Below are 72,089 nucleotides of genomic sequence, written 5' to 3'. Positions count from 1 at the left end.
GCGGGGGCTGGATAAATGGCCTCAGGGGGCCGCATGCGACCCGCGGACCGTAGTTTGGGGATCCCTGCCCTAGACTGTAAGGACTTTGTTAGCCTACAGCCTGTCTCCCACACTCATGAATTGGAAAGATCAATATTATTTAAATGCCTATACTATCTAAAGTAATCTACAAAGTCAAAGCAATCCCTATCAAACAGTAAAAAAGGTGTTGCAGGTGTCACAAGAGCAGTATATTTATGATAAAAATAAAAACAGAGAATTTTAAAAATTGAAATTGTTGAGAAATGACCAGTAAAAGCAAAAAGCAAATTTCCCATTCCTTCCTCCCAGCTTCTGGCAACTAGCACTCTACTTTCTGTCTCTATGAGTCTGATACTCCAGGCACCTAATATAAGTGAAATCATTCAATATTTGACTTTTTTTTTTTTTCATTTTTCTGAAGCTGGAAACAGGGAGAGACAGTCAGACTCCCGCATGCGCCCGACCGGGATCCACCCGGCATGCCCACCATGGGGCGACGCTCTGCCCACCAGGGGGCGATGCTCTGCCCATCCTGGGCGTCGCCATGTTGCGACCAGAGCCACTCTAGCGCCTGGGGCAGAGGCCACAGAGCCATCCCCAGCGCCCGGGCCATCTTTGCTCCAATGGAGCCTTGGCTGCGGGAGGGGAAGAGAGAGACAGAGAGGAAAGCGCGGTGGAGGGTGGAGAAGCAAATGGGCGCTTCTCCTGTGTGCCCTGGCCGGGAATCGAACCCGGGTCCTCCACACGCTAGGCCGACGCTCTGCCGCTGAGCCAACCGGCCAGGGCAATATTTGTCTTTTTGTGTTTAGCTTATTTCACTTAGGATGTCTTCAAGGCTTATCCATGTTGTAGCATACATCAAATTTTTATTCCTTTTTAAGGCTGAATAATATTGCATTGTATATATATACCATGTTTTATTTTTTCATTCTCCTGTAAATAGACATTTGGGTTGTTTCCACTTTTTGGCTACTGTGAATAATGCTGCTATGAATATTGATGTACAATTTTTTTTTTTACTACCCCTCTGCTTTTGAATATATGCCCAGAAGTGTGACTGCTGGCTTATGTAGTAATTCAACCTTAAATTATTTTGAGGAACTGCTGTATTGTTTTCCACAGTGGTTGTATCCTTTTACATTCCTTTGTTATTTTCTGGTTTGGTTTGTTTGTTTGTTTGTTTGGTAATAGATATCCTAATGGGTATAAAGTGGTTTCTCATTGTGGGTTTGATTTGCATTTCACTAACGATTACTGATGTTGAGCATCTTTTCCTGGGCTAATTGGCCATCTGTATATCTTCTCTGAAGAAATGTTTATTCAAGTCTTTTGCCCATATTTGAATTGGGTTGTTTGGTTTTTGTTGCTTGCTTTATATTTTGGATATTAATCCTTTATCAGATAATTGATTTGCAAATATTTTCTCTCATTTTGTGGATTACTTTTCACTCTGATGGTGGTGTCCTTTGATGCACAAAATTTTAAATTTTGATGAAATCCAATTTACCTATTTTATTTTGTTGCCTGTGCTTTTGATGTCATATCCAAAAGAATCATTGCCAAATTCAGTATCATGAAGTTTTGGGAGTTTTTTTGGATTTCTTCTAACAATTTTATAGGTTTAGCTCTTTTTAAAAAAATTATTTATTTGTTTGTTTGTTTTTCTTCTTTTCCAAGTGAAAAGAGGGGAGATAGAAAGGTCCCAACCAGGATCCACCCGGCAACCCCTATCTGGATCCAATGCTTTTGCCCATCTGGGGCCATGCTTGCACCCAACTAGTGCCTGAGGCAAAGGCTCCACAGAGCCATCCTGGGGCCAGCGACCTATCCTCTCAAAATCAATTAAGCCTTGTCTGCAGGAGAGGAAGAAAGAGAAAGAAAGAAAGAGAACGGGGAAGGGAAGAAGTGGAGAAGCAGATGGTTGCCTCTCCTGTGTGCCCTGACTGAGAATGAGAATTGAACCTGGGACATCCACACACTGGGCCAACACTCTACCACTGAGGCCAGGGCCTTATAAATTTAGCTCTTATGTTTAAGGTCTTAGATCCACTTTGAGTTACTTTTCTTCATGGTACAAGGTATGGATCCAACTTCATTTTTTTGCATATGGGTATTCACTTTTTCCAGCACCATTTATTGGAAAGGCTATATATTTTTCATCAAATAATCTTGGCACCCTTGTTGAAAACTATTGACCAAATATACAATAGTTTATTTCTGGACTTTCTATTTTATTGCATTGATCTATGTGTTTGTGTGGCACTCACTGGTTTTATAACTGTAGCCTTGTAGTAAGGGTGGTAGTCAGAGAGTATGAGTCTTCTGACCTGTTCTTTGAAACCAAATTTTTAATCCACTTTCTCAAATTATAGGGGTTTGCCTGAAAAAATGCATACTTCATGGCAATTATTTCTAATGAGAATTAGTCTTCTTTGTGAATTCTTGACAAGAAGGTGCCTAGAAACAATAGTCCTAGTTTGGAATCATTGTATTGCTTTTATTTTTCCTTAGACAAAACTCTTACAATAGAATTTGCAGTGCTTAGTCTTTATGTAGGCTGGCAATGCCCAGATAGAAGATCAGCCAAGGAAGACTTCTTGGATTAAGTTTAACTTAGGTAACTCTTTTCGTTTGGGATATCAGACTCCATCAGTTTGCCCAGAATACAGAAGAGAACAAACATGTTCAAAACAAGATGTTTTGGATTTTTCTCAGGCAGGATTGCTGCACTTTCAAGGTTAGACCAATAAAAAACAAAAGCCAGTGAGAGAAAAACGATGACAGAGAGTTGAAGGCAAACTCTCACACTGAGGCAGAGCCTTGCTGCTTTGCTTCTAAACAATAAGAGAATCAAGTTTATGTTGGTATGGTCTCTGAGAGTCTCTAATTTAGTTTGTGTGAAAGAAAAATTTTATACTTTGAGGAACTCCTTGGTATTTTGCTCTTCTTCTAACAGATATAGGGTGGAGTAGTAAGAAAGAATGCTGGACTGTGTTTAAGGAGTCCTGGATTCCAGCGGGACATTGCCACTGACTTGCTATGGAAATTAAGTCACTGGAGCTCTGAGATATAATTTCCTCAACCACATGTTCAAAGAATTGTTGGAGCTCTAATAACTAACAGTTCTAATAATACTACAGAATTTTATTACCTTCCCTAGATATTTTTTCTTATTATTCTCTAATTCTTAGGGAATGGTATATAACTGTTATTGACATTCATGCTTTGTCTGCTGTGCTAAATTGTAAGGTCTTAGAAAACATTTCACGTTCAGTCTGCTATTCCTCACAATTTAACACTGTAAGCTTCATAAGTTAAATATTTGAAAAAAGGGAGAATGAGTTCAACTATTTTTTGTTTTGAAGATTATTTTCCAATAATATTGTTTCATTTTTTTGAAGAGATAAATATCTTTTTTTTATATATTTTTTTTTATTTTATTTCTTCATTTTTTAGAGAGGAGAGAGAGAAGGGGAGAGAGAGAGAGAGGAGAGAGAGACAGGGGGGAGGAGCTAGAAGTATCAACTCCCATATGTGCCTTGACCAGGCAAGCCCAGGGTTTCAAACTGGCGACCTGAGCATTTCCAGGTCGACGCTTTATCCACTGTGCCACCACAGGTCAGGCCAGATAAATATCTTATAGCTAGGTGATAATGATTATATTATAGTAATGATATTCCCCTTATTTTATATTATAAAATTATTTGTGAATTATTTTATAATAAAAAATCCCAAAAGTGTTGTTAATATTCTATTATACTGCTTTTTGTAAACTTCAGGGAAGATTTCTTATGAACACTTGGTTTGATAGGAGACTAATGTAGGCCCTGCCGGTTGGCTCAGTAGAGAAAGTTTCAGCCTGATATGCAGATGTCCAGGTTTGATCCCTGGTCAGGTCAAACATGAGAAGCAACAATCGCTTCTCTTCCCCTACCTCTTCCCTTCCCACAGCCAGTAGCTTGATTGGTTTAAGTGACAACCTGGGTGCTGAGGATAGTTCTATGAGTCTAAGCATCTGCCTCAGGTGTTGAGCATAGCTCTGTTAATTCGAGCGTTGACCCCAGACCGGGGTTGCTGGGTAGATTCTGGTCGGGGCGAATGCAGAAGTTTGTCTCTCTATCTCCCCTCCTCTCACTTAAAAAAAGGCAAATGTAATGAATTAGGATTATTTGCCATTACTAGTTAGGACTCCTATAGTTGCAAATGTCAGAAGATCTAGCTCAAATTTTTTCAACCAAAACAAAATTTATTTGACTCATGTATCTAAAAAGTTTAGGCTTGGTTGAATCCCAAGCTGAATAATGTCATTAGGACTTAATCTTACTCTTTCTTTTTTTTTTTGGATTTTGTTTATTTATTTTTAGAGAGAGAAGAGAGAAAGAAGGGGGAGGAGCAGGAAGCATCAACTCCCATATGTGCCTTGACTAGGCAAGCCCAGGGTTTTGAGACCCCAGCGTTCCAGGTTGACACTTTTTTTTTTTTTTTTTCCTGAAGCTGGAAATGGGGAGAGACAGCCAGACAGACTCCCACATGCGCCTGACCGGGATCCACCCGGCACGGGGGTGGGGGTGGAGAAGCAAATGGGCGCTTCTCCAATGTGCCCTGGCCGGGAATCGAACCCGGGTCCCCCGCACGCCAGGCCGATGCTCTACCGCTGAGCCAACCGGCCAGGGCCCCAGGTTGACACTTTTATCCACTGTGCCAAGTCTTACTTTTTTTATTTCTTGATTTTTTCTCTTTTAACTCCAATTTGAGGCCAACTCTTCATTTATGGTGATAAGGCTACTTATTAACAATTCTAAGTTTATATTCTATCCTTTTAGCAATCCTGGTGTTAGGACATGTCTCTTTCAGAACAGTTCTAATGACTCCCAGAGTAGAGTTGCATTGTTTGACTGGGTCATATGTGGGGATATACCTGCTCTTATCATTATTCCTGATATATGGTATACGCTGATTTGCTAGAGCTGGGTTAATGTGGAGTCCACAGGTAGCATTTACCTCCTCTTGAACCTCATGGATTTAGAAAGGTGGTAGGATGGCTCCTTCTTGGAAAATTCAGTTTACATAAGCAGAAAAAGGTACAATGGATGGTGGGCAAGAAAGAACAGTGGCAATCCACAAAAAAACTAACAAAAAGAGGTCCTATTTCTGCAAAACAAAACTATTTTTAAATTTGTTTGTATGCAAAAGATTAACTGATGCCTTACCTGTGGTGGCACAGTGGATAAAGTGTCAACCTAGAACGGTGAGGTCGCTGGTTTGAAACCCTGAGCTTGCCTGGTCAAGGCACATACTATTATGAGTTGATGTTTCCCGTTTCTCCCCCTCTTCCTCTCCCCCCCCTTCTCTTCTCCTTTTCTCTCTCCTTTCTGTAAAAAATCAATAAATAAATCTTTTTAAAAATGAATAAAAATTAAAAAAAGATTAACTGAGAAATCAGCTCTAAATACAAGTTCATTTCTAACATTCTTACCTTTTTTTTTTTTTTTTTTACAGAGACAGGGAGAGAGTCAGAGAGAGGGATAGATACGGACAGACAGGAACGGAGGGAGAGAGATGAGAAACATCAATCATTAGTTTTTCGTTGCGACACCTTAGTTGTTCATTGATTGCTTTCTCATATGTGCCTTGACCGTGGGGCTACAGCAGACCGAGTAACCCCTTGCTCAAGCCAGTGACCTTGGGTCCAAGCTGGGAGCTTTGCTCAAACCAGATGAGCCTGCGCTCAAGCTGGTGACCTCGGGGTCTCGAACCTGGGTCCTCCACATCCCAGTTCAAGGCACTATCCACTGCACCACCTCCTGGTCAGGCCATTTGAGTTTTCTGAAGTAGCTTTGTACATGGTAAAAGTTTTAATGTATAAGTTAACTCATATTAGTTATGATTTACATTTGGCTGCAAATGACAGATCTAACAATGACTGAAGCAGATAAGGTTAATTTTTTTTTTTTTTTCCTGAAGCTGGAAATGGGGAAAGACAGTCAGACAGACTCCCACATGCGCCCGACCGGGATCCACCCGGCACGCCCACCAGGGGGCAACGCTCTGCCCACCAGGGGGCGATGCTCTGTCCCTCTGGGGCATCACTCTGTCGCAACCAGAGCCACTCTAGTGCCTGGGGCAGAGGCCAAGGAGCCATCCCCAGCGCCGGGGCCATCTTGGCTCCAATGGAGCCTCGCTGCGGGAGGGAAAGAGAGAGACAGAGAGGAAGGAGAGGGGGAGGGGTGGAGAAGCAGATGGGCGCTTTTCCTGTGTGCCCTGGCCGGGAATCGAACCCAGGACCCCTGCACGCCAGGCCGACGCTCTACCACTGAGCCAACCGGCCAGGGCCGATAAGGTTAATTTTTAAGAAGTCCAAAAGCAGGTTGTTGCTAACATTGATTTGGTTATGAATGTTGAGTTTCTTGATATTTTCTTGCTGATCCCAAAATGGCTCCTTGAATTTTGGCCTTCATGTTCAAGTTTGCAATAGGAGGAAGCAGAGGAGTACAAAAGGACAAGAACTGCTTGCTGTAGTTATTTTTTCTGCATGCTTTTTAAAAAGTATAACCAAGTGTTCCAATCAACACTTTGGCATACACCTTATTCATCACATGATCACATACCTGTTCTATGGAGGCTGAGAAATACAGTTTTTTAGTTGGGCTCAGTGCCCAAATTAAACCAGGCTGCATTATTAGGAAATGGGGATTAAATGGATATTGGGTGGCTGTCTTGGTCAGTTAGAGCTGCTAATAACAAAATATCATATTGGCTGGTTTACACAATAGATATGTACTTCTCACAGTTTTGGAGACTGGAAAATTCAAGATCAAAGTGCTGGCTGATTTGGTTCATTGATGAGTGCTCTCTTCCTGGTTTGCAACGGCTCCTTTTTTGCTGTGTTCTCACTTGGTGGGGGGGGGGGGGGGGAGAGCTCTGGTCTCTTTCTATAAGGAAACTAATCACATCATGGGCCCCATTCTCACGACCTCATCTAAACCTAATTATATTATAGCTCCAAATACCATCACATTAGGTGTTAGAGCTTCAATATATGAATTTGCAAGGAACACATACAATCAGTCCATAACATTCTATCCCTAGCCTCCCAAATTCATGTCCTTCTTGCATGCACAATATATTCATTCAATCCTAATAGTTCCAAAAGTCTTAACTTCAACTCAAAGGTCTATAGTTCAATCTCACTTAAATGTCTAAATCAGATATGAGTGATACACTGAGGTATGACCCATCCTGAGGCAAAATTCCTCTCTACCTGTGAACCCGTGAAACCAGATAAATTGTATGTTTCCAAAATACAATGGTGGGTTAGGCAAAGGATAGACATTTCGCATTCCAAAAGGGAGAAATTGGAAAGAAGAAAAAGCTGTCAGATCACAAATAATTCCAAAACCTGGCAAGGCAAATAACATTAGCTCTTGAGGCTTGAGAAAAATCCTCTTTGGTTCTATGCTTTGTTTTCCAGCCCCACTGGGGTGGTGATCCTGCCTCTATAGCTCTGCCCAGTGGGGTTGCACTCCAAAAGTTCTATTCCTCGCCCCAAGGCTGTGTGCAAGTGGCTGCTGCCTGGGCTGTTGAATTTGAATAAACAGCCACGACATACATGCACGCATGCATGCACTCCAGTGGTGGGATTCAAATAATTTAACAACTGGTTCTCTGCCCTAATGACCATTTTAAGTATAAAGAAACGATAAACCGAAAGGTAGTTTATTATTTCATGCATTTAATACTTAAATAAGAACAATAAAAGAGGTACACAAAACTAGATTATGTTATAAGAAAGAGTTTTAAGATATTAATGAAAAATATTAAATACCTGGCAAAAAATAATAAAACTGTTATTTAAGATATTTCCATATTGCTTGTTGATTGGTGTCCTCACTTGCAATTTTTTTCACTGATGGACAGAATGAACATTACTATGGGCGCTTAGGATATGCTGTTGTATGGATGAACGTTAAAAAAGAGCAAGGAATGTAAATTTGTGATTTCCACGTTGAGCGGCTGCCCAGGTGTCCACCTTAGAGAGAACTCTGATTACAAGTGCCATTTTAACAAGTGGTTTGCCGAACTCGACAAAAAATTAGGTATTGGTTCTGCCGAACTGGTGCAAACTGGCTGAATCCCGCCACTGACGCCCTCCCCTCTTTGAAACTGAGAAGACAGCCTTGATGGTCTCTGAATCACCTTTGTGATGATTCTTCCATCATCTTGAAGATTAGCACATATTGGCAGCTGTATAGCGCCAGAATCCAGTCCTGCAGGATCTAAGAAGTCTGACAATCTTCCTTCATTTTGTGTTGGGGCAGCTGATAAGGCCTGTGGTCCACACCCATACTAACCTCCTTATCAACCTGTTCTTGGCCACACCCTTAATCTTCTCTTCACAACAATCTTATTTTTTGTAGTATGACTAGAGTGAGAATATTACAAACCTTTAAGTTATGGTTCAGTTTTGTTCAACAATCCCTTCTTAAATTCATTTCTCTCTTCTTGTGTTTTCCTGTAAACATTCAAGAGGAATCCAACGGCTCTTGCAACACTTTGCTTAGAACTTACATCAGCAAACTAACCAATTTCTTATCTTGCAAGCTTTACTTTCTACAAAACACTACAATATAGTTCAGCCAAATTCCATGGCCACTTTATAACAAAGATCACATTTCCTCCATTGTACAATAACAAGGAGAGCTCACCAGAATGGCCTTTACTGTTCATATTTCTACTTAAATTCTATTGATGATATTTTGTATTCTCTAAAAAGATATATATATATGTATATGTATGTGTGTGTGTGTGTGTGTGTGTGTATATATATATATATATATATAGAGAGAGAGAGAGAGAGAGAGAAACAGAAATATGTATTATATGGAATTGGCTCAACTGGTTGTATAAATTGAAAAATCCCATGGTCTGTAAGCACCAAGCTGGAAACACAGGAGAGCCAGTGGTTTAGTTCCTGTCCCAGACCAAAGGCCTGAGAACCAGGAAGTCTGAACATTCCAGTTTGAGTCTGAATCCAAAGGCAGAAGACCAATGTCTCAACTCGAAGACAGTTAAGCAGAGAGCTTATCTTCCCTTACTCAGCCATTTTTGTTCTGTTCATGCCTCCATGGATTGCAGGAGGCCCAGCCATACTGGGGTGGGCAATCTGCTTCACTCAAATCTACCAATACTAATGTTAATCTCATCTAGAAACACCCTCCTATACACACCCAGAATAATAATTAACTAAATATCTGGGTACTCCATGGCCTAGTCAAGGTGACACATAAAATTAACCATCACAGTGACATTGCAGTTTCTGCCACAAAGTTATTAGTGAAAACATTTTAATTTCTTTCTTTTTGTTTCAGCTATTTTATTATTATATACATATACAAATATATATACACATAGATTATATATAAACTTTTAGCTACTTAGCTATTATACAGATAAAATAAATGTTTAATTATAAACAAAATATTTCTATATCAAGACATTTTAATCAACTCGTGCCTTTTATTTTGCAAATAATTTATAAGAACAGAATCATTTATTGTATTTTGTTTTGTGATCTACCTTTTCTACTTGAAATGTATACTTTGAACATTTTTCTGTTATAAAATGTTCTTCTATGACATTTTTAATTACTGCATAACAATCTACTGAATGGATATACAATATTTTTCAGTTAATCTTCTATTATAGGACATTTAGGTGGTTTCCAACTTTTCACATTATATGCAACTCTATTACACCCAGTCATCTCTTAATGTTTAGTTACAAGAGCAATACATGCCCTTTCTAAGTATCTAAAGCAATACAGAATTGCATAAAATAAAAAGCAAAATTCTCTATTTCTATTACCAGCACTTTTATTTCCCAGCATCTCTATTCCCTATGCTATGGGGCATCCACTGTTAACAGTTTACTGTGTATCCTTCTGAACTTCTTTTTTAATTGATTCATTTTTTTTTTGAGAGACAAAGAGAGGAAGGGAAGCATTCATTTGTTGTTTCACTTAGTTGTGCATTCACTGGTTGCTTCCTGTGTGTGCCGTGACTGGGGATCTAACCCACAACCTTGACGTTTCGTGATGACACTCTAAACGACTAAGTAAACTGTCCAGGGCCAGTCTGAATGTTTTTATTTTCTAACTTCTTTTTCTCTTTCCTTCTACTTTATTAACTTATATCCTATTGTTTTCTTCTCTTTTCATGCTCAGCCTCAAGCAGCCTCTTCATTCTTATTTGCTAGTTAGTCTGAGAAATCAAACAAGTGTATCTGTTAAAAGTATGTGTAAATTTAGACAAAGTAATTAATTTTATTTATTTGTTTATTTATTTATTTTTACAGAGACAGAGAGTCAGAGAGAGGGATAGATAGGGACAGACAGACAGGAATGAAGAGAGATGAGAAGCATCAATCATTAGTTTTTTGTTGCGACACCTTAGTTGTTCATTGATTGCTTTCTCATATGTGCCTTGACCGTGGGGCTACAGCAGACCGAGTAACCCCTTGCTTGAGCCAGCGACCTTGGGTCCAAGCTGATGAGCTTTGCTCAAACCAGATGAGCCCGCGCTCAAGCTGGCGAGCTCAGGGTCTCGAACCTGGGTCCTCCGCATCCTAGTCTTACGCTCTATCTATTGCGCCACCGCCTGGTCAGGCTAGACAAAGTAATTTATGAGTGAAGGCCTCACATCTCTGACTGAAAAACATGAACTTCATTGGTTACCTGTTCTGTTTAGCATTTCAACTGCTAATAGGCCTATTAAAACTCACCCCTGGCACTAAGAGGGTCAGACAGTTGGAAAAATAACCTTCAAATAAATGAGGTATTATTATATTTACTTTTCATAAGGTAAGATTGAACTACACTTAAGAAACACTTTCTTTTTTAAAAAATAGAGTTTTCTAATCGACTATCTCTCAATTTCATTTTTTAAATATTTAAAAAGATTTTATTTATACATTTTTAGAGAGAGAGGAAAGAGAAAGAGAAGTAGGGAGGAGCAGGAAGCATCAGGAAGCATCAACTCCTGTATGTGCCTTGACCAGGTAAGCCCAGGGTTTTGAACTGGCAACCTCAGCATTCCAGATCAACGCTTTATCCACTGCGCCACAAGGAACACTTTTATGTGTTCATACAACTGACCATGAAAGGAAAATTCTATCAAATAGAACAGCAAATAGAGATTTTTTTTTAGTGTAATGATTCATTCATTAACTATTTACTGAGTGTCTGTCATGTGCCACTGTATAGATATTTGGAATGTAAAGATAAAAAGCTTTTCTTTTTTAAAGCTTTCAGGAATACTGTTTAGGAAGCACCAAACAGTGTTACTTTGTTGTCTTCTTTGCCTGCCTTCCTTCAAAGCTGCATTTGAGCATTTTGCCTCTCAGAGGCACATAGCAGTAACATTTAGTTCTCTGTTGATAACACACTGGTACTTAATTAAGCCTTCGTGTATTTCACTGTGTATTTTCTTGCTACCCTAAGTTTATGGCTCAGACGCTACAGTAGTAGTTAGTTTTAGAGCAAAAGGGAAGTCCTCTAGCTGCCCAAGTAGGGGGGGTCTCTCGGGTATTTGGATTTCCTTCAGGTCCTTTTCATAAAACTAAGTCTGGAGACTTGATATTGCAATTCACACCATTATCTAAAGCTCATGCTTTCTTTTATTCTTCCTTTCTTCTTCTTTTTTCTTTTTACACTGAAAATTGCTGAAATGCCAGGAGTTTGATTAGGGCTGAATAGAGGAGTTTGGAATGTTTTTTTACTCCTGTGCTCAATGTTGTTGGAAATATTAGAAGAGCAGTTAGAGCCATGAATCCAGTCATGCTCTTGTCTAAAGCAGCCTACCCTGACTTAAGCACTCCTCAAATGAAAAAAGACCCAGGGCTTTAGTTGACAGTAAATGCAACCTGAGCCAATGATATGACCTGGCTGCCAAAACAAGCAAATGTGATCTGAACCAGCATTAAGAGCAGGCTGGTGGCTGGGACAAGTAAGGTAATAGTCCCAGAGTACACTCCACAGTGGTCAGATCACACCTGGAGGATGATGTTTCCTCCTGGGCACTGCATTTTAAGAATGATGTGGACAAGCTGGAGTATGACCAAGTTGGTCGACAGGATGATGAATGACCTAGAAACTACACCCTTTGAGGAACAATTAGAGGAACGAAGTAGTTTACCCTGGAAACTAGAAGGCATGAGGATGTGGGATAACCATTTTCAAATATTCGCAGGGCTATCATATAGAAGAGTTGGACTCTTCTCTGTAATCTCGGCAAGCACAATTTAGACCAGTGGGTGTACATTACAAACTGACTGATCCTGTCTCCCATTAAAGGAAGAATTTTTCTAGGCCTTATGAACATCTAGATAAGAGTAGCTTTATAAGGTAGTGACTTATCTTAATAAGGAGTGTTAGGATGGTGGCTGGCTGGCTGACCATCAGAGGATTCATGAATACGATGAGCTGTTTGGAAAGATGACCTGATCCAAGCTCCTTTCAGATTCAAAGGTTCTAATGACAGAACCTTAAGAAGGAGAAAAAGCATTAGTACTTTCCACCTTAGATCCCATACAAGTATTAACCACAAACATTAAGTTTAAATTGATGCTAAGGGCAAATATCATTTATGAAGGTAGAAGACAAAAAAAATCACAGGAACTTTCTTGTTTTTTCTGGTGGTTGTGCATTTTGTTTTAGTAATGTTCTGTGGGAGACTGCAAGCTGACAAAAGTCCTCGCAGTTTAAGGCTTAAGCCAAAGGACTAAGTTCTTCCCCACAATCTCTGATTGTTTGACTAAATTGGTAACGGCAATTTACATGCCCTTCCCCACACTTCCATGTTAGTAATAATGCTGATGGTTTCTACTCATCCCTCCTCCATGTCCCTGGAAGACACTGGAGGCAGTTTTCTTTTTACTCTTTGTTTTGTGAAGTTAAAATGTTATGCATGGTGGGGGGTTTTCTGCACTTGGGAGAATTCTTAGTTTGCCTCAGAAATGTGACTTTGTATCAGAGCTTTCTTTTATTTTTGGAAATAGTTTTGCTCTCTGCACTATAAATAAAGTGTTTTGGGGTGCAGTTTCGCTCTTAGTCTTGGCAATGAGTCCTCCCGATTCCATCCATTTTCTCTCTTTATTTTCGAATCCTATACCTTTCCCACTCAAGACCTGCAAAATTACGAATCGCACTGGCTTGTGATAGTGTCTGTTAGTTTTTTTTTTTTTTTTAAGATAATGCCTTTATTTATTTCATTTACTGATTTTAGAGAGAGAGAGGAAGGGGAAGAGAGAGAGAGGGAGAGAAACAGATAGAGGGAAACATCAGTTTGTTCCATTTATTTAAGCATTCCTTGGTTGATTCCTATATGTGCCCTGACCAAGAATCAAACTTGCAACTTTGGCTTATCAGGGTGATGCTCTAACTCAGGGGTCCCCAAACTATAGCCTGTGGGCCCCATGCAGCCCCCTAAGGCCATTTATCCGGCCCCGTCCACACTTCCGGAAGGGGCACCTCTTTCACTGGTGGTCAGTGAGAGGAGCACAGGACGCATCCGCATCTTGTGCTTCTGGAGTACTGCATGTGGCGGTGCCGCAAAGCACAGCGTCGCTCACGTCACTACTTCCGGTGACGCTGGACTCACGGGTCAGGGCTCCGGACATGTGTCATATCACTTGTTACGGCTAGCAGTGACAAATATGGAACCGGACATTGACCAACTCATTAGCCAAAAGCAGGCCCATAGTTCCCATTGAAATACTGGCCAGTTTGTTGATTTAAATTTACTTGTTCTTTATTTTAAATATTGTATTTGTTTCCATTTTGTTTTTTTATTTTAAAATAAGATATGTGCAGTGTGCATAGGGGTTTGTTCATAGATTTTTTTATAGTCCGGCCCTCCTACGGTCTGAGGGACAGTGAACTGGCCCCCTGTGTAAAAGGTTTGGGGACCCCTGCAACTAAACGAGCTACCCAGCCAGGACTGTTTGTTAGTTTATTTCCAAAGCAGACTGAATAATTCTTTCACTTTTAAGATACTTTAGAGCCCTGTTATGTTTTTTTCTCGTCAAACTTATGCTCTCAATATGTTGTTTGCATTTTGATAAGATTACTTTAAATCCAAAATTAAAAAGTAGCATTTTGGGGAATATCAATCTGTGTCCGCATGTCAAACAACCAGCCCTGTGGAACAACTGGTGTTTAAAGGTCATTAATTGTTAATAATGAGGTAGCATCCAGTAAAATGTGTGCATTGGAATAGTTTGGCCCTTTCTGATAATCAGTGGAGTAAGTAGGCTGGAATGATCATTCCTATTTTACCAATGCAGAAACTGAGTCTTGGAGTAACTCCTACCATGGTATGGGATTGGGGCGGGAGTTAGCTCTAGAACCCAAAACTTCTGACTTCTATTCCAGTGCTCTTTCTAATACTGTCAATACTAAAGACTACTGTTTTTTCTTGATAGTGGGTGTAGTGACTTACTTAAGTGCAGAATATAAATTTTCTTTCTTAACTACAGTGGTTCTCTGGAGTGGGAAGGCAGATTGTTTTGACCAAAGGGGTTGCCTTTTAACTTTTTTCCCCCTCCTTATCTAAGTGAGAGGTTAGATAGAGAGACAGACTGCCGCATTCACCCCTACCAGAATCTACCTGGCAATTCCTGTCTGGGGCCGATGCTCTGCCCATCTGGGGCCATGCTCGCAATGAGCTATTTTTAGCACCTGAAGTAGAGGCTCCATGGAGCCATCCTCAGTGCCTGGCCCCAATGTGCTTGAACCAATTGAGCCCTGGCTGTGGGAGGGGAAGAGAGAGGAAGAGAGAGAAAGGAGAGGGATGGAGAGAAGCAGATGGTCACTTCTCTTGTGTGCCCTGACTGGGAATCGAACCCAGGACATCCACACACTGGGCCAACACTCTACCACTGAACCAACCGGCCAGGGCTAGAATTGGTCTTTAACTTTAATGCTGTCCTTGGTTCATATTATGTCCTAAATAAAGTCTATAGCAAATGTCACTATTGATGTCTGAGGATACTTGACCTTCTTCTTGAAAATAGGGATGCTAACAGTTACTCCAAATAAAAATCGTAAGGACGTGGTATAACAAAATGCTTAGGAGCTCAGTCGTTTAGAGAGATCTGGGTTTAAATCTCTGTTCTGTCACCTCTGGCTGTGACATTATTGTCATCTCATGAAGCCTCAGTGTCCTTATCTGTAAAATGGGAATAATAATAAGATTTGCTTTATTGAGCTGTTGGGAGGATTAGCTCAATAATAAGATAATGTGTGTAAAGCATGAGCACTGTGCTGTTTTTTTTAATAATACATTTATTGTGGGTTAACATGCATTGTGTTTTACCATTATTATTATTATTATTATTATTGAGAGAGACCAAAAGAGAGGAAGAGAGAGAGATAAGAAGTATCGACTCATAATTGTGTCACTTTAGTTGTTCACTGATTGCTTCTCATATGTGCCTTGAAGGAGTAAGGGGGGCCCAAGCAGATCCAGTGGCCCCTTGCTCAAGCCAGAGACCTTGGGATCATGTTGATAATCCCACACGCTCAAGCTGGTGAGCCTGCGCTCAAGCTGGCAACCTCGGGGTTTTGAACCTGGGACCTCAGTGTCCAAGGTCAACACTCTATCCACTGTGCCACCACTGCTCAGGCCTTTTTTTTAACCCATTTTTCTATTGGGGCATCATTGTGTTTCTTAATTAATTTCACTGTACAGTTTATACTCAACATAGTAGGTGCTGAATAAATACTAGTCAGTGATATCATGTTGGATCAACCAGTAATAATTTAAATGAGCAAGTGCCTGGGTGCCCAGACCAGTACTAGTCTCTGAAAATACAAAGCTGCCTGAATCTAGGCCCTTGCGAAGCGGTTGCTGTGAAGGCCAACCTGCTGTTCCTGAAAGGTCTGGAGATGTGTGTGTTTAGTAAGTCAAAGGCAAGCCAAGAAAGGTGGGAGGGGCCTTAGTGAAGAGGGAAAAGCTGAGTGAATGCACAGAACTTTTAAATCAGAAAACTGAGTGAACTGTAGCTGGCAGAGGAGTTGTAATATTTGTTGGGCTAGTCATGTCCTCTTTCAGAACCTCAGTTTCCTTATCTTTAAAAAGAAATAAACAATGAGGTCTACATACTAGCCAGGATGTGAAGATTCAGTGAGGTAACATTTGAAAGTACATTCTTGGTACTTCAACTGGCACAAGAGTAAGTACTCAATATTTGTCACCATTATCATTATGTTTTAATATAATTTTATACTAGTTTATAGTTAGGAACCATGTCATTCTAAGAATAATTCATTCTTTGGTAGCCGGACGACAAAGTAGGTCAGGATACATAAACCACCGTTTCTGTACTGAAGAGCTTTTAAGACAAGGTAACCAGGCCCAGATTCAAGCGCCAGCATCACGTCTCCGCCTCCACGCGGTGGGAGGGGAGGACCCGCTCAGAGCTGGAATCTCAGGGTCACGTGGGTCCCGCCCCCGCCCCAGCGGAGCCCCGCCCCGCCCCGCCCCGCGGAGCCCGGTCCCCCGCGGCTGCGGCAGCGGTGGGCTGCGCCTGCGCAGAGCCGAGAGCGCTCTGCGGCTCCGTCCGCGGTGGAGGCGGCGCGAACAGCAAGGAGCCGGCGTATGGCTCTGCGGGGCCTGGCAGGCTCGGGGCCCAGCTCCTGCGGGCCGTTGGAGGAGACAGTGGCAGCGGTTGCGGGGCGCGAGGTGTCGGCCGTGGTGGCGGCGGGAGCCGCGCCGGAGGACGATGAAGAGGACGAAGGCCGCGGCCGGGGCCTGCTGCGCTGGGATGGCTTCTCGGCCTGGCTGCACTGCGTGTGTGTGGTGGGCTTCGACCTGGAGCTGGGCCAAGCCGTGGAGGTGAGGCCCAGCTGCAGCGTTTTCCCTCCGCCCTGACCGGGTCCCCGCGCCGGGGGACGCCCGCAGAGTGTTTGGTCCGCTGGCCCTGGCCCGCGCATCTGGGCGTGGCTAGCCGCTTCTCAGCACATCCGACCGGGCTGCGGTCCATTGTCAGTTCCCGTGGGAGGATCATGGGCTGCGGCTAGGGGTGAAAAGTTCTCCTAAGGCCCCTCCTAGATACTTGTTGATTTTTTTTTTCTTTTAACCCGGTGTCACAAGAATAACAAATAGCGGCACCCAGAGGAGGCCGCAGGCAGGATGTTTGGGACTTTTTCTTGAGGCAAACAATGCCTCTGACAGATGGTGGATTTAATAGCTGAACCTCTGACAACAAATATTTTTTTAGACTCAGACTGTTTTAGTTATTCACAATAGTAAGCCTTAGAGCATTGCATTGAGCCTGAGACGAAATGCTTATCTCAGCATACGTTTTCCCCTCTCTTGTTCCTCATTTTTGTTATTTCTTGATGTTGCTTCTGAAACTGTTGGCTTGAAAGCTGATATCAAGATGAACACAGGGAAAATCGTTTGCTTGTGAATCTGACAAATTTTCCATCTTTATGGCTTCTTAATTGAACGGCTTTTGAATCTTACCTATTGTTGCCATTGCTTAGGGTACTTTTTGTCGCATAAGAGATTACGTGGCTTTATGTGTCCAAGAAAAACGTTATCAGAAGGATGTAAAATATATATACATATATTTTGATAGTGATAACATTAATGAACCATCTCATTCTGTCTTCAGTGACATGAGTTGGCTGTGAATATTGCCAGGGAGGTTTTTCTTAATGTGAAAATACTGCTTTTGTATTTATCCTGTTTTATCATTACGCAGTTCCATATACTGTTTGCATGAAGATCTAGTCATTCTGGTTTCTGTGTATACATATATGAAGGATATGCTCTAAACCACGGTTTTCAACCTTTTTAAAATTGGGGATGGATGAAATAGAATTATTTCGGGGACCACTAAGGCAGAAATAACCCTGAGTATAAGGAATTCAACTAAGATCATTGGGTCTATAATCTTCATACATCAGTGTGGTTAACCCTTTCTTGGAATGGCAGGAAATTTCTGACAGACTGGAGATTTGAAAACACTGCTCTAAACTATATTTGTAGATTGAGACAACAAATTCGGAGAAAACCAAGAATTAATCACAGTGGCAGATAGGTCAAAACGCAGTGCCTGGCACAAAGTTCAATAAATGCTGATAGAACGAATGAATGCAGAAATAATTCTTTATCTTATTGAGATAGAAACAATAGTTCCCAAATCGGAGGAAGAGATTTATAAATCACTTATAAATCCTCCCCATGTATAAGACAAACCCTTTTTTGCCTGACCAGGGGGTGGTGCAGTGAATAGAGCGTCAGACTGGGATGCGGAAGGACCCAGGTTCAAGACTCCGAGGTTGCCAGCTTGAGCGCAGGCTCATCTGGTTTGGGCAAAAAGCTCACCAGCTTGGACCCAAGGTCGCTGGCTCCCGCAAGGGGTTACTCGGTCTGCTGAAGCCCCCTGGTCAAGACACATATGAGAAAGCAATCAATGAACAACTAAGAAGTCGCAACACGCAACGAAAAACTAATGATTGATGCTTCTCATCTCTCTCCATTCCTGTCTGTCTGTCCCTGTCTATCTCTGCCTCTGTAAAAAAAAAAAAAAAAAAAGACACACTCTTTTTTGAAAAATTTGGGGTCTAAAAACTGGGTGTGTCTTACACAGTGGTTGTAGATTTTTTAACTTGCATTTCCCGCTCTTTTGCATGGATGAGTTATATGAATTTTATGATTAATAAAACTTCAATAACTTTATGTAATAAATTTTTTCTTCTCAAATTTCGGGTCCCAAAATTAAGGTGCATCTTATACATGGGAGCATCTTATACATGAGGAAATATGGTATATGTGTATCAAAATAAAATTTAACCAGGATGCCCTGGCTGGTTGGCTCGGTGGTAGAGTGTCGGCCTGGCGTGCAGGAGTCCCGGGTTCGATTCCCGGCCAGGGCACACAGGAAATGCGCCCATCTGCTTCTCTACCCCTCTCCCTCTCCTTCCTTTCTGTCTCTCTCTTCCCCTCCCATGGGAGCAAAGTTGGCCTGGGCGCTGAGGATGGCCCTATGGCCTCTACCTCAGGCGCTAGAATGGTTCTGGTTGCAACAGAGCAACGCCCCCTGGTGGGCATGCCGGGTGGATCCCGGTCGGGCGTATGTGTTGAGTCTGTCTGACTGCCTCCGGTTTCCAACTTCAGAAAAAAAAAAAATTTTAACCAGGATGCAGTGGATTGGGTTGTTATAGTTGATTGTGTTTTTACATAGCTAAAGGAGATATTTTTGGACTCATCTTTTATAACATGTATATGTTTTTCTGACCAAATAAATACTTAGCGTAATTAAGATGCTATAAAAATATGGGTCATTAAAGATCTTATTTTGAATTTCATTTTCCACAGTATATGTTACTGTACAGAGTTTTTCTTTTTCTTTTTTTCAAGAGAGACAAGAAGGGAGAGAGATGAGAAGCATCAACTTGTAGTTGCGTCAGTTTAGTTGTTCATTGATTGCTTTCTCATATGTAACTTGGCGGGGGCTGAGCCAGTGACTTCTTGCTCAAGCCAGCAACCTTGGGCTTCAAGCCAGCGACTTTGGGATTATGTCTATGATCCCATGCTCCAGTTTGTGAGCCTGCGCTCAAGCCAGTTACCTCTGAGTTTTTTTATTTTATTTTAATTTTTTTTATTTTTTACAGAGACAGAGAGAGTCAGAGAGAGGGATAGATAGGGACAGACAGACAGGAACAGAGAGAGATGAGAAACATCAATCATTAGTTTTTTGTTGTGACACCTTAGTTACTCATTGATTGCTTTCTCATATGTGCCTTGACCATGGGGCTATAGCAGACCGAGTAACCCCTTGCTCAAGCTTATTTGCTCAAACCAGATGAGCCTGTGCTCGAACTGGCGACCTTGGGGTCTTGATCCTGGGTCCTCCGCATCCCAGTCTGACGCTCTATCCACTGCACCACCACCTGGTTAGGCTACCTCCGAGTTTGAAACCTGGAGTCTCAGTGTCTCAGGTCAACGCTCTATCTACGTTGCTACCAATGGTGAAGCCAGTTTTGTTTAGGTCAGTAGTTCATAAATTTTTTTGCATCCTGAAACTTTAAAAAACATATGATAAACTTTATGAACTCCATTAGGAAATTCTTACTCATACAAAATTATGTCTTTGCTTCCTTGTACTATGTGGAATTTACAGTCCATTGTTACTAGATTAAGAATCATTGATTTTAAAAAGTGTAGGATGAGAGTGGGTAAGATTCCCTAATAAGGTCCCAAAGGTAGGTAAACACTATTAAGTGAGATGAAGCATAGCTTAAATTTGTTCTGAGAAACGTAGACCATTGCATTTTGCCACTTTTAAAATAAAGAAAAATTTAAACCAGTGTGATTCTATTAACCATGTCACTCCAATAAATTAAATAAAAAAATTAAAAAAAAAACATTAGAAATTTTTTTTTTTTGTATTTTTCTGAAGCTGGAAACGGGGAGAGACAGTCAGACAGACTCCCGCATACGCCCGACCGGGATCCACCCAGCACGCCCACCAGGGGGGCGACGCTCTGCCCACCAGGGGGCGATGCTCTGCTCCTCCGGGGCATCGATCTGTCTGGACCAGAGCCACTCTAGCACCTGGGGCAGAGGCCAAGGAGCCATCCCCAGCGCCAGGGCCATCTTTGCTCCAATGGAGCCTCGCTGCGGGAGGGGAAGAGAGAGACAGAGAGGAAGGAGAGGGGGAGGGGTGGAGAAGCAGATGGGCGCTTCTCCTGTGTTCCCTGGCCGGGAATTGAACCCGGGACTTCTGCACGCCAGGCCGACGCTCTACCACTGAGCCAACCGGCCAGGGCCGAAACATTAGAAATTAATAAAATAGTTGAAAAATATATATAAATAGTATTTTACCTTTGTATTATGGCTTCTCCAGGCCAAAAATGGGCAGGAGAATGACTGTAATGGGAAAAGATGAATGTAGAATCGTGTTGGAGAAGTGACAGAGTAGCCCAGCCCTACTTCCTATAAAACACAACCACAGGGACTCAGAAGGGAAATTTAAGTAAAAACTAAGCTTGGGCAATAATATCCTAGAACCAACCTGTGTTACCAAAAGGCAGTCATTGAATCTTAAGCTTGAGAGAGACTTAAGAATCTGTTCTGCCGTGACAGAAAATACCATTTGAAGATTTTAAAGAAATGTATAAACAGTGTTACTTTTTTTTTAAAACTTTTTTAAGACTTCATTCATTTTAGAGAGAAGAGAAAGAGAGAGAGAAAGGGGGGAGGACCAGAAAGCATCAACTCCCATATGTGCCTTGGACCAGGCAAGCCAGGGTTTCGAACCAGCAACCTCAGCATTCCACTCGACGCTTTATCCACTGTGCTACCACAGGTCAGACTAAACAGTGCTACTTTTAATTAATTAGTTAATTTTAATTTTAATTTTTTTAGGTTGGTAATTGTGATACAGTGCCACTTATTTACATTTAAATCCCTACTAAAGTGACAGTATAGAATATTGAACAGGAATTCAGACTCTAGAGCTGGACAGCCTAGGTTTGAATCTGTGTGACTTTGGGTACATTACTTTGCTTATCCACAGGATAACAGTATGTCATGGCATTGTTGTGAGAATTAGACAAGTTAATGTTTGTGAAGCATTTGGAACAGTGCCTAGGACCCAGTAACACCATTGTAAGCCTGTATTTAGGAAGCATTGATATTCCCTTTTCCATTTTCTTTCTTTTTTTTTGTATTTTTCTGAAGCTGGAAACGGGGAGGCAGTCAGACAGACTCCGCATGTGGCTGACCAGGATCCACCCGGCACGCCCACCAGGGGGCGATGCTCTGCCCATCCAGGTCGTAGCTCTGTCATGACCAGAGCCACTCTAGCGCCTGGAGCAGAGGCCAAGGAGCCATCCCCAGCGCCCGGGCCATCTTTTTGCTCCAATGGAGCCTCGGCTGCGGGAGGGGAAGAGAGAGACAGAGAGGAAGGAGAGGGGGAGGGCTGGAGAAGCAGATGGGTGCCTCTCCTATGTGCCCTGGCCGGGAATCGAACCTGGGACTTCCACACGCCAGGCCAACGCTCTACCACTGAGCCAACCGGCCAGGGCCCCTTTTCCATTTTCAATAGAGAGAACCCCTAACTTTTGCTTTGTTGAAGATGAGGCCGTTGGACTTTAGTTTTCTCACTTGTAAAATGAATTTGAGTTACTAGAATCAGTTTTTTGTTCTTTTTATTTTAAGTAGGGGAACATTTTCTCCCTGTGTAAATAAAAATCGAATGTGGTATCTCAATTGCTAATCTGGTTGAAATGGCCCTATGTGTGTATATTTTGTTATAAACAACAGAAACTAAACTGTAGGTCAAAAAGGAGAGGAACTTGCTGTAAGGCCACAAAGGTGTTTCAAGATATTCAGGGTACAAACCTAGTGGGGTTCCAGAAAATGGCTAGAGCCCAGAACCAGGGAAGCCTCTTGTTTTATGGATTTTGTTAATGCTTCATAACTCCCTGCAGACTGACTTCCTCTGCTTCTGTGATCTTATGGTGCTGAAGTTGCCCTTTTCAGCCACTTAAGTAGAGAGTGAATGTCACTCATTCCAAACACCAGAGGAAGATACTCAGGCCTGGTTTGGGGCAGAATCTCACTCTGATATTATCAACTGAAGACCTGGGTGGTTGGGAGATTTGTTTATGTTGCTTAAAATGTCTTCGGAGGGGCTCTGTCCTCAGTATAGGAAATAGTTATGGGGAGGGTATCTTTTGAGCTGATAGAGCCTGCAAAAGCTGTAGACTACAGGAGGTATGCTTAGTTTCTTCCCCCTGTCCCTAAAGTAGACCTGAAGCCATCATCAGAGAATCCAGGTGTCTCCTGGAACAGATTTGAAATTCTCTGGGTTTTATGTACTCTGTGTTACTTCTAGATCTGAAATTACTTGATTATCTAGTAAAGCTTTAGTTGTCTGAATACAGAATTGCCATATTTATTCAAAATCCCCCCCCCCCATGGAGCAATAATATGCTCATTGTTGAAAACTTGGCAAGTGGCCCTGGCCGGTTGGCTCAGTGGTAAAGTGTCGGCCTGGCATGCGGAAGTCCCGAGTTTGATTCCCGGCCAGGGCACACAGGAGAAGCGCCCATCTGCTTCTCCACCCCTCTCCCTCTCCTTCCTCTCTCTCTCTTCCCCTCCTGCAGCCGAGGCTCCATTGGAGCAAAGGATGGCCCGGGCACTGGGGATGGCTCCTTGGCCTCTGCCCCAGGCGCTAGAGTGGCTCTGGTCTCGACAGAGCTACACCCCGGATGGGCAGAGCATCGCCCCCTGGTGGGCGTGCCGGGTGGATCCCGGTCGGGTGCATGCGGGAGTCTGTCTGACTGCCTCCCCGTTTCCAGCTTCAGAAAAATACAAAAAAAAAAAAAAAAAAAAAAAGAGAGAGAGAACTTGGCAAGAAATAAATTTACAAACACTAGAAAACACTCATACCAAGAAACTACTGCTATTAATATTTCACATTTTTGTTAACACTTTTTTTCTTTACATAATTTCGTGTCTGTCAAAGATTAATTTGATTGTTAGGAATAGAAACCTTCTCAAATAAATTTAAGTAGAAACATTGATTGTGAGGAATCTCTTGCAACACAGTTACAGGAAATAGGAATAAACCTCTTGGAATTTGGAAAGCCCCAGGCTTTTGCCTTTCTCTCTGGAGCTGTGTGGTCTTTTGTCTCTCCTCTTTGCATGTCTGTCCCATTCTCCATACTGCATGCTGAGGGTGGTTTCCTTTGCCAGCTTCTCAGCTTCTGGCCCCTCTTCCCTGTTGTACTTGACTTTGGGTTACCCCCAGTGGTACTGATTTTAGCCACTCTACTTTTATATTCTGGAATCAGACTGAAGTGTAATTCAAATACTAGAGTATCTGATTGGCTCAGCATGGGTCAGACACTCTGTTTTGTTCAGTCTGCTGTGGTCAGGAGACAGGGTCTCACCCCTGCAGAAGGAGGAAGGGTACATTGTCCAAGCATGGGCTGGGCAGTAGACTCCCAAACAGGACTACTGTAAGAGTCTGCTTTTATTGATAAACATTGTCATAAACAATTTGTCAGATCATTGAAGAGTCTTCATATGTATAATTTTTTGGACCATAATTTATTTAACCGTTTTTCTTAATTTGGATATTTAGTCATTTCCTTTTTTTTCTTAGCAGTGAACAGATTTAGTTACTTTCTGTATACACATCTTAGAGATGTTCTGCATTTTTGAGGGCCTTTAAATCATGTGAACTCACAGAGGGGGTTGACAGTTCTCTAATTTGAGGTTGCCTCCTGAACTTTGCTGACCCCGGAACTTGTAAGAATTGAGGCATCATTGGTGGCATTTCTCCTCTTGAAGGCTATGACTATGAACTTTTTGTTCAGAATTTCAATTTCGTGAAAAGAGCACAAGATTTGGGTGGTTTTTTTTTTTTTTTTTTTGCATTTTTCTGAAGCTGGAAACAGGGAGAGACAGTCAGACTCCCGCATGCGCCCGACCGGGATCCACCCGGCATGCCCATCATGGGGCGACGCTCTGCCCACCAGGGGGCGATGCTCTGCCCATCCTGGGCGTCGCCATGTTGCGACCAGAGCCACTCTAGCGCCTGGGGCAGAGGCCACAGAGCCATCCCCAGCGCCCGGGGCCATTTTTGCTCCAATGGAGCCTTGGCTGCGGGAGGGGAAGAGAGAGACTGAGAGGAAGGTGCGGCGGAGGGGTGGAGAAGCAAATGGGCACTTCTCCTGTGTGCCCTGGCTGGGAATCGAACCCGGGTCCTCCGCACGCTAGGCCGACACTCTACCGCTGAGCCAACCGGCCAGGGCCAGATTTGGGGTTTTGAAGATTTGTTTGTTGTCTGATTTTTGGCCTGTTTCTTCAGTTTTCTGAGTTTCATTTTCCTCAAATATAAAGTAGGAAAATAATATCTTGAAGGTATTGTTGGATGTACTGAGATAATGCATGAAAGAATTCATGCCTGTCATCTTGCCCAATGTTAGTCCCGTTTATAATTAGTATCCTTGCACATTCAGTAATCATTGTGGGATTATTCTTGTATTCCCTCACTCCTGTCTTTTTTTCTTTTTTTCTTTATCGATTTAGAGAAAAAGAAACATCAATTTGTTGTTTCACTTTATTTATACATTCATTGGTTGGTTCTTGTGTGTGCCCTGACTGGGGATTGAACCTGCAACCTTAGAGTATCTAGACAATGCTTTAACCAACTGAGCTACCTGGCCAGGGCCCTCACTCCTTAAATTGATTTTAAAAAGAGTTTTGGATGTGAATCCAAGTATTTAAAGCACTTCCAGGAAATCAAGTTTATTAGATTTCATCTTGCTGAGGATCTTCTATGACATAGCGTATTTCTATGTACATATAGTTTGTATTGCACCTCTTGCTGAATTTCTTTCTTTTTTTTTTTTTTACAGAGACAGAGAGAGAGTCAGAGAGAGGGATAGGGATAGACAGGGACAGACAGACAGGAACGGAGAGATGAGAAACGTCAATCATTAGTTTTTTGTTGCACATTGCGACATCTTGGTTGTTCATTGATTGCTTTCTCATATGTGCCTTGACTATGGGCCTTCAGCAGACCGAGTAACCCCTTGCTTGAGCCAGCGACCTTGGGTCCAAGCTGGTGAGCTTTTGCTCACACCAGATGAGCTCGTGCTCAAGCTGGCGACCTCGGGGTCTTGAACCTGGGTCCTCAGCATCCCAATCTGACACTCTATCCACTGCGCCACCTTGGTCAGGCTGAATTTCTTTTTTTTATATTATTTTTTTTTTATTTTTATTCATTTTAGAGAGGCAGGCAGTGGGGAGAGAGGGAGAGAAGGACAGGGGGAGGAGCAGGAGCATCAACTCCCATATGTGTCTTCACCAGACAAGCCTGGAGCCTCAAACCAGTGACTTCAGCTTCCCAGGTTGATGCTTTATCCACTGGCCACCACAGGTTAGGCACTTCTTGCTGAATTTCAAGCCAGTTAAATTATCTATGAAAAGCATGACAGGCCCTGACCGGTTGGCTCAGTGGTAGAGCGTTGGCCTGGCGTGCAGGAGTCCCAGGTTTGATTCCCGGCCCAGGTTTGATTCCCGGCCAGGGCACACAGGAGAAGCGCCCATCTGCTTCTCCAATAAACAAACAAAAAAAGCATGACAATTTAACCTGACCTGTGGTGGTGCAATGGATAAAGTGTCGACCTGGAAACACTGAGGTTGCCAGTTCGAAGCCCTGTGTTTGCCTGGTCAGGGCACATATAGGAGTTGATGCTTTCTGCTCTTCCCCCCTTTTCTCTCTCTCTCTCTCTCTTTCTCCCTCCCTCTTTCTCTCCTCTTTAAAATGAATAAATAAAAATATATTAAAAGAAAAAGAATAATGGACTATATAAGGGAACAAAAATTTTTAAAACATGACAATTTATCATTAAAATATATTGTGTGAGTCAGATTTCATACAGATTAGTGACCTCACCCCCTTTTAAAACAAATTGAAGAGATAAAGCTATGCTCTGGGATGAAAACACATTTTTATACTATTGACTTTCTTTTCTACTTCTGCTCTTTTGAGTCATTGCCTGTTTCCCCTTATCCTCTTGCAGCGTGGAGCCTGGAGTAATCACCAGTTTTCTTTAGCAGCTTCCGTTTATTTTTCTGAGAAGGATAAAAGCAGTTGTATATAAAGGGTTGTTTCTTTGTTTTCTTCACGCTTAAACTGGGTGATCCATAGCTTCAGTATTTGATCCTAGCAAGTTTACCCTTTTAATTGAAATGGATGTTATATGTAATTGTATGTTGCTGCTGTACTGTCTCATCAAGCCATACACTCAGCAGAAATTTATTGGGCACCTACCATACCCAGGCACCGGTATGTTCTGGAGTAAAGCCTTGATCATTCCCCCCCTTCATCAAGTTTACAATCTAGCAGGAAAGGTAAATCATATAACAGTGAATGTTTTGATCAGAGCATTTTCAGGGTACAACTAATAGCCTTTAAATTTCCTTGTGAACTAGTAGCACTTCATAGTAGCTTGATGTAGTTCTGTGATTTCAGAATTAAAACCTTGGTGTCCTGAGATTCTTAGGCTCTCAGATTTTACAAAGGCCTCTACAGTGTTACAAATCTCTGATTCTGTTATGAAATTTTATAATCCCATTCTGGAGATAATCAGAGGCATTCTCCTGTTCAGTTAGTCCTTTCACAAATCCTTTATGTTTTTGTATCTGCTATGTTGCATGATGTAAAAAACATGAACAATTATAGCTAAACTTTTTTGAGAGAAGTGCTTCACTGTCCATTCCATATTCAAATTGATCAAGCTTTCCTGTAGCATAATTTAGTTTAGAACTTTAGTGAGTTGGAATCTTAGACTTAGACAGGCCCAGCCTATCCTAATACTGTGATGTCAGGCCATTTTTCCACTTTCTAAAATAAGCAAGTATTTTTTATTGAAGTATAACATACATACAGAAAAGTACACAAATCCTAAGTCTAGTTTGATGAATTTTCAGAAAGCAAACATAATGACACTACCATAGGGATCAAAAAACTGAATACTGCCAGACCTGTGGTGGCACAATGGATAGAGTATCGACCTGGAGTGCGTAAGTTGCCGGTTCGAAACCCTGGGCTTGCCTGGTCAAGGCACATACGAGAGTAACTACTACGAGTTGATGCTACCCTCCCCCCCCATTCTCTCTCCTCTCTCTAAAATCAATAAGTAAAATCTTTTTTAAAAACCTGAATATTACCACTGCCCCAGAAATTTCCCTCTTTCAGTTATGACTCTTCCCTCTTCCCTTCCCACCCTCTAAGCCCCTGGAAACCACTAATTCACTTTCTGTCTCTATGGATTCTATTATTCTGTACATTTCATACAGATGGAATTATATGGCATGTAGCCTTTTGTATCTGGCTTCTTTCCCTTAATACAACGTTTCAAGATTCACTCATGTTTTATGTATTATCAGTAGTGCATTCCTTTCTATGGTTGAATTTTATATTACTTTATGGATGTACTGTATCACATTTTGTTCATCATTTGATGGAAATAAGAATTGTTTTTACTTTTTGTTAGTATGAATAATGCTGTTATGAACATTTGTTTACAAGTTTTTATAAACATGTTTTCACTTCTCTTGGATATGGAATTGATGGGTCATATGGTAACTACATTTACTAAACTATTTTCCAGTATTGCTTCATTTTTACCTTTTCTTCAATAATGTATGAAGGTTCTAATTTCTCCATAACCTGTTAGTGCTTGTTATTGTCTATTCTTTTGTTTATAGCCATTCTAGTGGGTATGAAGTGGTATCTTACAATTTTATTTGCATTTCCCTAATAACTAATGCTCTTAGGTATCTTTTCCTGTGTTTATTGGCCATTTGTCTTTTCTTGAAAAATGTCTTACTAGATCCATTGCCCACTCAAAAATTGGGTTATTTTACTTTTTATTGTTGAAATGTGTTCTTTATGTATACTACACCTTTACCAGATACATGATATGTGCAGATACTAGATTTTCTCTCTTTCTGCAAGATGTCTTCACTTTCTGGGTAGTGTTCTTTGAAGCACAGAAGTTTGAACTTTTTTTTTTTTTTTTACAGTGACAGAGTCAGGGGAGAGTCAGAGAGAAGGATAGATAGAGACAGACAGGAACGGAGAGAGATGAGAAGCATCAATCATTAGTTTTTCGTTGCAACACCTTAGTTGTTCATTGACTGCTCTCTCTTATGTGCCCTAACCGAGGGGCTACAGCAGACCGAGTAACTCCTTGCTCAAGTCAGCGACCTTGGGTCCAAGCTGGTGAGCTTTGCTCAAATCAGATGAGCCAGCCAGTGCTCAAGCTGGCACCTCGGGGTCTCGAACCTGTGTCCTCCGCATCCCAGTCCGATGCTCTATCCACTGCGCAACTGCCTGGTCAGGCAAAGTTTTAACTTTAGATGAAGTCTAGTTTATGTTTTCTTTAGCTGCTTATCCTTTTGATATCTGATCTAAGAATCCATTGCCTAATTCATAGTCATAGAGATTTATTCCTATGTTTTCTTCTAAGAGTTTTATAGTTTTAGCTCTTAGACTTAGGTCTTTGGTTCTCTTTGGGTTACTTTTTGTATATGATATGTAGTAGAAGTGTTACTTATTTAAAACCTTATTCTGAGATAATTTTAGACTTATATATAGAGATACTACAAAAGCAATTCATACAGCCTCCTCTAAAATTAACATTTTACATAAACATAGTACAATAATGAAAACTTATGGTACTATTTATTAAACAACAGAATTTATTCAGATTTCACCAGTTTTTCTAAAGTCCTTTTCCTGTTTGGGGATTCAATCCAAGTTCCTACATTGAATATAGCTGTTAGTGTCTCTAGAATCCTCTCCAGGTTGTGGGAGTCCCTCAGTCTTTTATGATATTTCATAACCATGACACTTTGGAATAGCACTTTAAGATATTTTTGTAGACTGTCTCTAAATTTGTGTTTTTCTGGTATGTTCTCATGATTAGTCTGAGGGTATACATTATTGGGAAGAATTCCACATGGGATAATTCATCCTCTCCTTTTAAGGTTATGATGATATTGTATGTGAGTTAATGTTTATGTAGAAGATCAAGGTAGGTGTTTCCGGGAAAATGTAGTCTTTTCCAAGCCTGGGATGCTAGGTAGGATTGTGCAGTGGAGACACAAACTCAGTCACACAGAAATAGGCACCCATTCACACACAACTGGAGTGCATGCAGGCATGCATTAAAGTGATACTAACAGTAAGTTAATTGTTACACCTAATTTTCCTTTTACTGAGACCATGATTATTCTGCCACTGAGGTAGGTAGCAATGTTAGGATATACAAGTGGCAGATAGATAGACATACCTTTAAAGAGAACAGCTGCATTTAAAACATTTTATTGTATAATACTGTTTTTTAGTATATATATTAATATTTTTCTGAGGCACATTTTTTCCGGTGCCTCAGAAATCATAATGTGAAATATATATAGTGTCATTATTTTTAGACCTTAAGAATGATATAAAATAAAACTTACTTTTTTCTTATTACTTGGCTACCTCTCCCTTATTTGTTATAACATGGGAGATCTTACCATAGGTAACAGAATGAGGGTGACATTAGCTGATGCTCTCTGTCCCCCTTTGATGCCTCCCAGGAATGCCAGTGGCCTGGGGGACAGAGATGCCTGGACTTGAGCTGTGGAGAGAGAAAACTTCAAGCGAGAGGCGTCTCCAGGTACTGGGGCAGTTGATTAAATTCTATATAAGTATCAGGAGCTAACTGACTAAACTAACAGTGATTGCCCAAACTTAGAAACTTTTTTCCCCACAAAATAAAGTATATATATATATAGAAAATAATTGTGACTGTGACAATTTGTGCAGTCCAAGATACTTGGCAATGGTTCCTTTTTTTTTAGATAAGAAGTTTAATTGAGTATGAATTTTTCTGATTTTAAGTACAGAGTGGACATTTGGATACCTATAGGATATAATAACACACTGTTTCTTTTTGAATATTATATCTATTTCAAAATAAACATTGGGTAATCTTAACAGAGTACATTAAAATACAATTCTAGAATTCTGTTTGACAAGTTAGTGCAGGGGGCAAGTGGCAGATAGTTTTTAACAGGCAGACTTGATAGGTTCTTATATCCTTCTAGCTTACTTAAATATATAGTCGGCCCTCACCATATCGCGGTTAACTTTTCGTGGTCTCACTGTATCACAGGGTTTTAAATTGTCTATATCTAATTTTGTATTGCGGATTTTTCGCTACATCAGGGATTTTGCAGTATGTAGGTACTGTACTTTTATATTTATTATTTTAATTGTTTTTGTGATAAAATAAGCATTTTCTAGCCTAAAAAATTGAAAAAATATGAAAATATTAAACCATATTAAAAGAATATTAAATCGAAATAAAAGCCTTAAAATATATATAAATAGTAAAGTAAATATAAGGTTGCTACTTAGTGGATTTTTGCCTAATGCAGGGGGTTCTGGAACCTAATCCCCATGATAGAGAAGGGACCACTGTATATATATAGCATTTATAAACCTCTTAAATTTATATACCTACACATGTATACACACGTTATATATATTTAAGGTACTTGTATAGGTAAAACATACCGACATTTTTTTCTATATTGTCATGCTGGTATTTTTAAATCATAGGAAACCAAAGTCTAAAGGATCCACTGTGGTTTTATAAAAGAAAAAAAAAGACACTGTGTGCTCTGGCCGGTTGGCTCAGCGGTAGAGCGTTGGCCTGGCGTGTGGGGGACCGGGTTCGATTCCCGGCCAGGGCACATAGGGGCCAGGGCACATAGGAGAAGCGCCTATTTGCTTCTCCATCCCCCCCTTCCTTTCTGTCTCTTCCCCTCTGGCAGCCGAGGCTCCATTGGAGCAAAGATGGCCCGGGCGCTGGGGATGGCTCCTTGGCCTCTGCCCCAGGCGCTAGAGTGGCTCTGGTTGCGGCAGAGCGACGCCCGGGAGGGGCAGAGCATTGCCCCCTGGTGGGCAGAGCATTGCCCCTGGTGGGCGTGCCAGGTGGATCCTGGTCGGGCGCATGTGGAAGTCTGTCTGACTGTCTCTCCCCGTTTCCAGCTTCAGAAAAATACAAAAAAAAAAAAAAAAGACTGTGTATTTGCTTTTGAGTGGATATTTTACTCACAGGGAATAAAAATCTAAAGGGCACTTATATCAAACATTTTAGAGCCCAAGATTAAGCTATTATAAGGCACTAACTTACCAATATGTTTTAGACCAGCAAACTGCAGGGTAACTTAGATGTGATGAGATTTTCATAAAACATGGCTAAATAGGTTGTAAGTTTGCCATTTCTGTTTTAAAGGGAACAAGGTAAAGTGGTCTCAAGGGAGATGCAGCTACACATAAAGAAGAATTACATGTTAAATATTGAGTTGTTGAATGGACTTAATATGAGGGTGTATCCACTGAAGGAAGAAATATTTTTTTTAGCGTATACTGTGTACCAGAGACTGTTTGAGGTATCAAGATAGAGTGGTGAATAAAAAGAGACCAAGCTCTTGCCTTTATGGATTGTGGAGACAGAGGTTTAAGTCAGGTTGGTCAGAACATAGGCAACAATGCAGAGTAAGTAGAGAGAATGTGCTTTGGTGTTTTTTGGTCATTTTTAATTTTAGGAATGGTGGGTGGATTTTATGTAACATACTAGCTCTGTAGACCCTCCCCATAGAACTGGATTGGAAGCTACAATTACGTGTTAATGATCACTATTATAGGCACAGTGAGGAATGGTGGTTTATATACTGTGGAATCAGATCTGAATTCAAGAGCTAGCTCTGCTACTTAATAGACAAATAAGTTTTGGGAATGTTATTTAACTACTGTGAACTTCTTCAGTAAAGATGGGGAGAATTGACAGGGTTGTGAAAATTAAAAACTCCAGAAGATGTTCACTAAGTATTAATTCTCCCCTTCTTTTTCTTACCATAGTTTTCTTACATGTAAAATGGGGACATTGCTACTAGCTTTGCCTATTACTGTGAAAACTAAATAAATAAAAGAAATATATGAAACCGCTTTAATATGGTTCATAATGTGATATTACTACATGTTATTTCTGTAAAGGAAAGATTTCTTTCAGTCTCTTAGGCAACTGTGGGTACTAGAAGAACTCATGGATTCTTCTAGAAGTGGGAAGTCATAGATCCCAACCTAATAGTAATGTAATTTAGCTACTCTTTGTGTTGTTTTTGTTTTCTCTCTTTTTTGTTGTCATCCTGTAGCTAAACCACTGCTTCTAATCCCATCTCTTCTTCACATTCCCAAGAGAATCTGGATTGGTCTACTTGAGCACTGATACTTTTTTTTTTTAATTTTATTGATTTGAGAAGGAAAGAGATGGACAGGAAGGGAAAGTGAGAGAGGGAGAAGAGAGATGAGAAGCATCAACTCATAGTTGCTTCTCTTTAGTTGTTCATTGATTGCTTCTCATACGTGGTTTGACCCAGGGTGCTTAAGCTGAGCCAGTGACCCCTTGCTCAAACCAGCGACCCAGGCCTTCAAGCCAGTAACCTTTGGGCTCAACCTAGCAACCTTGGGATCATGTCAATGATCCTGCACTCAAACCAGTACCCCCACACTCAAGCCGGCAATGCTGGTGTTTTGAACCAGGGACTTCAGCATTCTGGATTGACGGTCTATACACTGCACCACCACCGGTCAGGCGGGCACTGATACTCTTTTGGGCAATAATTTCACACCCAGCCACATCCATGCAGTTGATTTGCTTATAGAGTGGGTGTCCTGTGGGTATCCTTGGATCTGGTGTTTACTAGTGTTTGTTCCCACCATAGCTGTTCTAGCCTAGTATTCCTTCCTTTGCTGGAATTGCGGGACAAGAGTTTGCCTTAGAAGGTGGCTGTGATTACTGCAGATAGTAAACTGACCTATTTAGGAAAATGCAATGATTATTTAAAGGAATTCGAGGGAATTGAGATAGGTTTTATGGTGGGAGATGACCTTTGAAATTTCTTAAACTTCAGGTAATTATTTTTTTCTTTACATTTTTCTTTTAATAAGAAGTTAGTAATTTATACTACTTCTTGGAATCAATTGAAAATTATTGCTTGAGGTAGATACCAGCTGACAGGTCAATTTCTCTTTAGATTTTAGGCTTCTAAAGAAAAGACTCCAGGCCCTGGTCAGCTGGCTCAGTGGATAGAGCATCGGTCCAGCGTGCAGACATCCCAGTTCAATTCCCAGTCAGGGCACACATGAGAAGCGACCATCTGCTTCTCTTTCCCTACTTCTTCCCCTTCTCTCCCTTTTCTCCTCCCGCAGCCAGTGGCTTGATTGGTCCAATTTTTGGCTTCAAGTGCTAAAAATAGCTCAGATTCAAGCATCAGCCCCAGACTGGAGTTGCTGGGTGGATCCTGGTCAGGGTGCATGCAGGAGTCTGTCTCTCTATCCCCCTTCCTCTCACTTAAAAAAAAAAAAAAGAATAATTTACTAACTGAATTACCAATAACTCAAAGCTTATTTCTTTTTTCCTTTTTCCTTTTTCTTTTTTGCGACCCCCGTCTGGGGCCGATGCTCGAATCTGCTGATCATTTTTTAGTGTCTGAGGCTGTCAGGCTTGGACCAACCAAGCCATCTCCAGTGCCCAGGGCCAATTCTCGAACCAATTGAGCCACTGGTTGTGGGAGAAGAGAGAGAGAAGGGGGAGTTAAAGGGGAAGAGAAGCATATGGTAGCTTCTTTTGTGTGCCCTGAACATAAATCGAACCTGGGATGTCCATACACCGGGCCGATGCTCTATCTACCGAGCCAACCAGTCAGGGCCTAGTAAATTATTCATGATAACTCAAGATTTCACCAATTTTTTAGAGATGACTTTGAATAAAAAATTTTTTTTTCTTGCCTAATGTAAATTCTACTCAATTCTCCAAGCTTCTCACGTTTCATTGTTAAACTTTGTGAACTATTTCTTGAAACTACTTGATCATAGCCAACTAGTAATTTAGAAGTAGCTGCTAATGTTTATAATGTATACTCAATATACTTGTCTAACAAAGTTTAACTCTTTTTCTTCTAGGTAATTTATCCTCAACATTCTAAACTTACTGATAAAGAAGTAAGTAAAAATGTTACTCCGTATAGTCTAGTGTTGTATTTGTTTTTATTAGTGTGTCTGTGTGTGTGTGTCAACATATATAGCTTTTGTTTTCTTTTTCAGAAAACCAATATTTGCTATTTGTCTTTTCCAGATTCAAATTCAGGTAACTATTTTTTATGTGGTGTTTCTGTTGAATTTTATATTAAGAATATTGATTATACTGTTGATATGTGAAAATTGATTAAAACAGTATATAAAATGCAAACTCCGTTTCAGCGTAATAGATCAGTGATTTAGAGTCCTAAGTTTTATGATGCCTAGTTGTGTCTTATTGGTTATAATTGGTTCAACTTTTAAAATAACTATTATGTTATAATGAGGTAAAACATCATTATGCATTAAACTGTTGAAATAGTGAAGAGATTAAAAATCAGTGATATTGGTATGTTTGAGAATTTATAATAAGTATTTCACTTTTAATTTAGGATTTGAGAGCTTGCCAAGAATTTTGTAAAAGCAGTGAGTTGTGGATTTTTGCTTTTTTTTTTTTTAGATTCTATGGAGAGAGGATGTGGGGGGGAGCGAGAAGTATCAACTTATAGTTGCTTCACTTTAGTTCATTAATTGCTTGTTGTATATGCCTTGACTTGGCAAGCCTAGGGTTTCTAACTGACGACCTCAGCATTCCAGGTTGGTGCTTTATCCACTATACCATGATGGGTCAGGCAGAAAGCAGTGAGTTAAAAAAAACAAAAACAGTAAGGTGAATCTGGTTATAAAGCATGACCATCCATTATTTTCAATAATTTATATGAGTTAATATATGGAAAGCACTTGGAGTAGTGTTGACGAATAGAAAACACCAGATAAGTATTTGCTATTATTTAAACTTGGTTTTGCTGGTCTCTTTCAAACTCTCCCTTTGTGTGGTCCTAATTGTTGAAATCTTTCGGGTTCCTCTTGTGTTTCACTTTTAAAACAGCTTTTCAGTCTCATAGTGACCAGTGCATTCAACTTAGACCACACACAGTTAGAACCCAGTGAAGCAAAGACATTCCAGATCCCTTTCCTTTTGAGGTTACTTCTGATATTCTCTTAGTTTAGTTAATCTAATTTGGGAGATTTGACATTTTAATTTTTTAAAGCATTTTTTTCCTTTTTATATAAATACTTCCAGACTTTTTTTTTCTATACATTTGGAACTCAGCTTCCATAAAATATGTAAATAAGAAGTACTATCTTGGGCCCTGGCTGGTTAGCTCAGTGGTAGAGCGTCGGCCTGGCCTGCGGGAGTCCCGGGTGCGATTCCCGGCCAGGGCACACAGGAGAAGCGCCCATCTGCTTCTCCACCCCTCCCCCCTCCTTCCTCTCTGTCTCTCTGTCTCTCTCTTCCCCTCCACAGCCAAGGCTCCATTGGAGCAAAGTTTGCCAGGGCTCTGTGGCTCTGTGGCCTCTGCCTCAGGCGCTAGAATGGCTCTGATTGCGGCAGTGCGACGCCCCAGATGGGCAGAGCATCGCCCCCTGGTGGGCGTGCCGGGTGGATCCCGGTCGGGCGCATGCGGGAGTCTGTCTGACTGCCTCCCAGTTTCCAACTTCAGAAAAATACACCAAAAAAAAAAAAAAAAGAGGTACTATCTTGGTAAAAACTTAAATGAAAGAAAAAGATGCTTTTGAGAGATCCCAGTAGGGCATTTGTTCTGACCTGAAATTATGGGCTCTTTTTGCCTACAAAGTGCAAATATGCCATTCTGAATGTAATGAGTGTTGGATTGGACTTCAAGGACTCAGGGTAACTTGAGTTGTATGAATTGCAAGATGAGCTCATTATGTGATTGGTGTTCCAGTAGGTTCTACTACACACTTTCAGATCATAGTTTGTTTTCATTGGCTTTCTTTCTTTCTTTTCACATCTCTACATGAGCATCAAGGCCAAGAAGTTAATTGTATGGTATTTGGATAGCCTTTTTATTTCTAGTTTTGTAGTTAACTGTAGTCTCTCCATGTGTTAATTTCCTATTGGAAATTAAACTCAAGTGTAAATCTGTATAAATCAGAATGTGATCAGCATTTCAGGCTTTTGAGTGACTTACAGATGGTTTGTAATGCCTTTTTTATAAGCTCTACATCAAATGAAGTATGGTTCATTTTATTTGAAGTATGCCACCGTATTTCCCCATGTATAAGATGCTCCCATGTATAAGATGCACCTTAATTTTGGGTCCCAAAATTTGAAAAAAAAATTACATAAAGTTATTGAATTCAAGTTTTATTCATCATAAAATTCATACAACTCCTCGTCACTGTCAAATCTCCCATCCATTAGCGTGTCTTCATCTGTGTCCGATGACTAATCACTGTCTTCATATATTGCCTCATCTGCTAACAAGTGTGAAACTGAGTACAAAGACAACAAGCAGAGAAAATGCATATAAAAAAGAGAGAGAAATGCATATAAAAAAAATCTACAACGAACGTATAAGACGTACCCAGTTTTTAGGAAAACGGTGCGTCTTATACATGGAGAAGTATGGTACTTAGAAGTAAAATTGAGAGTAGATCTTAAAAACAGACACTTTACCTTGTTTACAGATGAATATAATACCTGACCTGTGATGGCACTGTGGATTAAGTGTCGACCCTGGAACACTGATGGCGCCAGTTTGAAACCCTGGGCTTGCCTGGTCAAGGCACATACAGGAAGCAATGCTTCCTGATCCTCACCCCTTTCTCTCTCTCTCTCTCTCTCTCTCTCTCTCTCATATGAGTAAATAAAATCTAAAAAAAAATCTAGACAGCAAGAGGCTGTGAATTTTGTATGTATTTGATTTGAGATCACGGTTCTCAGTTGTGATTACCCAAGGAGTTTGTTTCACCTTAAGTGTTTTTTTTAAATAGAAGTTGGGATTACAGTGCCAACTTTGAAATGGGTTTAATTTTTTCCAAAGTAGCTTTTATTGTTATGGAAGGAAGTCTAGGCACATTACAGCAATCTTTAGGAAAGTGTAGGTTTCATTTCCATGGTGCATACTTTTAAAAACTAAAACAACACGTAGACTGGTATGCTGTACAGGTAAAGAAGAATGCTTAGGGATTCCTAAGAGAATGATTGGCCAATCCTCCAGCTCCTTCACCATACACACACACACACACACACACACACACACACACCCAACATAGATCTCATAGCTTTTATTTTATTATTATTGTTCCAATTTTTATTTATTGATTTCAGCAAGAGAGGAAGGGAGAGAGACAGACAGACAGGAACATCGACCTGTTCCTGTATGTGCCCCAACTGGGGTTTGAACTGGCAACCTCTATGCTTTGAGACAATGCTAAGTAACCAAGCTATCTGGCCAGGGCTGGATCTCATGACTTTGGAGATTGGCTTTAGGTTTCAATTTTTTGTTTCATTTGAACAGCTTTTATCTTTAGGAGCCCAAGTTTTAGTACACCTACTCTTTGGTATATACTTATCAGATTTTTTCCCCGCCTTGTTATTTATCATTAACATCATCTGTATATGTAAGTGTTCCTGAGGCTTAAGTTATGATGAGTACCCAAGGACTATAACTCCTATATTTTAAACATGTCCAGAGAGAAAACTCAGCATTAGTTGAGAAAATTTCAAGTAATGATGAATGGGAAGGAGTAATCCTTGCTCTGGATGGATTAGATTTGCAGATGATATTTGTCTCAACAGATTTCTTTTTTGTAAATAGCAGGTACATGGTCATATACTTTATTACTTCCCAGTGCCTCAAGCAGTGATGTTCATCTATCTGTGTTGAAAGACCAGTCCAATTTTTTAAAAATTCCCATCCTTACCCTGGCTGGATAGCTTGGTTAGAATATCATACCAAAACGTAAAGGTTGCTGGTTTGCTCCCCAGTCAGGGCACATACAGAAACAGATTGATGTTTCTATCTCCCTCTTTCCCTTCCTCTTTCTTTGAAATCAATACATAAAAAAATATTTTTTAAAATCCTCAGTTTTTTGGACCAATGTTTTTATAAAATACAGTTTAAAGGAATTATTAGAAAAATGAAAAGAGAAAAACAAAAAATCAAAATAAAAGTCCAGATTGGCTAGCCTGTGGAGGCACAGTGGATAGAGCATCAACCTGGAATGCTGAGGTTGCCATTTTGAAACCCTGGGCTTGCTCTGGCAAGGCACATGTGACAAGCAAGCAAGTGAAGCAACTATGAGTTGATACTTCTTGCTCCTCACCCATCTCTTTATGTAAAATCAATCAAAAATCTTTTAAGAAAAGTTCAGATTTGTCATGACAATATCAGATTACTGTAAGAGTTCATAAATGCTTATTCTTTTCTATTTTATTTTTTGTGTGTGAGAGAGAGAGTGAGTGACAGAGAAAGGAAGGGAGAGAGGAGAAGCATCAACTCATTGTTGCGGCACTTTAGTTGTTCAATGATTGCTACTCATACGTGCCTTCACCCCAGGGCTCCAGCTGAGCCAGTGATACCTTGTTCAAGCCAGTGACCTTGGGCTCAAGTCAGCAACCTTGGGCTTTAAGCCAGTGACCATGGGATCATAGATATCCCACACTCAAGCTAGCGACCCTGCACTCAAGCTGATGAGCCTGCACTCATTCCAGTGACCTTGGAATTTCAAACCTGGGACCTCAGCGTCCCAGGTTGATGTTCTATCTACTGTGCGACCACTGATCAGGCCTAAATGCTTATTCTTAATTTGAATATTTATTTCATCATGGATTAATAACAAGAGTTTGTAGACTGGCATCAGTCCATGGACTATACTTTGAGAAGCCCAGGTTGAAAGTCCCTCTTCTCAGTAATTCTAGCTCAACCACTTTAATCTCAAGGAGAGTGTCTACATAGAGAAATACTAGTTTCTTTTTTTTTTTCGGTATTTTTCTGAAGCCGGAAACGGGGAGAGACAGTCAGACAGACTACCGCATGCGCCTGACCAGGATCCACCTGGCACGCCCACCAGGGGGCGACGCTCTGCCCACCAGGGGGCGATGCTCTGCCCCTCCGGGGCATCGCTCTGTTGCGACCAGAGCCACTCTAGCGCCTGGGGCAGAGGCCAAGGAGCCATCCCCAGCGCCCGGGCCATCCTTGCTCCAGTGGAGCCTCGGCTGCGGGAGGGGAAGAGAGAGACAGAGAGGAAGGAGAGGGGGAGGGGTGGAGAAGCAGATGGGCGCTTCTCCTGTGTGGCCCTGGCTGGGAATCGAACCTGGGACTTCTGCACGCCAGGCCGACGCTCTACCACTGAGCCAACTGGCCAGGGCCAATACTAGTTTCTTTTTTATTTAATTTTTTTTAATTGATATCTAGAGAGTGGCGAGGGAGAGAGAGAAAGACAGAGAGAGAGACAAAGAGATGGGGCAGAGAAGTGGGAAGCATCAACTCATAGTTGCTTCTCATATATACGTTGACTGGTCAAGCCCAGGTTTTGAACCTGTGACCTTAGCATTCCAGGTCGATGCTCCATCCACTGCACCACCATAGGTCAGGCAATACTAGTTTCTATAATTGCATTTAGGTTTAAATACTGGGTTGCGTTTTAAAATATTTAAACATTTTATCAGGTTTCTACTTCCTTTGGTGAGAACTTTATGTGCTAAGGTATTTCTGGGCATAATAATAAGTAATAATAAAATCTTGAACACATTTCATGTTTAATATAATCTTATAAATTTTAAATATAATACCTGGGAAAATTTTGAGTGACAAGCTACTGTGTCTTTTACTTTTTAGATTATTCAGTTTTTTGGTAATCATTGCCTGACAGTTTAGGTAAAGTTTCCATGTTTTAAGAGGTTTGCTAAAATGACTAAAGATTAAAAGGTTATTAAGGTTAAAAGGTTATTTTTAATAAAAATCATTAAAATAGTAAGATTTTTGCTTAGGTTCTTCCTGAGTCAGCTATATTATGTCTTTAAGAAAATCTCATTGTGAAATACAAAACACATACAAGGTCAAGAAATAGAACGTTGCCAGTACCTCAAAAGCCCCTCGTATCCCCTCCCAAACAGTTTCCCTTCCCCTCCAAATGTAACCACTACCCTGATTCTTATAGTAATAAGTTTCTTGCTTCTTTATAGTTTTATCATCCAACCATGCATCCCTAAAACTATAGTTTTGCCTGCTTTTTATTTGTTTTTGACAGAGACTCAGAGAAGGATAGATAGGGACAGACAGAAAGGGAGAGAGATGAGAAGCATCAATTCTTCCTTGTGGCACTTTAGTTGTTCATCAACTTCCCTCTCATATGTGCCCTGACCATGGGGCCACAGCAGCCGGAGTGACCCCTTGCTCAAGCCAGCGACCTTGGGCTCAAGCTGGTGAGCTTTGCTCAAACCAGATGAACCCACACTCAAACTGACGACCTCAGGGTCTTGAACCTGGGTCCTTTGCGTCCCAGTCCAACACTCCATCCACTGCGCTATCGCCTGGCCAACCTTGCCTGCCTTTTTTTTTTTTGTATTTTTCTGAAGCTGGAAATGGGGAGAGACAGTCAGACAGACTCCCGCATGCGCCCCACCGGAATCCACCCGGCACGCCCACCAGGGGCGACGCTCTGCCCACCAGGGGGCGTGCTCTGCCGCGACCAGAGCCACTCTAGCGCCTGGGGCAGAGGCCAAGGTGCCATTCCCAGCGCCCGGGCCATCTTTGCTCCAATGGAGCCTTGGCTACGGGAGGGGAAGAGAGAGACAGAGAGGAAGGGGGGGGGTAGAGAAGCAAATGGGCGCTTCTCCTATGTGCCCTGGCCGGGAATCGAACCTGGATCCCCCGCACGCCAGGCCGACGCTCTACCGCTGAGCCAACCAGCCAGGGCCGCCTGCTTTTTTTTTTAAAACAACTATTTAAGTGGATTCAAACAATGTGTACTATATTGTATTTGGCTTCTTTGGCTTATTATTATACTTGTGAATCTGCATTACGTGTAAACAGTTTTCAAAAAATTTTAATTACATGGGGAAAATGGAATAGGAAAAATAATAGAGGGACTTAGAAGTTAAGATGCATGTTTTTCTAATGGCTTTGCCTCTAATCAATGAGGATGGCTCTGAACAAGTCAGGATCTACTTTTTCTCCCCTAAAACATGATAGAATAGATTTAAATGATTGCTAGGACCTCTGTCACTCTAACATTTGAGGAAACTGGATAAGTAAGTGTTATACTGTGCTATCCTTAATTTTTTTCATTTTTGTTTTTGTTAGGTTGTCTTGGAGATACCCAGTTTTGTTTTAGATTTCGACAGTCTTCTGGGAGGAGGGTGTCACTGCATTGTTTCCTGGATCAATTTGACAAAGATTTACCAGTTTACTTAAAGGTTAGAAAATAGTAATAGAAGAATGTCCATTTGAGAGGAAATTTTAAAACTCAGTTACTCAGTTACTTCTGATAGCATTCAGAAATATTTTGCTTTTGTTTTGTTATATTACACTGCTGGATTTCCTAAATGAGTTTGATTCATAAAGATTTAGTATGTGAATGAAAGAGGCTTTATAAAGTTATTGTTCTTAAAACGTAATGTTGATTGTGAATTATAGAAATTGATTAGAATGCTGAAGTAGTTTTATTTGTTAGTAACTCTTTATTTAGATGTGGAGGTAGGGTGGTACTATACCAGTAAATATCACCCAGAGATGAAGATTCCCTGTGGTAATCCCTACCTACTTTATGATAGTATAATAGTTCTCTTTTTTATTTTTTTAATGAACTTTGTTTTACAGTTATTGCTTATTAAAAATAATTTTAATAAATCAGATGATTCCAGAGTGTAGGTTTCTGTTTTGTACTTCATGCTTACATCTCTAACTGCATCATCTTTGGGCTAGTTAGCAGGTTTTTATCTGTTACTGTCATGATTATTGTTTGTGTTGATGGAAGAGGATAACTAGCTCTTTATATATACCTCATGACTCTGTTTGGCTTTAAAATGGAAAATGGTAATAGTAAAGGGTGTGTATATATATATATGTGTATATATATATATTTGTCATTTCTTTCATAGAAGGATCCTGCTTATTTTTATGGATATGTATATTTCCGACAAGTTCGAGACAAAACTCTAAAAAGAGGCTACTTTCAGAAGGTAATTTTCATATACATTATAATGTAAAAATATTTTTATATTGTGGTTAGAAAGATAGAAACTTTTAGAATGAGTAATCTTTAAAGTCTTTGATATTTTATTTTTAAACATACTAGAATTTATATCCTTATTTTTTTATTATAGATAGCTATTTCTAGATTTTTACCTGCTATTGAATTTTACTTTATGCTATCTCTGTACTATTCACTTGACAATAAGTAACAGTTATTTTATGAAACTATCAAAAGCCAGAATAATCTGCTTAATTTTTATATTTTAGAATAAGGGAAAAAATTAACAGATAATAATATAGTTAACAATAAAGCCTGCAATCTATTTTTTGAAGAGTCAGTAAATATACTTTAGTAACATCCTAGGAATAGTGTTTACTCTAAATGTACCATGTTTTACTTTCTTAAAAAAAATCATTGATTTCAATTTTATTCCAGCTAGTAGGATATATCTTTACCTTTTGTAACCAGAACATGCCCTGGCCAGAAATTGATGCTGGATGGAAAGCTAAAAAATAGTTTTCAAGAAAAATGGATTTAAAAAAATAAGATCAGAATAATCTTTTTTTTTTTTTTTAAGTGAAAGGTGGGGAGGCAGAGACAGACTTGTGAATGCCTTCAGATGAGGATCCACCCAGCATGCCCACTAGAGGGCGATGCTCTGTCCATCTGGGGCTGTTGCTCCATTGCAACCAGAGCCATTTTTTAACTCCTGAGATGGAGGCCATGGAGCCATCCTCAGCGCTTGGGGCCAGCTTGCTCCAGTTGAGCCATGGCTGCTGGAGGGGAGGGAGAGAGAGAAAAAGAAAGGAACAAGAGAGGGAGGAGTAGAGAAAGCAGATGGTAGCTTCTATGTGCCCTGACTGAGAATTGAACCTGGGATATCCATATGCCGTGCTGACGCTCTACCACTGAGCCAACCAGCCAGGTCTGTGATTAACCTTTAAAGTCACAATTTCTAAGTATGTGGCTATGACCATTGAACTCTATAATAGTCATAGGTCTTAGTTTGAAAAAGCATTAATTTACTCTTTCTTTATTAGGAAGAATTCATCTTGCTAATTCCTGATATTGTTTTGCTAATGACAGTAGTAACTAGGCTTTGGAAATTGTTCATGATGATGTTAGTCTGTTTATAGGAAACTTTTTTCCTGGTAAGAAGGAGAATTTGTGAATATGCTTTTATGTTCTTAAAGTGTAGTAATAAGGTTAAACTTTCTATTTTCTGCAACTGTAGTTTTATGTTTTCTTTTAACCATGGTACTGTAAAAGTCTTTTTATTTCAAAATGCACACTTTTCACTTAAGTTAGCTTGTTAGTCATTGACTATGTTAGAAATGTTGAACTTAAATTATAATCACTAGGAAATTTTAAAAAAGCGTTTCTTTTTTCCCTCCAGTCCTTGGTTTTGATCAGCAAACTACCTTATATTCACTTTTTTCACACTGTACTCAGACAGATAGCACCAGAGTATTTTGAAAAGAGCAAACCTTATTTGGAAGCAGGTAAGTTAAACATTGTGTGACTTAAATATCTTTATGAAGGAATTTAAAAAATTTTACTGGCAATGGTCTGATAAAAATGAAGTTGACCATCTAAAAAATTAAGAATTTGGCCCTGGCCGGTTGGCTCAGTGGTAGAGCGTCGGCCTGGCGTGCGGAAATCCCGGGTTCGATTCCTGGCCAGGGCACACAGGAGAAGCGCCCATCTGCTCTCCTTCCTCTCTCTCTCTTCCCCTCCTGCAGCGAGGCTCTATTGGAGCAAAGATGGCCCGGGAGCTGGGGATGGCGCCTTGGCCTCTGCCCCAGGCGCTAGAGTGGCTCTGGTTGCGACAGAGTGATGCCCCGGAGGGGCAGAGCATTGCCCCCTGGTGGGCAGAGCGTTGCCCCCTGGTGGGCATGCTGGGTGGATCCTGGTGGGGCGCATGCGGGAGTCTGTCTGACTGTCTCTCCCGTTTCCAGCTTCAGAAAAATACAAAAAAAAAAATTAAGAATTTTATAGTAGGAGAGAGATCCAGAACTATCCTTCTGGTATCTTTTCTAGACCCATCAAAGACCATATAATTTATTATCTCCTTTTTCACCATAGTTTAATAAACAAATATTGAATTAACAGTTCTGATACTCAGCACTATTAAACAGAAATCCTTATGTCACTCTATAGAGAGAGAAGGCCTCTCCCAGGTGGTGTGCTGGTAGCAAATTTGATTGATTGATTTTAGAGAGACAAAGAGGGGAGAGAGAGAGAGAGAGAAGCATTGATTTATTGTTCCACTTAGTTGTGCATTCTTTGGTCACTTTCTGTATGTGCCCTGACTGGGGAGCAAATGCTCAACCTTGGTGTTTTAGGATGACATTCTTACTGAGCTAACTAGCCAGGGCCTTTTTGTAGTTAATTTTAGTGATAATAAATGCATAGAAAAACTCACTTTAAACCTATTATTTTGTTGCTTTAAAAATTTTATTAACTGCCTGACCAGGTGGTGGCATAGTGGATAGAGTGTCGGGCTGGGATGTGGAGGACCCAAATTTGAAACCCCAAGGTTGCCGGCTTGAGCATGGGCTCATCTGGTTTGAGCAAGGCTCACCAGCTTGAGTCCAAGGTTGCTGGCTTGAGCAAGGGATTACTCGGTCTGCTGTAGCCTCCTGGTCAGGGCACATATGAGAAAGCAATCAATGAACAATGAAGGTGCCGCAAGGAAGAATTGATGCTTCTCATCTCTCTCCCTTCCTGTCTGTCTGTCCCTATCTGTCCCTCTCTCTGTCTCTGTCACCCACACAAAAAAAATTTATTCAATTTATATCCAGGTGTACATGTGTATTTCTGGTGAAATGTGGGATATTTTCATTACTTTTTTTTTTTTTTACTTTTCTTTTACTTTTTTTTCCTATCCTTCCCAGTATATTTTTCCTGCTCTACAGAAAGTCGAGTTCTAATTTCTAATATACTATTTTTCATATTGTAATATTTCCATTTATACTAAGGAAGTATTTTATTTTATTTTTTCAGCTTGTAATGATGTTGATCGATGGCCTGCCCCTGTGCCAGGGAAAACATTACACCTGCCTATTATGGGGGTGGTAATGAAGGTAATAGCTTATATTTCATTTGTCTCTAAGAAATTTACACATGAGTTTTGCTTTTTACCTTCCTAATAACATTCAGTCCTACTGCTGCTTTCACTTTTTTCTTTTTTTGATGTGAGGAGTTACTGAGATACCATAATCCATCCTGCTGCACAGACCACTAGTAACACAACTTTAGGGGCCACCAGTACCATCATCCTATTGAGTTTGCATGGGCTGCTGGGAGTCATTCCTATATAATACATGCAAATGTAAATGTCACCTAGAATTCTGCTATTCCATGGCCCTCCAGAGATAAGTGGTATTATAGAATACTTGTAGGATCAAGTATGAATTGCTAAAAATTAAATTAGGAAAGCCATTGGTTTTTAGTCTTAAATGATCTTAATATACTAATATCAGATCCAGCATGACTGTCCTTGGGTTGGGTATTGTTGTAAGTTCTCTTTCTTTCATTTCAAAAATTAAATTAGCATTTTTTTCTCAGATTTTGCATGACCATGCTCTAAGTGCTTTTGCATGCATTTTCATGTTGGACTTATTTTTGGCAGTGCTCTCTCTTTAGATGTGCTCATTTCTGTAGGAGCTGTGTTTTGTTTTTTCCCTGGGAAAACATCAAAAGTAGTACTTGTAGCTTTGAGTTGAGTGTTCTCATGGTTTCCTATGAGATTCGTCCCATAGTTTGGCAAGCTTGAGCGGGTGTGTTTGGGTGTGTATATATTGATGAAGCAAAGATTGGAAAAATAAGCAGGAAGCGGTATGAAGTTGATGTCCTTTTTCTGTTTTTCAGCACATTTACTTCTCATTAGATTAGTGATTTCTGTGTGTATGGGAGTATGGAGACCTTGGTTCAATTACCTTCTGTTGTGAATGAAAAGAAATATGGACTTAAATTTTTTAATCCGACATAAATGCTTTGTTTTTAAGGCTTTTTAGGCATTGCTGAGTGTACCTTTTTAACAGCAAGATAGAGCACTGCTGACCCCTCATTGTGGTGGTGGTGGTACTGACAAATTATAGAAAGGATATTCTTTAGTTGCCAAAGGTAATTTCTTCTTTCTCTTTAAGGTACGGATTCCCACATGTCATGACAAACCTGGGACAACTCAGATAGTGCAGTTAACTCAACAGGTAGTGTGGTATTGTGGTAGAATAATCCAGCACATAAAGCCTTTTTAATATAGCTTTTAAACTAGCGAATGCAGTTTCTTGGGTTTATAATACATTCCTGAATATTACTGAAATGTCCTATTAAATAGTTTTAATGACTTGATGATAAACTTCCTGATGTTTCTCAGATGGAAAAATGTCTTTTTCTCTGGTAGATACTGTTGAGAACTCAGAATTTATACTGTAATTTTGAGGACAAGGGGAAAATAAGTATTTTTTCCAGCAAGATTTAATTGTAACAAAGCCTCTTATCTGAAAGAATAGTCAGCAGACTTCTATTTTTAGGAAACTCAGTCAAAAGAATTCTTTTTTTAAAAATTAATTAATTTTAATTTATTGTGTTTACATAGATTCAAGTTTCCCACCCAGTACATCCCCCCCACCTGTTCCCTTCAACCTCTCCTTTGCCCCCTTCCCCCCCATGCCCTCCCCCTTCCCTCCAGGATTTGCTTTCCTACTCTCTATAATGCTGTGTTATGTGTATATAATTTCACCAATCTCTTTCCCTTCTCTGATTCCATTTGGATTGCCTTTCATTTTTCTCAAGCTAGATCTATTCACGGGTAGGATTGAATTTCTCATTTAAAACATTTTAACTGGTATATTAGCACTCCCATTGTTCTTTGAATTGAATAAAAATGGAGAGCAGTAAGAAAGCTAATTTTGCCTATGATCTATATCAATTAGTATTATGGCAGTATTTCATATAGCTGTGAATTAAACTGACTGTTGAATTAATGCCTTAAATGTGGAATCTGTTTCCTTGTCTTTCTGTGTTAGAGGAGATTGGTAAGACCCACTCTCTCTGTGGCTTCTCCTAGAGGAAGAGAATCCTGAAAGATAAATAGGACAATGTGCTTATTGATCATGAGATAAATAGGCATAATTTAAAAATCAAGCTCTGTAAATGTTAGTGGCATCTCTCTCTTTTCTTTTTTCTCTTAGGCAGACACACATATATCTGTTATTTTACCTACTGTTCATGAGGTGGATCTTTTCAGGTAAAGAGTAAAAAATTTTAACTGCCTTTTTTCTTTGCTTTGTGATGTTAATTTCTTTAGAAAATGAATGTTCTTGCATGAAATGTTGAAAAACCTGGAAGAAAATAGTTACTAACATTTTACATGTTATATATCAATGATTCATCCCTGACTATATGTTATGAGCTTGGACCATTAGGCAAATTTGGATATAGACTGGGTATTACATGGTAGAAACAAATTGTTTTGGTTTGATGTGAAAATGGTATTGTAATGATGTAAGAAAATGCACTTACCTTTTTTAGAGATGCATTGTATAGTATTTTGAGGTGAAATGTCACGAGGTTTGTGTTTTATTTTAAAGTACTTCAGTAAGAAAAAATAAAGTAAAAATGGCAAAATATTGTTAACACTAGATGATATATGATAGTTTTTACACTGTTATCTTCATTTTTCAGTATGTTTGAAATTTTTCAAAATGCGAAAACAAAACAAAACAAATAAAAACCCCCCAGAGATAATCTAGCACTTAAAAAAGAAGGAAAAAGTACCAATGTTTATGCTTTACACAGGTCAGCTAAATAAGAATCTTTGGATTGATTCCCAGTTCCAGCTCATGGGAGGTTCTCATGTAGCTCGGCTTGAGAAACCACTGTTATAAACAAGCAATTACTTAATATTAATACATGTAATCAGGAGTCATGTGAAAGACTTAGAATGGGTTTTGGTTTGATTTTGTGTGTGTGTGTGAGCGTGTTTGAGAGAGAGAAAGTGTGTATGTTTGTGTGACCTTTAAACTGCATAGAATACTGCTTCAAAGATTGATTAGTTTTATATGCTAGGTTTGTTTTATACATTGGCCCTAGCACAGTTGAATAATCCCACTTTTGAGTATTTACTCAATAAAAACGAAAGCATATATTTATACAAAGGTTTGTATGCAAATGTTTATAGCAGCTTTATATAGCAGCCTAACACTGGAAACAATGCAAATGTCCATCTACTGGCAAATAGATAAATAAAATGAGATATATACATGTGAACGAAATGCTCAGCAATTAAAAAAAGAATAAACTCTATGATACATGGATGACTCTCAGAAGCATCAAGTTTAGTGAACAGAGCTAGATTTTAAAGAGCTATTTACTGAATGATTCCATTTATATAATATTCTGGTAAAACTATAGGAGCAGATATCAGACCAGTAATTGCCTAGGAGTGGGGACAGGAAATGGACTACAAATGGAAGGAGGAAATTTTGAGGGATGATGCAATTATTCTATGTCTTTGGTAAGGGTGAATTAAATTATAATCTTAAAAAATAATAATTTTCTTAAAAAAAATGAGTTTAGTGCCTGATCTTTGGTGGCACAGTAGATGGAGCTTCAACCTGGAACACGGGTGAGGTCACTGGTTCAAAAGCCTGGACTTGCTTGGTCAAGGCACATATGAGAAGCAACTATGAGTTGGTGCTTTCTGCTGCACCACTCATCCCCTTTCTCTTTCTCTCCCCCTCTCCCCCTTTTCCCCCTCTCCCTCTCCTCTCCCCCTCTCCCCTTCTCCCCCTCTCCCCCTCTCCCCCTTCCCCTCCTCTTCTCCCCCTCCCCTTCTCCACTTCCCCCCTCCCCTTCTCCCCCTCTCCTCCCCCTCCCCTTCTCCCCTTCTCCCCCTCCCCTTCTCCCCTTCTCCCCCTCCCCTTCTCCCCACTGTAAGTTTAGCATTTTTACAGTGAAAAAAGGGAATGTCCCTCAAATAAAAGTAGAGTACAGAAAACTTTTTCCTTTTAACTATTTGATTGTAACCTGATGCCCCATTACCCCTGAATACTTTAGTGTCTGTTTCCTACAAATCAGGACACAGTGCAGGCATGAAAATTGGGAAATTAACATTGATAGATTAATGTTATCTAATACTAAGACCACATTCAAAATGTCACCAGTTGCCACAATAATATTCAGTTCAGAATCGTCTTTTGGATTTAGTTGTCGTGTCTCTAGTCTGTCCTATAGTCTGAAATAGCTCCTCAGTTTTCCTTTCATGTTTGTGACCCTGACATTCTTGTGGATTACATGACTGTTATTTGACAGGAAATTTCTCAGTTTAGGTTTGTCTGGGATTTACTCAGGATTAGATTCAAGTTCTGCATCTTTAGTAAGGAGGTAGCACAGTTTGGTTTCCTTGTTAATGATAATGTTCACTTTGATCACTTGATTCAAGTGGTGTTCTCCAAGCTTCTCCCTTGATTCTTTTTCCTTTTGTAATTAAGTATTTTGTGGGAGGGTACTTTGAAAGTATTTATATTGGTTATTTATTGCTATGTAATAAATTATGCCAGTACTTAGAGGCTTGAAAGAACAAACGTTATTTCACACTGCTTCTGAGAGTTAGGAATCAGGAAATTATTTAGCTGAATGGTTCTAACTCTGGATGACTTATGTGGTTGCAGTCAAGATGTCAGCTGAGGTTTCGTCATTGGACAACTGGGCTGGAGGATATGCTTCCCTAGAAATCTTATTTACTTGGCTGTTGTCTGGAGGCCTCATTCCTAGCCATGTATACCTCTGCATAGGGCTACTTGAGTTTTCTTCACAATATCAGCAGCTGAAGCCACAATAACTTTTATGATATAGCCTTTAAAGTCGTACATTGTCACTTTACCTTATCCTGTTCATTATCTGTGATCCACTAATTCAGCCTATACTTAAAGAGGGGGAGAATTAGGCTCTCTCTCTGTTTTAAAAGGAGTGCCAATAAATTTGTAGAAATATTTTAAAATGCCACAAACCAGCGCGGCTAGTAATTCCAGGTCTTGAGTGGGAACGGTGCAGAATGAAGAAAATAAGCTTAAAGAGAAATAGGAAGGGATCAAGAGGCTTCTGTAAGCTGATGGCAAGACATAGCAAAACAGCCCCCAGTTTGCTTTATTATATAGCCATGTGCAAATAAGGAAGTCTTGGATACAAAGTCACTCATCTCTAAAACAACCCAGGAATTCTCCCAAGTGCAGAAACCCTCCACCCTGCATAATAGCAGTGTTGTGTCCTGATAGGCTTCCTTCCACCTAATTCTAGGGCTGCTATAAAAAGCTGTAGCAAAAAAAAAGAGAAAAAAAAAAGAGCTGTAGCATTTCTCTACAGGATGGATCTGCCCAGGAAATCATTCTGTTATTTAGTATTAGAAATCCCACTTGTGATTTTTTCTTCATTCTTTAATATGGAAAACATTTACTTTTAAACTAAGTATATCTAGTAAACATCCTTTTGAAAATTATTTTTTCTTGTTTCCTTCAAAATATTTAAAATAAAAATTCAAATTTAACAGTGATATTAATAAAATAGACCTACCATATGATATGACAATTTAATAATTTTTATATGCATTATTGTTTGTCAGCCAATCTATGTGTTAATATATATTTAATTTTGTAAAAGTTGGAATGAGTCAAATTGATATCTTCTTTATGTGAATAAGAGGGACTTTTTAAATACATCATCATATTTTGAATGAATTTGTTTATCAGTTCAAGGTGCAAACAGCTGGAAGAATTTATATCAGTGTGAAGTTTTTAGAATGATTACATAGGAACTTAAGTTGGATAAATAATATTTCTACTGTGTAAATACCTTTCAGGTGTTTCTGCCCAGTTTTCCTTCATAGTCAGATGCTTTGGGAGCTGGTGCTTTTGGGGGAGCCCCTTGTAGTCATGGCACCATCACCTTCAGAGTCTTCAGAGACTGTATTGGCACTTGTGAAGTGAGTATATTTGGTTGCAATGGTAATGGTTGCAGCATTATTCCATCTCTTACATGTTTTATACACTCATTGCATTGCTAAACAATAATAGCCCTGTAAGGAGATGTGGAGTGCTCATTATAACATCAATTTATGGATAAGAAAGTAATTCAGGTTTCACGAGGGCTGGAGCCATGTTCTTATTTTTTGAGCACATGCATTCTCTTAAAGCAGTGGTTTTCAACCATTGTGCCACAAGGATTTTAAAAACATGCAATACCTATTTAGTTAGGGGCACTGACATCTTTTCTCTTAGAGTGTCATAAAAATGACAACAGCCAACACAATAATAGCCATTTGCTGTGAATGAATCAAAGTTATACTTTTTTTTTTTGTTAGATTGGCAAAAAGTATATATTTTTAAGGTGTGCTGCAGAATTTTTGGAATTAGTTTATATGTGAGCAATTAGTTTATATGAGATGAAAAAGGTTGAAAGTAGCTGACTTACACATAGCTAGTAACTGATAAATAAATATTAGTTGCATGGCCTGACCAGTGGTGGTGCAGTGGATAAAGCGTCAACCTGGAAACACTGACGTTGCTGGTTCAAAACCCTGAGCTTGCCTGGTCAAGGCACATACGGGAGTTGATACTTTTGGCCCCTTCCCCTTCTCTTTCTCTCTCTCTCTCTCTCTCTCTCTCCCGTCTCTGAAATGAATAAATAAAATCTTTAAAAAAAATTAGCTTAAAAAAATTAGTTGCATGAATGGTCAGTGTGTCTAGTAGAAGGCATAGAACTAAGTGAATGATGGAACCAGAATTTCACCTTATTTTCTGCCCCAAGTCCAGTGTTCTTTCAATATGCCATTTTACATTATATATTTCCATGTATTTTCCAGTTTCCTGAAATGACTTTACCACTTTGAAATAAGTGATCTCATTGGGGTTATACTTTGTATGTGGGTATGTTATAGTTACTAGCAGGGCCCTTCATTTCTGTGTCCTTTGTTTTACATGTTCTTGCTCCACAGCTGCATTTCTCCATTGAAGTACTTCAGTGATTTCCGACCCTATTTCACTATTCATGATAGTGAATTCAAAGAATATACTACCCGTACTCAGGCTCCGTAAGTAAATAAAGTAACTTTTATTAACCAACCAATTATTACTACCTTTATAACTAAATTATATAGAATCATTTTTGGTAATAACTTAATTTGAATTTTGAACAATTGACAGATTGATTTTATAAAGGAAGGTGTAAGGAGCTGCTGGCTCACATTTCAAGAGTCATTATCTTATTTTCTTTGGGTGATTTACTACACTGGGGAACAAAATTTTTTTTTTAATTTTTCTGAAGCTGGAAACGGGGAGAGGCAGTCAGACAGTCTCCTGCATGCACCCGGCCGGGATCCGCCCGGCACGCCCACCAGGGGGCGACGCTCTGCCCACCAGGGGGCGATGCTCTGTCCCTCTGGGGTGTCGCTCTGTTGCGACCAGAGCCACTCTAGCGCCTGAGGCAGAGGCCAAGGAGCCATCCCCAGCACCCGGGCCATCTTTGCTCCAATGGATCCTCGCTGCGGGAGGGGAAGAGAGAGACAGAGAGGAAGGAGAAGAGGAGGGGTGGAGAAGCAGATGGACGCTTCTCCTGTGTGCCCTGGCCGGGAATCGAACCCGGGACTTCTGCACGCCAGGCCAACGCTCCACCACTGAGCCAGCCGGCCAGGGTAGGGGAACAAAATTTTTGTTGCATCCACAAAAACACTTGTTCTTACCTAATTCGAGTGTGCTGATCTCAAATCTGACATTAGTTTTTCTCTGTAAGCTACAGTTTTTTTGCAATTTAAGATTTTAGGTTTTCATCTTATTGTAAAATTTTCAACATTTAGTTTAACATAATGAAGTAGAATGTCTTCTTGGGCATCATCTTTGTGAAAATATAATAATTTATATAATGCAGTAAATATACTAATACACTAAAAGATATGATTGCATCAGAATTTGTCTACAATTTTGAAATAGAACATATTAAAACACTTTAATCATAAAATTGCACAAAACTTATTTAAATTCTATTCAGAAAAAAAAAATTCTATTTAGGCAAAAGGTTGCATTTGTAGCTCTTTGTGTACTTGTTGAGGACAATCTCGTTTGATGCTCCAGCAGTAGTCTGCTCATCACTAACAGCTCCAAGATTTTCGGGAAACTTATCAAGATGACTGTTCAGAAAGTGAATCTTAATGCTCATGTTACATCCAATGTCGTGGAAAGCCAACAGCATCCTTTGAACCAGAAGTTTATAGTTTTCTGCTTTTTTGTTGCCAAGGAAGTTCTTTGTAACTGCCACAAAAGACTGCCATGCTGCTTTCTCCTCTTTATTCATCTTCCTGGCAAATTCTTTGTCATGTATGAGGGTTTGAATTTGAGGTCCATCAAATACATCTGCTTTTACCTTCTCAAAAGACAAGGTACTGCCTGACCTGTGGTGGCGCAGTGGATAAAGCGTCAACCTGGAAATGCTGAGGTCGCCGGTTCAAAACCCTGGGCTTGCCTGGTCAAGGCACATATGAGAGTTGATGCTTCCAGCTCCTCCCCCACTTCTCTCTCTCTCTCTCTCTCTCTCTCTTTCTGTAGTCTCCCTCTCCACTCTAAAATGAATAAATTAAAAAAAAAAAAAAGGAAAGACAAGGTAGGAAAAGCAGAAATAAAATGTTGAAAGCATTCACTTTCTTTATTCAAAGCCTGAACAAACTGCTTCATTAAGCCAAGTTTGATGTGAAGTGGGGGGGAAATGATCCTGTATCGATTAACTACATACAGGTTCATTCACAATATTTTGCATCCCTACTTCCAGAGCTTCACGTTTTAGCCACTCCTTCTGTGTCCAGTGTTTCTCCCGAGCTCGGCTGTCCCACAAACACAGAAAGCAAGGATACTTCATGAAACCTCTCTGTTGTCCTAGCAGGAAATTTACTATTTTAAGATCCACACTAATGATCCAGTTATGTTCCTCATACTTCAGAAAGTCAAGGACAATTTTTATATCATTATAATCTTCGTGCAGATGAGTTGAATAACCAATTGTAACTGCATAAACATTACCGTTATGTAGGAGAACATATTTCAGACTCCGTTTAGAGCTGTCAAGAAATAGCCGCCATTCTGTTGGACTGTAGGTGGTAACACTTAGCTGGCTGAGAAGACTACTGATATCATGACAGTAAACAAAGTGTTTGTCTTTGGGGAAGAAGTCCACAAAAATTTGTTCACGCTTCCTGAAATGGAATACTTTAGCTGACCGGTGAAGTACATTCTTTTCTTGAAGCCTGGAGGCTAATAACTTAGCTGCTTTCTTTGATAGGCCCAAATCTCTTACTAAGTCATTCAATTTGGGTTGGCTAAACTGCGGAGGGGTTAATGACTGCTTGGCATCAGAAGAAGACCCTTCAGATTCTACAACCATTTCCTCATGCATCTTATCAAAATACACTTGATCACCATGTTCACTTTCTTCATCCTTAGAAGAAATAAAACCATTGAAAACTGGAACCGGGAGTGCCTCAGAGTGTGGGATAGGTCATACTGCTGAAGGAATATTAGGATATGTGATCATATGCCGTTTTTTCTTGCCGATGCCCTTTGTATGGATCAGACAGAAATAATAGTCACTGCTGGTGTGGTCCTTAGGTTCACGCCAAACCATGGGAATACCAAAAGGCATTCCTTTGCGTTTTCCTTTTGTCCAGTCACGAAGCATTTCCTCACAATTATGACACAATTATGAGGAGCCCAATTCTTGTCTTGATTGCCAAGGGGAACTTGAAAATAGGCAATATATGCACATGTCACAAATGATGAAATATTGCGCCTTTGACATTGAAGTGTGTAACAGCCACATATATAACAGAAGGTGTCAGGACTATTCTTACATTTACGCCTACTCGAGGAAGCCATGATTCAATCTTAAAATAAGAGGGTGTTTTTATCAGATAATAAAATTTTACATTTAAAACCAACTACAATTATGTAAAAGTGATGTTTGTAAAACATTAATTGCCTTGTGGTTATGTTCAATCCAAGAGTTGTTGCCCTTTAACCCCAATTTAAAAACCAATGCATGCCATTAACTGTAACAAAAAAATTAAAATTGCATAAAAATAGAGCATACATCAAAAAACGGATTTTAGATTTGGAATTAGCAATGCAGAAATATATAGAAACAGTTCTAAAATCTCATGCAACAGAAAATGAAAAAAAAATGTTGTCATTAATAGCCACCCAACTGTACTTTCAGTTATATCTTCTTTTCATACTTTAGAACTCTATGGCATCAGTAATCTCTTCTTGCTCTGTAACTTCTTTTTCCTTCTTCCTCTTCGTTGAATTAGCATATAAACAGGGTGATTCTTCCTAGTCTGTAAAAGGGGAAAAATTATCTTACCCTTTCACTTTTAGTTCCTGCTCTGTTACTCACCTTTTCATAGTTAAGTTTCTAGAATAACAAAAATCTCCATTTACTGTCTCCATTCTTAGTTTCCTGGTTGCTTTTCAGTCCATTGCTGGTTATTTCTTCATCTCCACTGAAGTTATTCTTGCCAAAGTCAAGACTCATCTCAGTGCCTGACCCAGTGGGTGCATTATTGCCTCATTTTTTCTTTCTTGTAATATTTAAGCTGTTGACCTTGAAAATATTTTGACCCTTGATACCACTCTTATCTGGCTGTCTGATGGTGCATCTCACTCTCCTGTGCAGACTTCTTTCGGTGCCAACCCTGTCGATGTTGGTGTTCTCCAGTGTTATCTTCTGGGTTCTAATTTCAGACTGATGATTCTTTCAGTATAATTTTATTGTACACACAGCTTCTGTTAACACCTGTGTCCTGATGACTAAGGTTTATCTTCCTAGCCAAGATCTTTATAAGGTCCAGACCTATATATCTAGTTTTTATTTATTTTTTAAACCACATTGCTACCTGGACAGACATCTTTTTTTTAAATTTAATGTAGACAAATTTAATAGGGTGACATTGGTCAACTAGAGTACATAGATTTAGAGAAGACATCCCCATATCATTTGGACAGTTGATTGTGTTGTATACCCATCACCTAAAGTCAAATCATCCTTTGTCACCTTATATTTGTCGCTCTTTATGCCCCTCCTCCCACCCCCCCTGTCTTCCCCTTTCCTCTCCTCCTGGTAACCACTGCACTCTTATCTTTGTCCATAGTCTCAATTTTATATCCCACCTATGGAATCATACAGTTCTTAGCTTTTTCTGATTTACTTATTTCACTCAGTATAGTGTTATCAAGGTCCATCCATTTTGTTGTAAATGATCCGATGTCATCATTTCTTATGGCTGAGTAGTATTCCACAGTATATATGTACCACATCTTCTTTATCTAGTCCTCTATTGGAGGGCATTTTGGCTGTTTCCATGTCTTGGCCATTGGAACAGTGCTGCGATGAATATGGGGGTGCATGTGGACAGACATCTTAATGGCAAAACATGTTTAAACAATTCTTTTTTTGTTTCCTCTTTTTCTTCCCTAATCCCTGGCCTCTTACTATTTTCATGAATGGTACTGCTTTTTTCTTAGTTATCAAAACCTAATTTGTCATAAATTTCTAATTTGTCTTGGTATGGTACACATCAGGTTTTACCAAATTCTGTCAATTCAACACTCTAAAATAGCTCTTAGAACATTTGTAATTTTCTCTCCAAAGCTCTCTTTCCAATCCCACTGTCCCTTTTTCATATTTGCTGTTGCTTTTTCCCAAATCTCTTCCCATTCTTGTAGGGTATCTTCTAAATCTTTCCCAGGGAAACCTTTCTAATAAGTACATTTTTATTCATATGCCATTCCTCCACTCAGCTCTGTAGACCCTTTAATTTGCCTATAAGATAATATCTAAACTTCTTGACATATTAACTTGGGACTCAATGATCTGGCCAGCATCTTCCCAACTACTTTTTTTTCTGACTATTTATTGTTTCTACTTTGTGCTCTAGGAACGCTAAATAAACTATTTGTAGTTCTACAAACAGACCATGATCTCACTTTAGTGCCTTGCACATACTATTTATTCTCCTGCATACCTTTATCACCCTTATCCACTTGGCAAAGAACTCCTACTCATGTTTCATATCTTTGTGCAAATGTCATTTCTTTGATGAGGCCATCCTTAAATCCCCTGCTAGATGTAGTGTTTCCTTTGTAATTACTGTACATTTTATACCACGTTCACTATCTCATAATTATGCATCATGATTCAGTATATATACCCTTTAAACTGTGTGCTTTTAGAAAGACTCTTTTTTTCTTTATATGCCTGGTTCTAAACATGGTGTCTGACATGTAGTATATATCTAATACATTGAATGAAGGAAAATATTATCTGTTTATTCACTCTAAAGAAATTGTAAACTATTCTTCACCGATGGAGCATTCATTTTTTTCTCCTTTTGTTTTTGTTTTGTTTTTATGTAGGCCCTCAGTGATATTAGGAGTAACCAATCCTTTTTTTGCGAAAACACTTCAGCACTGGCCACACATTATTCGAATAGGAGACCTTAAACCAGCAGGTAAAGTATAGGCTTGATGTTTTGCTTTTTAGTGTGTAATATAGCTGAGCAGGTTTATTTCTTCCCCTTTGTTTTCATTTTTTGGTTACTTTTTAATTATGTTGACAACCTTTAATTAAGTTATTTATTTATAGTTATCATTTTTAGAGAGAGACAGAAGAGACAGACAGATAGACATCAATTTGTTATTCTACTTATTCATTCCATCATTGGTTGATTCTTATATGTGCCCTGATCAGGATTGAACCCGCAACCTCAGCATGTCGGGACCATGCTCTAATCAACTGAGCTACCTGGCCAGGGCCTGATGGCAGCCTTCTTGAGGCAACCTGAATGAGGGCTTTTGGAAAGGAGCATAACTTCTCACTAAAATATACAGGTGTAACACATCATTGTTCCTACCAAAATATGTACTTATATTTCATGTTTATAACAAATAATATCAAAATGAAACGTCAAAAATTTGAGCTACTTTTTATATATTAATAACTCAGTTAAAAGGATTTCCAACACTGCTTGAAAAACCTTGTAGAAGCTTGAATTGTTGAACTTGGCATAAAATTCTCAGGTAGGTTTCAAAACAAGTGTTATATATTCCTGTGGTACTGATATTAAGTCAAATGTTTGTGCTCTCTTTGAGAAAAATAAGATATATATACCTTACTTTTGGTAGCTTTTTTAAATTTCAGTGGGAGGAGGGGAGATAGTGAGATAAGAGTCCCACATGCGCCCCGATGGGGATCCACCCAGCAACCCAAGCTGTCCTCAGTGCTGGGGCTGATGCTTGAACCAATCAAGTTACTGGCTGCAGGAGGAGAAGAAGGACAGAAGAAAGAGAGGGAACTGGAGAGAGCAGATGGTCGCTTCTCTTGTATGCTCTGACCAAAAATTGAACCCAGGATGTCCATATACCGGTCTGATGCTTTATCTGCTGAGCCAATTGGCCAGGGCTGGCTCTTTTTTTTTTTTTTTTAACAAGAGAACATCCACTTTTATTTATTTATTTTCAATAAGTTTAAATCTTTAAGGAGTACAGCATTACATGGATTCTGTGTTCAATGGACTTAGCAAGAAAATTACTTATGAATTTGGCATAAACCATGCCACTGTTCTATGAGCACTACTTACCTCTCCCTAGATCACTCGGTTTGCTGCCAGGAGTCACTATGTTGTTCTTTCCTTGTACACATAAGCACACCTCTTGCCTAGGTAGAATTCAGTTTCATTTCAAGCATAAACACCTTTAAGTTGAAGAAGTTTTAAGTTTCTCTGGTTTTAGAAAGCCCACTTATAGCTGGCAATAATGGCCTTAGATCACAAACTTCTAGACCAGTGGTCAGCAAACTCATTAGTCAACAGAGCCAAATATCGACAGTACAACGATTGAAATTTCTTTTGAGAGCCAAATTTTTTTTTTTTAATTTTTTTTTTTCTGTATTTTTCTGAAGCCGGAAACGGGGAGAGACAGACAGACTCCCTCATGTGCCCGACCGGGATCCACCCGGCACGCCCACCAGGGGGCAATGCTCTGCCCCTCCGGGGCGTCGCTCTATTGCGACCAGAGCCACTCCAGCACCTGGGGCAGAGGCCGAGGAGCCATCCCCAGCGCCTGGGCCATCTTTGCTCCAATGGAGCCTCGCTGTGGGAGGGGAAGAGAGAGACAGAGAGGAAGGAGAGGGGGAGGGGCGGAGAAGCAGATGGGCGCCTCCCCTGTGTGCCCTGGCCGGAACTGAACCTGGGACTCCTGCACGCCAGGCCGACACTTCACCACTGAGCCAACCGGCCAGGGCCTTGAGAGCCAAATTTTTTAAACTTAAACTATATAGGTAGGTACATTCCTTATCGAGGTAGCATCCGCACGTGGTATTTTGTGGAAGAGCCACACTCAAGGGGCCAAAGAGCTGCATGTGGCTTGTGAGCCGCAGTTTGCCGACCAGGGTTCTAGACACATTTGTTGTTTTAGAAGTCCTATGTCCAGCAGGCCTCCACAGGCTACAAGACGGTAGGTAGGAAGAGCCATGGTAGCTGTGTACCTCTGACATTCACGGACATTATTAATTTTCCATTGAAATAGTTGAGACTTGAGATACTGAAAATACTTTAAAATAGCTTTAAGTTGTGATACTTCTAAGACTTTTGGTATATACAGGCATATTTAAAACATTATTTAATATTATTATTTTATAAGATATTCTTCTAGCACATACAAAAATCTAAACAGATATTAGAGTCAGGGGATAACATTTTAAGTCATATTATTTACAAATATTAGACTCAATTTTATACTGAAATTCTTAGATGACTTGACTTGACTTACCTATATGGTGAAAGGGTTCCCACTAATTTATTTAACATCTTATCATCTCATGGATTTTAAAAAGAAAGAAAACGATGTTTTTTTTCTTGTGATGAGAACTCTTGGGAATCTCTTTTAAGAACTTTTAAATATGCCACGTGGCAGTGCTAACTATAGTCATCATGTTGTTCATTAGAGCCTTAGTACTTACTTATCTTATGACCGAAAGTTTGTACCTTTTGACCACCTGTATCCAATTCCCCCAACCTTCACCCCTTGCCTCTGGGAACCATAAAGATGTATTTAATTTTTGATAAGTCTAGCTAATAATTTTTTTCTTTTGTGGATTACCTCCCTACCCCCCTCATTGATTGGAAGAAAGATAGGGAGGGTGGGGGAGAGAGGGGAAGAAAGGGAAAGAGGAGCATCAACTTGTTCAACTTAGGTATTCCATTTAGTTGTGTACTCACTGATTGCTTCTCCTATGTGCCCTGACTGGGGATCAAACCAGCGACCTCAGTGGGGATGATGTGTTATGCACTGAATCACTGGCCAGGGCTGGATTGGCCTTTGGATACTGTATCTAAGGATTTATTGCCTAACCAAAGGTCACAAAGAATTTCTCCTATGTTTTCTTCTAAAAATTGTATTGTGTTAGCACTTACATTTAGGTCTGTGAACCACTTTGAGTTATTTTTTGTTATGATATGGGTTAAGGGTTTAAAATCATCTTTTTTTGTATAGTGAAACCCAGTTATCCTGGCACCGTTTATGAAAAGACTATCCTTTCTCCACTGACTTACATTGGTACCTCTGTGGAAAATCAGTTGGCCATAAACATAAGGGTTTATTTTTGTACTCTTGTTTTTGTTGCATTAATTAGCCTATATGTCTTATCTTTACAGCAATGCAATGTCTTCATTATTGTAGTTTTATAATAAGTTTTGAAATCTGAAATTATAGCCTGATTTGTGGTGGTGCAGTGGATTAAGTGACAACTAGGAATGCTGAGGTCACCTGTTCGAATCCCTGGGCTTGCCTGGTTAAGGCACATATGAGAAGCAACTACTATGAGTTGATGCTTCCCATTTCTCTTTTCCCTCCCCCTCCCCCTCCCCCTCCCCCTCTCCCTCCCCCTTCCCCCTCCCCCTCCCCCTCCCCCTCCACCAAGGGAAGGAAAGGAAAGGAAGGAAAAAAGAAAGAAAGCCTATTATATTTTGTGCCTGTTATATTTTGTGTGTGTGTGACACTTTGTGTTTATCTTGAGGTATTTTTCTGCCAGTGAGAAGGTAGGTTTAGATTGTAGCTTTTCTAGACCTCAGGACTAGAACTACTGCATATGCTTCAAGATTTGTTCACAGCAGCCCTGCTCAGGAATCTTGTCCCATCTGAGCATCCACTATCACCACCTGGTGGCAGTATAAGTTTCTACAATGCAAAAGCAGAATTTTGGGCGATGTCAAAAAATACCTTTGAATGCTATCTGCATTTTAATATAGAAATTGCTTTGAATTCCGTTTCTTCTTCTTCTTCTTCTTTTTTTTTTTTCAAAACAGAGAGGGACTGATGGGAGCAGACAGGAAGGGAGAGAGATGAGAAGCATCAATTCTTTGGTGCGCTACCTTAGCTGTTCATTAATTACTTTCTCATATGTGCCTTGACGGGGGGGCATGGGCTTCAGTAGAACGAGTGACCCCTTGCTCAAGCCAGCGACCTTGGGCTCAAGCCAGCAACCATGGGGTCATGTTCATGACCCCATGCTTAAGCCAGCAACCCCGTACTCAAGCTGGTGAGCCTAGGCTCAAGCCAGATGAGCCTGGGCTCAAGTCAATGACCTCAGTTTTGAACTATGTCATAGTCTGACACTCTTTCCACTTCACCACGGCCTGGTCAGGCAATCCCATTTACTTTTTTTTTTTTTTTTAGTGAGAGGAAGGGAGGTAGAGACAGTCTCTTGCATGCACCCCCACCAGGATTCACCCGGCAAGCCCACTAGAGGGTGATGCTCCTTTGTAACCTGTGGAGCCATCCTCAGCACCAGGGCCAACTCACTCAAGGCAATTGAGCCATGGCTGCGGGAGGAGAAGAGAGAGAGAAAGGGGAGGGGTAGGGAAGCAGATGGTCGCTTTTCCTGTGTGCCCTGACCGAGAATTGAACCCTGGACATCCACACGCTGGGCTGATACTCTACTGCTGAGCCATCTGATCAGGCTCCATTTACTCTTAAAGGGCATTTTCTTTATATTAATACATACATTTTTAATTTTATGTATTTGGCACAAATATTTATCATTATAAGCTGAGTGACAAAAGGGGATATTTTAAGTAATGATAGATATTAATAAAAGATCAAGTACCCTTTTCATATCATTTACATAAGTTGTTTCTGTAATGCTGTAATAATCCAGTATTCCTTTTATCCAGTTTTAAAGTACCAGTAATAAACACTTAATTACTGGTTTATTACCAGTAATTAATAACATTAATTGATGTTAGGAATTAATAACATTAATTGATGTTAGGAAGAATACATTAGCTATAATATTCCTAAGTAATTAATTTAGTAGATTATTAATCTTATAAAATTTCAGGTTTGTGATGTGAAATTTGAATAATTCTAAGAATCTTTTTGATACTTCCTTCAGGTGAAATTCCTAAGCAGGTTAAAGTGAAAAAATTGAAGAACCTAAAGACTCTGGATTCTAAACCTGGTATTGACTTTGATTAATTTTATAATATATGCATATATGAATACTTGGTAAAAATAAAAAGCTTACTCTTTACTTTGTTTTCTTTATTTCTTAGGAGTTTATACTTCTTATAAGCCATATCTAAATAGAGATGAAGAGATCATAAAACAATTACAGAAGGTAATTATTTGCTCATGTTACTAATTTAAATTTTCTTAGTCAGATATGAAATACCAGTTCAGGAATATGTGCTTTATGTTTAAGAATGTGAAATGAGGTCTCTCTTTTGAACCAATGCTTCATAAAATCAAGAAACTACTGAAGCAGCAATTGTGGGCCTAAAATAGGGAGCTGCAGCTACAAACCAGTGTCAGTCTTCCTGAAGACTTGCAAGTTACAGTGAAAAGTAGACTCTTCCATGCGGTGGCTTAGCATCTAACAATAAGGGATAGTTAGAAATTTTTTTGGGAAATGTAAATAGTATTAATATTGCAGATATGAAATAAAGAGAGATTTCATTGTGAACTGATATTTTTAAGTATGAAATTAATGTTTTATGTTTTTCTCTTAAGAATTTTTTTCGCAGTATATTGCATAATGAATTTCAAATTAAATTACTTCAGGGTAAAGTTCTAGGGTTTGTTTTATATCAGGTAATATATATTTAAGTAGCAGTTGAAATTCTATAAATATCCATTGTTATACATTCCCTAATACTAGAATATAGGTTCTTATTATTTCCTCTTTTAAGGGTGTACAACAGAAACGTCCTTCTGAGGCTCAAAGCGTTATTCTGCGACGCTATTTCTTGGAATTAACCCAAAGCTTCATCATTCCATTAGTAAGTTAACATACACATTTTCTTACTTTAGTGATTTGTTGAAGGGTATATGAATGTTTTTCCATCCACCAGAACCTTATCTTAAGGTGTGTGTTTTGTTACTGATGTATTTAGTGTTTAAAAATGGAGCCCTTGCAAGAGACCAGGACTCGTTATTCTGTATTAACTGTGTAACTTTGGGAAGTCACTTTCTCTCTCTTACCCTCAATGTCTTTATCTGTAAAATATGGCTGATTCTACTTTTCCTAAATAGTTTTCAGGGTTGTTGTGAATATCTTGCATGAGATAATTACAATAAAATGTTATATACTTATTGCATTTTGTACCTTACTAGGTTATCCTGTAACTTCTTTTTCTGATGTTATTTTCTTGAGCACAGTTTGATATGCTATCCATGATGATAGGGATCTTATTTGCTCATTATATTTTCCTCAGCCCGGTATTTGGTAGCACTTAGTAAATATTATTGGAATAAATAACTGAATTATAACAGTTATTCCATGAAATTCAGTGAAAATTATTAAAATACAAAGTGAAGCGTCATGGTATCAGGCAGTGCCATGATGTAGTCCTTGTTTAGAGACTGGATCAGAGAGAGAGTCCAGGTAGTTATTAATGTAAAGTAATCTATCTGTGAATACTATATGGGGTAACCTGGAGATTTTTGTGGTTGTATTTTGGGAAGAAATATTCTTTCTTGGTCCATGGATGTCAATTTTACTCATTTCATTTAAATTTGTTTAAGAAAATGAACTTTCTATGGTGCTTAAGAGCATGGGCTGAGGTCAAGTAGACTAAATTCAAGTTTAAACTAACCTGACCTTGGTCAGGTTACTTATCCTTTTGAAGCAGTAGGTTCCCAACAATACTTGCCAAATAGGATGGTTGCCAGGATTTAAAAATGCTATACATTTAAAATGTTGAGTATATTCTCTGGAACGTCATAATTCAATAAGGTTAATTATTATCATTAAAAATGTGTGCTCCCACCTGACCAGGTGATGGCGCAGTGGATAGAGCGTCGGACTGGGACGTGGAGGACCCAGGTTTGAAACCCCGAGGTCGCCAGCTTGAGCGGGTTCATCTGGTTTGAGCAAGGCTCACCAGCTTGAGCCCAAGGTCGCTGGCTTGAGCAAGGGGTCATTCAGTCTGCTGTAGCCCCCCAGTCAACGTACATATGAAAAAGCAATCAATGAACAATGAAGAATTGATGCTTCTCTCCCTTCCTGTCTGTCTGTCTGTCCCTATCTATCCCTCTCTCTGTCTCTGTCACAAAAAAACAAACGAACAAACAAAAAAAACTGTACTCCTTGGATTGTCTAAGGTTTAGTTACATTTTTTTATTGGAAGTCTGACTTCTTAATTCAGTCTGAATTTAGCTTTATGATTGTGGGGAGTGATGGTGTTGTTGACATCCATTGAAAGACCATATAATGAAAAACTTGGAAACCCATTGCTTTTAAGGGAAGACTCCCTGGGTAAAACACCTAACTTGATTAATTTTTTGTCTTGGTTTTAGGAAAGATATGTGGCAAGTTTGATGCCTTTGCAGAAAAGTATTTCTCCATGGAAGGTATAAATATATTAAGTTAAATTCCTTTATGAGTCTCTATCTGTAACTTATGTGATCATATCTGTTTCTAATTTTTAAATACAGTATGTCCTTTTTTTCTAGAGTCCACCTCAATTAAGACAATTTCTTCCAGAAGAATTTATGAAAACCCTTGAGAAAACAGGACCTCAATTGACCTCAAGAATAAAAGGCGACTGGATTGGGCTTTACCGGTTAGCCTTCTTTTTTTTACTCATCTGTAAAGCTTTATTTAAAACAACAAACTGGATTTAAACTTATATTCTTTTATTCAGAATTATTTTGTTTTACGTTGTTCTTCAAGCCAACGGTAGGAAATGTATTGAGGAGAGGAAGTAAGTCATAATCATACTTTGCTTTTTTAAAATATATTTTTATAGGCATTTTCTAAAATCTCCAAATTTTGATGGTTGGTTCAAGACCCGGCGAAAGGAAATGACCCAGAAATTGGAGGCACTCCATCTGGAAGCTCTTTGTGATGAGGTTAGAGAACAGCATGTTTATGTGATATAAACAACAGTTGGGAAAAAAATAAAGTTATCTTTAGAGGCTGGAAGGGTATCTATATCTTCTATTTTATAAATAGTAATAGCTCACTTTTCTAGATCATGTGCTATATGCCAAGGACTGTGTAGGTGCTCTATATGGATAGTATCTTTTAATTTTCACAACAATTCGTTGATGTAGGTATGTTATGATCTGCATTATGGGATACCTGAAGATTGTATGTTAAGTGACTTGCTTCAGATCACATAACTGCTAAGTAAGGAGCCTGCAGTGAGCTAGAGCCAACTTGCATTGAATCATAAGAGCTGACTGTATATCTCTTCCCTGCTTTGCATTCAGTGATCTCAGGTCAGTAGTTTGAAACCAGCTACAGTGAGAGTATTACACCACAGAAATTAGAAAGTAGAGACTTTCTCTGGTTGTTAGATATCTTCCAGCATACCACTGCATAGTCAGGATTTAAATTCAAGCAGTCTAACTCTAGATTTTTTCCAGCGTGCCTCATTAACCTTTTCCATTTACTGTTAATAGTTTTTTCCTGTATTTGGGCTAACTTTATATTCTTTGTTACCAGACTATTTAAAATTGAGTGAAAATATATAAAAAGGATAGTCTCATTTTCATTTGTATTTAGCTTGAGGTGGGCTAACCTCAGTGTTAACTTTGTAATCATAAACTCACAGTGTTTGTGATTTTTAAGAGAAGGAATATGATGAAGACAACCACAAATAAGTCCAAGAAGAGCTTATTTGAAGATTCAGAGTTTACATCTTGTATCATATGTTCCCAGTTATCTTCATTTGTTAGTCAGTGCTCCTTATAAAATAACTCAGTGGGGGTAGTGGTTAGTGTTGTACTTTGAGTTGCAGTTTTGTTTTTCATGATTGATCTAAAAGGGCTACCTCAGAAAGGAAGTTCTTACATTTAATTTTACTGCCAGATACTTGACAATTGTTCTGACTAATGTTGAAAATTATCTAAGTAACATTGTTAGAATATCATGTACAGAATTATTTCTGTACTGTCATGCTATATTTGGGTTAAATACCCTATTCTCTTTTTCCTTACTGTCCTTCTCAGTGGTTTTATCTATTGAAATTATTTGAAAAAATAATAAATAAATAAATAATGTTTGAAAATGGTTTTGAGTACTTAACTGATTTGGAATTTGATTTTTTTTCTAGGACTTACTTCTCTGGACCCAGAAACACACAGAAGTAGAAACAGTAGACCTTGTATTGAAGTTAAAAAGTAAATTGGTATGTAGCCAAAGCAAGCCAAAGATCTGTGACAGTATTTTCTTCACATCTGATGTGATAGTCCATGATGTAACCTTTGTAAATGAGAGGACTTGAGATTGGTCAGTTGATGGTAGATCTGCGTGGAAAATAGTCACTCAAGCAGATCATAATGATGCCTTATTATTTTTTAAATATTTACCTGGAGTCTAATGAGCTCTACAAAATCATTGTCACTTATATTTAATACCACCATGGTATCGGTTAAGTATTATCAATTTACACAGAAGTCTTTTACTGAGCTCAAAGTTTCAAATCATTAGACCTTTAAAAATGCTTAATTAGCTTGACCAGGAGGTGGCACAGTGGATAGAGTGTCGGACTGGGATGCGGAGGACCCAGGTTCGAGACCCCGAGGTCACCAGCTTGAGCGCGGGCTCTTATGGTTTGAGCAAAGCTCACCAGCTTGGACCCGAGGTCGCTGGCTTGAGCAAGGGGTTATTCAGTCTGCTGTAGCCCCACAGTCAAGGCACATATGAGAAATCAATCAATGAACAACTAAGATGTCGCAATGAAAAACTAATGATTGATGCTTCTCATCTCTCTTTGTTCCTGTTTGTTCCTTTCTATCCCTCTTTCTGACTTTCTCTCTGTCTCTGTAAAAAAATAAATAAATAATGCTTATTTAGAAATACAGTGTATTAATAGACTCAGAGAATAAGTTAAATGCTTCTAAATGTTTCTTGTGTAGTTGCAGGCTGATCGAGAGCATTTACCTTTGAAACCCGAAACTATGGAAAAGTTACGGACACACATAGACACAATTATCTTAGCACTGCCAGAGGACCTACAAGGCATACTGCTCAAAACGGGCATGACATGATATTTGCCAGGATTTTCCAGCCAAAAAGGACTGTGGTGCATCATGAAGCATACTGACATTTCAACTGGACGCACAAAGGAGATCTCCTGGAGTGGAAAATAGCCGTAAATGCTAGCTAGCTCCAGGGTGGAAAGACTATACTGACTTTTTTAGTGCATTATTTTTAAAAATGGTTATCTGTGGTGGTTCCACTTTAATATTGAAACACAGAAAGGCATTTTTATATTTTTAATCATGTTCTAAAGTGCTCTTATGAGAGACCTGTGGGGGCCATCAGTATAAGTGATTCCAAACTGCAGTGCTGGCATTGCAGATATTTTTTTAAATTGGTGCTTTTTTGCCCAATCATGTTAAAACTCAGGGGGATATAAAAATAACATTCACACTGGCTGTCTTCTTGAGAAGGAAAAGGATGAACTGACTGTAGTTAGAAGTAATTATTGCTCTTGTAGTGCCTTCCGTTTTCCTACATATTTCACGAAGCCCAGCTGCTGGTCTTGAAACTTTTTCTTGATTATGATATGTAATATATGAGGCATACTTTTGCGTAATAGTTGCTTAAAAACAGTATGTTTCTTGTCTCCCATCATGTTTATTAGCAGTGGCATGGTATTTTTTTTTTCAATTGTCATGTAGGTTGCATTTCATTATTTTCAATACCATTTTCAAATTTAATCTTACCAGTTTTTCCAAAGGCAAGAAGGCATCTAATATTAATTATGGAAGAGTTAATTTCTTCTTACCCTTTACTAATTCATTTCTGTTTAAGTTAATTAGCTTGGATGTTTTTCAAAGACATTTTAATTATAAACTTCATCAGCTATTTTTAAAACTGAACTATTCTTATTTTAAAAGCATTCATAAACCTTTTATGTGATAATCATTTCAGTGGTTGTAAGATTTATTTTGAGCATTATTTGTTTGGTTGAGTTTTTTCTTCCCAAATTAATGTTTCTCAGAACACTTTCTCTACTGTTGTTTGACATGGGAACTTTTGCCTGAATCACTGTTGTAGCTAGTTTTTTGTTGTTATTTGTTTCTGTTTTGTTTATACTACCTTGCCAAAAATAGAAAATTGTGGCTTGGTTTACTCTACCAAAGTTGTTTGGTTTGTGTTTGAAAAGGAGTGTCCTACAGAAGCCACTATTTAAAACAGGCACACATGACATAGCACATATGTAAATAGCTGCATCTTGAATTACCCTCTCAGTAACCAAATTTAGTTGTATGTGTTTGTAAAAGAAATGGTTTCAGAAGCTATCCTTTTCTGTTAATATAACTTTTAAGGGCACTTCCGACCCTGAAAAGGCTCCTTGTATTTGACGAGATCGGGCGCGTTCAGGGTGGTATGGCTGTAGACTGCTCCTTGTATTTGTAACTGTGGTCTTACACCCAAATGTGCCCCTTTCTCATGGATACATTCTCTTATAGCATACCTCAAAGTCAGAGAGAGAATTTGGCATTTGAGAGAAATTATTTGCTTCAGATCACATGAGTTATTTTGTGAAACAACAGTTATCCTTATGGAAAAGGGGCAATTACTTTTAAATTGCTGAAATATCTCATACCTTTCTGGGCAACCTTATTTAGATATAAATGGTCATATTATTTTTCAAAAGGTGTATTTTAATAATCTTACAATTTATATGTAGTTTGTGACTATAATTTTAAAGTATTATAGCAAGAATATTTTAAATTATGCCACTATAGGATGTATCATTTCAAGTTTATTTTACATAGCTAAAGAGTATCAAAGGATGCCAGTTAGCATAATGATTATCTTTATGTTTACTGTATTCAACTAAAACCTGACAAATGTTGAAAACTCTATCATACTTAACCTGGTTTATCTATTAATTTCAAATTACTTGTAAAAATGATTTAAAATTGCATTGGGAACCTGAGAGAGACTGAGTGGTAATTTAAGTTTTCTGTGTGATTTTCAGAGTTGTCTACCCCCCCCTTTTTTCCAGGAGACATTGTTAGGATCTAAAGTCTGCCATTTTATGTTTATCTCCACCAGCATCAGAAGAAATCACTGCTTTCAGGGTGTTGTATAATGCCTAGTGCCTTCTGTTTTCAGTGAAAAGGGTTTTGTGAAGGCATTGATGGTCATTACTGAAAACTGAATTAAAGGCCTTTGATTTTAAAACACTTGAATATCTTGTCTTATTTCTGTTAAGTTGGAATGCTTTAAAAAACACAGTAGGCCCTGGCTAGTTGGCTCAGTTGATTGAGCATTGGCCCAGCATTTTTATTTTGTTAGAGCATCCCAAATTTAATCCCCAGTCAGGGCACGTAGAAGTGACCATCTGCTTCTCTTCCCCTCCCTCTTCCCCTTCTCTCCCTCTCCCCTTTGTCTCCCTCTTCCCTTTGTCTCCTTCTTCCCATTGTCTCCCTCTTCCCCTTCTCTCCCTCTTCCCTTCTTACAGCCAATGGCTCGATTGGTTCAAGCCTTGGCCTCAGGTGCTGAGGATAGCGCAGTTGATTCAAGCATTAGCCCCAGATGAGGGTTACCAGGTGACTCTTGGTTGGGCATATGCAGGAGTCTGTCTCTCTATCTGCCCTCCTCTCACTTAAAAAAAAAAAAAAAAGGCACAGTAAATGAAACTTGTGCATTATGAGAGTCCTTTTACTTCCTAACTTTTTTTTTAATTCAAATGAAAACTTTCTTTTGTTTACTACACTATGAATAGGTGACTAGTCTGGTTTAATAACAGACTGATCAACTAAGTGATCTCATATTCTTTGTAGCAATGTATTGATTATGAAAATGTCCTGATGAAAATGTTTTAGCTTAATAACTAGGTATTCTTAGACTGTCCTTTGCTTGTTACCTTTTCTCTTTAACTTTAAATCTCAAATTACTTTTATTCTTTTTCCTTCCTAAAAGTAGCTAGTATATAATACTGGTTTTGGGGTTTTATTAATTAATAATAAACTATATTGGATATTGCTCCTTTTTTAAGTTATAGGGTAATATCCTTCAGAGAATAATGTAAAATAATTCAGTGTATTTAAAAGAGATGCCATTAGGCCCTGGCCAGCTTCTCAGTTGGTTTGAATATTGTCCAGATACACCAAGGTTTCAGGTTTTATCTCTGGTCAAGGCCAATACAGGAATCAACCAGTGAGTACATAGATAAATGGAACAACAAATTGATGTTTCTCTTTTTCCCTTTCTCTTTAAAATCAATAAATAAAAAAGATATACCATTAAAAACTGTCCTTTTGTTTGCATTTGCTCATAACTTAATTCGTTTTTATACACCTGGATTATGCTAACCTTCAAATATTCTCTAAAAACAGATAGTTGAAGACAAAAAGGTCTAATTATGGATAAATGTTATTTAAATAACAAAATATATTAATGACTAAATCATGTGATATGCTATCCCTTTTATGTATCTAAGATATAATACTTATATGCCACCTACAACTTGTTTGAATTGTATTTACAAGTAGAAATGAGCATTTGCTGATAAAACAGCATATAGAATATTTTTCTCTTTTTTTTTATAAATAAATTTTTATTTTAATGGGGTGACATCAATAAATCAGGGTACATATATTCAAAGAAAACATGTCCAGGTTATCTTGTCATTCAATTCTGTTGCATACCCATCACCCAAAGAGAGATTGTCCTCCGTCACCTTCTATCTAGTTTTCTTTGTAACCCTCCCCCCTCCCCCTCTCCCTCCTTCCCTCCCCCCGCCCCCCCCCCCC

The 72,089-nt window shown here is 39.3% G+C and overlaps 1 protein-coding gene across 4 annotated transcripts; it reads left to right on the top strand.

The window, feature by feature from the left end:
• Nucleotides 1-16,569: 16,569 nt before the first annotated feature.
• DENND6A (DENN domain containing 6A) lies at nucleotides 16,570-69,881 on the top strand. Of its 4 annotated transcripts, none has more exons than XM_066244873.1 (21): nucleotides 16,776-16,913; nucleotides 30,207-30,286; nucleotides 34,642-34,680; nucleotides 34,783-34,825; nucleotides 41,874-41,986; nucleotides 42,671-42,751; nucleotides 44,162-44,267; nucleotides 45,772-45,851; nucleotides 46,917-46,979; nucleotides 47,964-48,019; nucleotides 51,629-51,751; nucleotides 52,763-52,858; nucleotides 58,224-58,318; nucleotides 63,259-63,324; nucleotides 63,419-63,483; nucleotides 64,055-64,144; nucleotides 65,664-65,717; nucleotides 65,820-65,929; nucleotides 66,116-66,218; nucleotides 67,427-67,501; nucleotides 68,232-69,881. In XM_066244873.1, the coding sequence occupies exons 2-21, from the start codon at nucleotides 30,209-30,211 to the stop codon at nucleotides 68,361-68,363; spliced, it is 1,668 nt and encodes a 555-aa protein (XP_066100970.1). In that variant the 5' UTR covers nucleotides 16,776-16,913; nucleotides 30,207-30,208; the 3' UTR covers nucleotides 68,364-69,881. The 4 variants fall into 4 exon arrangements, with proteins under 4 accessions (XP_066100969.1, XP_066100968.1, XP_066100970.1 ...); XM_066244874.1 differs by lacking the exon at nucleotides 16,776-16,913 and adding an exon at nucleotides 21,294-21,399; XM_066244871.1 differs by lacking the exon at nucleotides 30,207-30,286 and having other exon boundaries at nucleotides 16,571-16,913.
• The last annotated feature ends 2,208 nt before the right edge of the window (nucleotides 69,882-72,089 follow it).

The sequence above is a fragment of the Saccopteryx bilineata genome, chromosome 10 (assembly GCF_036850765.1).
Source record: "Saccopteryx bilineata isolate mSacBil1 chromosome 10, mSacBil1_pri_phased_curated, whole genome shotgun sequence".
Classification (NCBI taxonomy): domain Eukaryota; kingdom Metazoa; phylum Chordata; class Mammalia; order Chiroptera; family Emballonuridae; genus Saccopteryx; species Saccopteryx bilineata.
Note: the sequence above shows the minus strand (reverse complement) of the source record. Positions and strands in the feature narration are given on the sequence as shown.

Bases quoted from the DNA above. Each gene is read 5' to 3' on its own strand.
- DENND6A (XM_066244871.1), top strand. From the start codon at position 16,677: ATGGCTCTGCGGGGCCTGGCAGGCTCGGGGCCCAGCTCCTGCGGGCCG. The intron at 34,681-34,782 runs GTAAGTAAAAAT...TTTCTTTTTCAG, and splicing joins CTAAACTTACTGATAAAGAA to AAAACCAATATTTGCTATTT. The intron at 63,325-63,418 runs GTATTGACTTTG...TTTATTTCTTAG, and splicing joins GACTCTGGATTCTAAACCTG to GAGTTTATACTTCTTATAAG.